At 43.8% G+C, this 60,948-nt stretch overlaps 5 protein-coding genes and 1 pseudogene across 7 annotated transcripts; 3 read left to right on the plus strand and 3 right to left on the minus strand.

The window, feature by feature from the left end:
- The first annotated feature begins 2,315 nt into the window (after positions 1-2,315).
- On the plus strand, positions 2,316-9,079 carry LOC147974115 (uncharacterized). The gene is made up of 13 exons (XM_087524914.1): positions 2,316-2,408; positions 2,581-2,677; positions 2,942-3,072; positions 3,227-3,337; positions 3,737-3,898; positions 4,111-4,209; positions 4,315-4,808; positions 4,951-5,139; positions 5,644-6,833; positions 7,420-7,729; positions 7,890-8,163; positions 8,481-8,746; positions 8,878-9,079. The coding sequence occupies exons 1-13, from the start codon at positions 2,316-2,318 to the stop codon at positions 9,077-9,079; spliced, it is 3,618 nt and encodes a 1,205-aa protein (XP_087381040.1).
- A 1,002-nt stretch (positions 9,080-10,081) lies between these two features.
- Positions 10,082-12,366, minus strand: LOC147974116 (protein FAR1-RELATED SEQUENCE 5-like). The gene is made up of 2 exons (XM_087524915.1): positions 11,498-12,366; positions 10,082-10,811 (listed from the first exon to the last, which is right to left on the minus strand). The coding sequence occupies exons 1-2, from the start codon at positions 12,364-12,366 to the stop codon at positions 10,082-10,084; spliced, it is 1,599 nt and encodes a 532-aa protein (XP_087381041.1).
- A 9,765-nt stretch (positions 12,367-22,131) lies between these two features.
- LOC125511854 (small nucleolar RNA Z247) lies at positions 22,132-22,270 on the minus strand (annotated as a pseudogene).
- Positions 22,271-29,724: 7,454 nt separating this feature from the next.
- Positions 29,725-43,107, plus strand: LOC125511666 (protein DETOXIFICATION 40-like). The gene is made up of 7 exons (XM_048677090.2): positions 29,725-30,021; positions 30,417-31,048; positions 31,192-31,248; positions 31,699-31,937; positions 40,651-40,726; positions 41,373-41,514; positions 43,042-43,107. The coding sequence occupies exons 1-7, from the start codon at positions 29,725-29,727 to the stop codon at positions 43,105-43,107; spliced, it is 1,509 nt and encodes a 502-aa protein (XP_048533047.1).
- LOC147974117 (uncharacterized) lies at positions 34,125-34,739 on the plus strand. The gene has a single exon (XM_087522427.1). It carries the CDS (start codon positions 34,314-34,316, stop codon positions 34,737-34,739), a length of 426 nt encoding a protein of 141 aa, XP_087378553.1. The 5' UTR covers positions 34,125-34,313.
- A 7,886-nt stretch (positions 43,108-50,993) lies between the features above and the next one.
- Positions 50,994-56,641, minus strand: LOC125506545 (DNA (cytosine-5)-methyltransferase DRM2-like). Of its 3 annotated transcripts, none has more exons than XM_087522361.1 (8): positions 56,404-56,641; positions 54,858-54,974; positions 54,649-54,757; positions 54,526-54,572; positions 54,269-54,424; positions 52,591-52,690; positions 52,409-52,473; positions 50,994-52,316 (listed from the first exon to the last, which is right to left on the minus strand). In XM_087522361.1, exons 1-8 carry the CDS (start codon positions 56,407-56,409, stop codon positions 51,132-51,134), a joined length of 1,785 nt encoding a protein of 594 aa, XP_087378487.1. In that variant the 5' UTR covers positions 56,410-56,641; the 3' UTR covers positions 50,994-51,131. The 3 variants fall into 3 exon arrangements, with proteins under 3 accessions (XP_087378487.1, XP_048527295.1, XP_087378486.1); XM_048671338.2 differs by having other exon boundaries at positions 52,409-52,500; positions 56,404-56,640; XM_087522360.1 differs by lacking the exon at positions 56,404-56,641 and having other exon boundaries at positions 52,409-52,500; positions 54,858-54,983.
- Between the last annotated feature and the right edge of the window lie 4,307 nt (positions 56,642-60,948).

Consider the following 60,948-nt stretch of genomic DNA (forward strand, 5'->3'; position numbering starts at 1 on the left):
GCCAGTAGTTAACCAGCGCTCCTCCGAGAGCCTCGCAACGATCAGTGTCACTTGGCGCTTCTAGCCATTCGCCACGTGTCGCGCTCTAGGCACTCCTTTCGTTTTTTTTATTTTTCCGCACGCGTTTAAATATTTTCTTCCGGTTTTTTCGACGTTATGGTTTTTCACCGGTCTTCTTTAGCTTTTCGACAAAAAAATCGATTTTTTGCGTGAAAAAATGTGTTTTTTTTAACAAGAGTCACGGTTTTGCTTTCGCGAGACTCACGGCTGTGCCTCTCGAAAACGAAAAAAATGCATTTTCTATTTTTTTCGGAAATGTTAACGCCCACACGTGTGAGCGTTCACCATCCCAACCACACGCAAGCATCTCCGTTGGCAACTTTGTGCACGAATCTTGGAACAAACCGGCCGGTTTTCTGCGCCACGTAAGACGAGGCGCGTGTGCGGTGTGCGAGTCAGTTCGCCCGCACGTTGGTTGCCATCCCGCGGTCAGCGGTTGCCACTCGGAGGCGTGCGGTGGAACTGCTATGCGCCCGCACGCCACGCTCCGATCGCGGTTGACGTCAAACACGTCGCACACCTCTGCCCCCTCTCCCTCACGGTTCCATTTACTCACCCGCATCGCAGTTACTGGCACAACCCACTCGCATTTCAAACCATTGGAGGAGAAGGCGAGGGGAGAAGGCGACGGCGGAGGCGGAGGCGGAAGAATCGACGGTGTTCGCGGCCGTCGGTGGGGCTCGCCAGAACGGAGCGGCTTCGCCGGAGCGCCTGCGGGTTGAAGGTAATGCTCGCTACAACTCTCGCAATCCCTTCCTGCATTTTCCCCCTTCCCTCCCTGTTCGATTCCTCGATCGAGATTCGTAGAGATTCAGGCGATTCGGCGATGCGTCGGCGTTCCCGCCGGCGCCGAAGTCGTCTGCTAGCCGTTTTTGGTGGCACTGGGCAGTTTCGTCGCGGCCGTGGCGGCGGCATCGTCGGTGTGGTTATGCCTGTTCGGAGGCACGCAGTAGTCTTGCCTATGGATTGTGCAGGTGTCTCCCGGTTTGTTTGATGCGCATTGGTTCGAATTTGTGTTTGCATTCAGTTCGTGGGAGAATTTTGTGGGTGAATTTAAAGTCGCAGTAGTTGCCATTGAACCCTAAATCTAGTTAGTTGGGTTTTGAAACTGTAGTATGAGGCGAACTTGATAGTTTCATTAACTATCATGATTGTGTGGCAACTAACTCCCTGAACAAATGTGATAGTTGCCACAAACGTGTTTCCCCTTGCGGCAACAAATTACTGAAATGACTGTGTTAGTTGCCACATATAAGCTTTCGCATGGGGCAACTATTTTTATTGAATGATTGTGATAGTTGCCACACACACGCTCTTCCATGTGGCAACTAAATTTGCTGAATTACTGTGATAGTAGCCACAAACATGCTTTTTCATTGTGGCATCTAATTTTTCTGAATAATTTGTGATAGTTACCACACTGTGATAGTTGCCAAAATCGGTAGTCAATGCAGTTTCAAGAGCCAACTGCACTGGACGGCAACTAATGTGCACATCAAGTGTGCCTGTTGCCACTTGGATAGTATATTCATGTGGCGAATAGAATGTGAACACACTGTCTGTTGCCATTCTGCAGATAAGACAGTGTGGCAAATTGGCTGCATAATGTGGCAACCAAATTTGCATATCAATTGTGTCAGATGACATACATATGCTTTGCATGTGGCAAGTTTTTGGCTGACCACATCATGTCTGTTGCCATGCCGCAGTCAGTACAATATGGCAAATTCATTGTACTGTAGGTGCATTTTTTTTTTGTTTTGCCACAACGACTTTGTGATATCTGATCACACTGTGGCAATTTTTTAGGTTCTTGAATTAGATGTGGTTTCATCGATTTGTTGTAGTATGTGTTGCATTTCAGCACGGCAATTTCACCCTAGCACATTTCTGCCGCTGAACAAGTGGCATTTGATTGGTGTATTTTTAGGACAGTGTGTGAGCTGCCACATCTTAGTTTTTTTGATGTGGAGGATTCTGTGACTTTCTATCATACTATCTTAGGCTAACATGGCAACTTCAACATTTTTTGTTTTCAAATGCATTTACCATATGTACACTTTTTTTTACTTGATAATGCAACCAACGTGCTTACTTGCCACGTTTATGTTTCCGACAATCATAGGAGGGGTGCGTGTGTGTTCATGTTATTTTTTCTGCATTCACTAGTTGACATTTTCTGTTAGGTGGCAACTGCTTACCTCTTGCATTTACATTTCCACCATGACAATTTGGTCTGTTCCTATCTCAGCAGAATGGCTCGTGGCGATCATCAAAACGATGATGATGATTTCATGGATCCACCACAACGTAATCGGGCAACTGGACGGATAAAAAAGGGTGATGAGGTAAATGTTCACAAATCCCCCTTCCTCCTGCTTTATGTTACTGGTTGACACCTCGAGCTTGCAGTCGTCTGACATGAACTAAAATTTCATGACATTGCAAAACATGGCAACAACTGATCACTTTTTGCAAAAACATGGCAACAACTGATCACTTTTTGTCTGTTTTTTGCAGAAGAAGAAACGTATTCGCAACAGAGCCTCCCAAGAACGACTAACTGCGTTGACTGACAAATTCACCGACGATCAGAAGGGGGCTGCTGCTGAGATGGGTATGCAGTCTATGATGGATGTCCGGTGCATGAACCTTGTCAACCCTGTATGCGACTGACTTGGTGAGATCTACGACCCCGCCTCCAGGGAATTCGTGATTCCGGGACGTGGAAGACTACCGTTGAACGAGGAATCCGTGTTCTGCACTTTGGGTGTGCCTCGTGGACATATGAAAGTCCCGTACGAGGTCAACAATGAGATCGAGGAAGCGCTGTTCCCCCGTTTGTTTCCTGGGTCTGAATCCATGCCGAACACGTCTGCAGTGGCAGATTCGCTCCAGGCCATGACGACACATGGAGATGTTTTCAAGATGAAGCTACTCATGTACCTCATCTCAGCTATTTTCGAGCTGACCACCTCTCTTCGCCCAAGCAACAAATGCTTCCCCATCCTGGTGAATGATCCATCTTTACTACTTTATTTTCCTTTGATCTTTTTGGCTCCGATGTCATGTGTAAAGCTAGTGACTGCCAGCGTTTTGCGATGTTTTTTCCATTTGATTTATGATGCGGCAACCTTTTTTTGTCCTGAAATTTTGTGTGGTGCAGGCGGATCTGGGAAATGTGAAGAACATGAATTGGTGTAAGTTTATTGTCGACTTCCTGCACGATGCATTCTCAAGCAAGATGTATCAAAAGGGTTGTCGACTGCATTTAATGGTATTTTTTTACCAGTTCTTTCTGTGAACACTGTTTTTTTAACACACTTTTATTCATGCATGGCAACCTGATCATAACAAGATGGCAACCTGATCATATCAAGATGGCAACTGCCATAATGACAATATGGCAACTGGTATAATGACAATATGTCAACTCCCGTCATATTAGTATGGCAACTGTCATCATACTATGATGGCAACTTCCATCATAACAACATGGCAACTGCTATCACACTATGATGGCAATTAGCACATGTAGATGGCATCTTCTTTTTCTTCTCTTCTTTCATGCACCTCAACTTGATTATCATGGGAACATATATTATCCTGTTTTCCTCCACACAGTACCCATGATGGCAACTGATATTTATTTCTTTTTAAAATTGTTTTGCATCAGCTCATGTACGTCGACTGTCTTGACCCGTCCACCGTGGATTTCACTAGGACAAGAAGCCCGCCGCCTGCGCACAAGTTTGCTGTTTCTGTGTGGACTATCAACGCTGTCAAGGCTGTGCTTGCCGCAGACAAGGCTACTGACACCACATATGGAAAACTGCAGGTTAGTTCTGGTTTCTTTGCCCACACGGCATGCCTACAAATTGGCATGAGGCAACCGTCTGTGGGTCATAAGAGATGACTACCTTTGTTATTCATGGCTGTCTGAGTACTGTATCCATGTCTCATTCCACATGGCAACTATTTTCATTCGTTCTTAAACTTACATTCTCTCTCTTACGTCCTAGCTTTTTTTTCTTTTTTTGTTCTTTCCAGCTGATGGCCAAGCATGCTATAGACTACAGCGTGTTTGGGGGGCCTCAAAACTTTGGAAAGTGGATGGACGTGCACTCAGCTCCGTCTTGCCCTACCGAGGTAATCAAAAGATCTACATCTATGGTTTGTCGTGGAGTATTTTTTGATGTCGTGCAAGTGATAACAATACGGGTGGTCATTGATGCTTCTTTGTTTCGTGCACAGGCGAGGGCACCTGTTGAGCATCTAATAGGGCAGTTTGCATCTGGAATGACCGGCTTGCTCGGGAAGTTGGTTGAGGGGTGGACGTCCCTCAGTGGCTCTGACAGCGACGCGGTTGCGAGGCAGTTCACTTCATTTGTCCCAGAACATACACACCGGCCAACCGGTTGCCGTGGCCGGTATGACTACAACAGTTCCCAAGAGCCTGCTGACACACAAGATGAACTAGGTGGAGATGCTGGTCTCAGCAAGGATGACGACGATGTCATGGAGAATGTGCAAGAGGACACCGATGATGATGATCATGCTGAAGTTCGCGCAGGTGGTAACAAGGGCAAGGATGCAACAGATGTCCCCCAACCGGAGAAAGTCAAACAACACACGGCTGCGAGAGGCGAGGGGGTTTTGCCATCAAAGAGGGGGAGGGCTCCAGAGGGTGTTGGGCAGGGTTCTGCTGGCAAGAGGTCTAGGACCGACCCCGTAGCTGCCAGGAAGAGGTTCGACTTTTATTTTAGTTTTTTGCTTTATCTATTTTCTTCGACCAGACTCATCCTTTTTTTCACTTGTTTTTGTCAAGCGCGGCAACGAGTTTTCTGTCTGACAATTGCCATCCTTTTTCCCTCCATCTCATACGTGCAGCGAGCCGACAGCTGGTGGACGAGCAGTTACGAAGAAACAGGCGCCAACGCCAACCCATGTTTCTGCTCGGTTGAACAAAGGCGCCCCCATTGCCGGTGATACCGCTTCCACCAGGTCATCTCCTCGCACGACGACGACCAACACCGGGGATCCTGTCGTGTTGCCAGACATGAGGAAGGCAGTCAAGAAGTAGGTTTTTTCATCCGCTTTCATTGACATAGCGCTATATTTTCTTGATTTTCCAATGCATCCGTTTAGCTTGTCACATTGTCTTCTGTCATCGCCCCCCACGTGGAAACTGTTGTTCTCCAAATGATTTTTTCCTTCCTTTTTAAGTGTATGGCAACTCCTATTGTTTTTTACATGGTAACTGGAATCTAGGCCAAATGGTAACTTTAATGTACCTAATGGCAACTGCCATCTTTACCGTTGGCTTGTGAGCTCATCCCACACCTAGGTTTGAAATTGCATTCATGGCAGATCAGACATTTTTATCATTCTTGAATTTGGCTAACATGACAACTGCTGCTGGATGGCAACTGCTAATTATGACACATGGCAACTCACGTTCCCCTTACATGGCAACTACCAGCTTTTCCACTTGTTTTTCATTTTTTTAAAGATTTCTACCAAGGCAAACATATTTTTGTTCATTTTTAATACCTTTTTCATGTGCTTTATTGTTTTTTGCAGGGTGAAGAAGACTACTACGCGCGGGGCCAAGCATATCAGTAAGGGCCCGCTCGAACGCCTGCATTCAAAGTTGTCAACAGGGGGCAACTCAGATGTACATGAGGCACCAGGCGACAATACTGCAGCTGCACCGTTGACTGCTCCCACCAACTCTGATGCAAGTGGCCGACCATCTCCGCCGGCTGCAGATGTGCAGGCTAGAACAACAGGCATCCGTACATCGGGGAGTGACGAGTCGGTATCTGCCAGGACAGCTGAAATATTGCCAACTCTTCTGACAATGAAGGATGCTACTGTGAGCCATGCCACCCCATCAGCAAGCGTTGAAGTGGACGCTCCCGAGACGAACCTATGCAAGGAAGATTCCCGCTCATCTGACACTGATTCCAAGCGCGTGTGTGGTGGCACTCCTGTGTCCACGACAGAAGCGGCTGAGGCGGCAGTTCACAAGGATATGCCATCTACAGGTGAGAGTCCTGGCACAACAGCTCCAGCTCCTGTTGGTGCAGATACTGCTAAGGCGACTGTTTCGCGTGCTGGTCTTCCACCTAGGCGTCGTAGCCCCCGCAAGCAACCAACAGACATACCCAACGCACCGGCTGTAGCTAGGAGCAGGAGAGACGAGTCTGGTTATGTTCCTGCGTCCACACTGTTCCCGACACCTGCCAAAAGCAATGTGATGGAGAAACCGGAAGACCGAAGCACAACTGATGTAGGTGTCAAGCCGGGCACGAGTGACGCAGGTGAAAAACCGGAGCAGACTGCGCCTTTATCCGCAGTGGAAATCCCCAGCATAAATCTGCGCACTTCCAGGCTCCCAGTCAATGTCGGTGTCCCCTACAGCCCAAACAAGAAGATTGTCATGAAAGCTGCGGCTGATACCGCTGACAACACGCCCCGCCCTACAAATAAGGCCGATCATTCTGTAGCGGCCGATTCAGATATGCTTGTCGATCTTTCACCCTTGGATTCTGCCCCGCAAGTCATTCGTGGTCCGGCCAGTAGGAATGAAAGGCACCCAATGGCCTTTACCCCACCGAGCTTCAGCCTTGGCATCAGTCAAGATCAACCGGTGGTGCAAGATCCTATGCCAGTTGCCTTTGCTTTCCCAGGAGGCATGCCCGCAATGATGGCGCAGCCAATGATCGAGGGCAGGAAGGCTATCAAGTTCGCAGAGCCGATTGTGCAAGGTACACTTGTCATGTCCTTATGATTTTTCTTGTATACATCTTTGTAGTTTGACTTTTGTCCCAATCATATATTTTGGGGGTTCTCACTTGTGATGGCAACTGACATGTGATGACATGGCAACTGGATTTGATGCACCATGTCACCTACATTTTTTTGCTGCCATGCTGCATTTGACATTTGGGCAACCACGTGGCAACTGAAGTTGATTCAACATGGCAACTGTAGTTGCTGTCACATGGCAAATACAGTGCATTACACATGGCAACTGGATTTACCACACCATGTCGCCTGCATTTTTTGTTTCCATGCTGCATTTTTTCATACGGCAATCACATGGCAAGTGGAGTTGACACAGCATGGCAAATGTAGTTGCCGTGACATGGCAACTACAGTCCAACTAGATGGCAACTACAGTGCAACTACATGGAAATTGTAGTTGCTATGACATGGCCACTTTAGTTGGACCACACATGGCAACTGCCCCACTTTTTCTACCTACATCTCACATCATGCACCCTATCTTCTCACAATCCATCTGTTTTTGATTTTCTAGGTATCCTAACCCACTTTTTTTTATCATTGCAGCCACCCCTGAGGAGATTTCACCGTCACTTGACGAAGCTTACCGCATGATTGAGGAGGCAGCATTGCAGAGGAGGTCCTCACGAGGGCAAGGGCAATCAAGTTCCAACGTGCCTGCAGATACGGTATCTGAGGATACCATTAGGAGTGCCACTCCTGGTTCTGTGAGGCAGCAGAGGGTAGTTCACCCACCTCCCGCGAAAGACTACGAGCCCGAATTCAGGGCCACTAAGGAACAGACCCAGTTGTACGATATCGTCAAGCGGTTTGGAAATGCGAGGGCCAGCAGCAAGCACATGAAGGAGCTGAAAGCGTAAATGACCACACCCCATAATCTCTCATTTTGCTTTGCTCCTTTTTTACCATTCATCTTCTTCGTACTTTGTATACACGATCTGCTTACATTTTAGTTCTTGCATATATTTTTTTACTTAGTAGGCATGATTATTCCATGTCATATTGTTTTCATATAGCTTATGTTTGGACAGAACCAAAGTCATTCAATGCGGAGCGACGTACGTCGAGCTGGGTGACCTTGCCGAGTCCGTGAGGCCAAACGGTAAAATGTCGACGAATGTAGTTGCATGCGGGATCGACTACATCAACAATCACACCGATGTGTGTGCCGACAAGATAATCATGCATTACAGTGTGACCTACAAAATATGGGATGGTGACTTCCACCATAAAATCCTGAGGAAGAATTTTGCTCAACACGGTGAATTCAAGTTCACACTGAAGAAATATGTGAGTACTCCTTCCCTATCTGCAATGTTTTTTCACATGATGTGGTTTTTTGCCATCATCTGCACTTGTGTTTATGTGGCAGATGTTTTCATGTGGCAACAGCTACCGTGCACAATGACTTCTTGATTTTTGCATCCCGTGCAAACTATGTGGCAACTTGATAGTAAAATACACAGCACATTTTGTTCATACATGGACAACAACTTTCTTTCAACTACCCCCACCCATAACCAAACATTCTACGTGATTCTAATTATTTGTCCCTCTGTTGTTCTTTATGTGAACTCTACTTCTCATTTCTTCACTTTTAAATGCAGGTCATGTTCCCCATGTTCCAGGAGCTTGCACCACATGACCCACACGACAAGTGTGGTCACCACTATGCGATCTGTCTTGACCTGAAGAACCAACGTTTTGAGGTGCTTGATTCAATCCGTTCGAAAGCTGATGCAGACCTTACTACGCATGCCGAATTCTTCATTAACAACCTCAAAGAGACATGGAACCGTCACTACGAACATTCAAAGGTCCAGATCAGGCATTTCCCGACTGAGTATGTGGCGACTGCGAAGCAAGGGAACACGTAATTTCTTCCTTCCTCCATGTGCCATTTACATCAATCCAACCCCTCTTTTGTTGTCACATCTGAATTGAAGTCTATCTTTGTTACGACTGTCCTTTTTGCGTGTTCACCTGACTCTTTTCCTCGTGCAGGATGGACTGTGGCTTTCACGCGTTGGAATACTTTGCAAAGTGGGAAGGAAGAATTGTCCCCCCTATCACATCTGCAATGGTCGTTGAGCTCTGGAAAATCTACACATGGAACTGGTTGACGAATGAAGATTTCAACAAGCGGTCCGGAGCACGCGAGTTCGTGGAGGAAGCTGTCAAGAAAGTCATCAATAAGTACAAGTGATCATGTGGCGTTACAGACCGGACGCATACCTTACATTCTGTTGCCAAGGAATGTAAGGTACTATCTCTTTGTTTCTCGTTGAAAACTATGTTTGTGTGCTATGTTATGACTGCATCCCCGCGTAGCCTAACTATGTAGTGGTGGTGTGTGAGCGACATCTGAATAGTTTCTGTAATATATGTGTGGACGTGAACCTATTTTAGGCGTTACAGCAGATATGTTTTTATGTTTATCATTATTACAATGGTTTCATCGTTTCTAGCACCGGTTTGCTGTTTCGAATGCGTCTATGATGTTTTAAAAAAGGTGGCAAATGTAGTTCATCAGACATGGGTAGTGAAAGTCATCGTCGTTTTTCATTTTGGCTGTTTTGCTTCTTCTTTTTCATCGCTAATTGCACCGGCTAGCATGGGTAGGTTGATCATGTAGCCACAACCTTTGCTGCGGTTTATGCATGTTACGCTTTTTCCAACTTGTTTCCCATACATTTGCACACAGCACACTATGTGTCTCTAAACCGCGTTGTATTGTCATGGAAATATATGCCATGCGGAGTCATTACAAATACCATGGCATATTTTCAGTACAGCTAACATGGCAGATACAGTACAAACAACATGGCAGATCCAGCATAATTAACATGGCAGATACAGTACAACTAACATGGCAGATCCAGTACAACTAAAATGGCAGATCCAGTACAACTAGCATGGCATATTTAGTATAAAATAGCATGTCATATTTAGTATAAAATAGCATGGCATATTTAGTATAAAATAGCATGGCAGACCAACTACACTTAACATGGCAGATTAACTACACATAACATGGCAGATTAAGTACCCATAACATGGCAACTGCATTTATTCATTCAATGAATTTTCCTTCCACTTCTGATGCCCCTCAAGAGTCATTCTCCCATTTTTTTTAAAAAAATTCTCATCATCTTGGGTACAAAACAAAATGTCCACAAGGACCATGTCACATCGCCCCAATTTTTGCTCATGGATTGCCCGCCCCTTTCTTCGTTTTCTTGTGTTTTGCTTGGATCTCCAATCCCGACTTGTACCTTATCTCTCTTGGACGACCCTTTGTGATAGAACGGGGTGGGTTCCTGACCTGGGTCTGTGTGCTTGATGTTCCAGATCCTATCTCCGAGTTTTCAGATGATGGCCCCGTGGATGAAGGCACACTTGATGTGCGGGGGAACCGGTGTAAGGCTTCCTCAGCTTTCCTCTTCTTGATCTCATCAAGCTCTCCTTTCAGTGCCTTCCTGTGTTTTTCTGCGACTCTCACTGTCTCATCACTCTTGCACGCTTCATCAATTAGCTCAGCATAGTTCTTTGTCAGCACAACGTGCCTCACGGCTTCCATGGTTGACTCAGGTCTCTCGTCATGCACAGCCAGAACTGCGTGTGTTGTCTGCGGCGCCAACGCATTGTCAGCGTCCCAAGTCCATCGCCGCCTTATGAAATGGCGGGGCATCCGTGTCACAGCGTTCATGTCCATTACTTTTAGTATGTGACAGCACACAATGTCGTCCCTTTCGAACTTGCAGCATTGGCAGTAGTACTCGCCTTCGCCTATCGAGGCTTTGACGAAGTAGTTCCTTCCTTTGTCCGGGTCTTCAGGTTCTGAATCTGACATGCACAAAATAGAACACACCTTGAACGTATGTTCGTCCACCTGGAAAGCCGTGAACATGCTGGCACGCTTTATTTCTTCCTGGAATCTGCAAGTTTTGTGTGTTTTCTATTAAACTATCGTGCACTCTTTTCTTGTACCACCTTATGTTGTCATGGAAATAGAAATACATTTTGTTTGAAGATGGCAAACATAGTTCATTGAACATGGCAAATATAGTACGTTGAACATGGCAAATGCAGTACACTAGACATGGCAAATGCAGTACACTAGACATGGCAACTGTAGTACATTTTCAACTGGACATCGTCATTTTTCCACACCAACATTCCCCAATGGAAGCACATTGCATAAAACATGGCAACTGCCCTTTTATTTAAACATGGCATCTACAGTTGAGTAAACATGTCAATTGCATTTCAACAAACATGGCAGATGCATTTTATTAAACATGGCAACTGCATTTCGGCATATGTGTCGCCAATATAACATTTTTTCCAGTTGACATTGGCATTTTCATGCCAACATGCCCCAATGGAAGCACAGTGCATTAAACATGGCAACCGAACTTCATTCAACAAGGAAAATGCACCCGAGCAAGCATGGCAAAACAGAATTTTCATTGAACATGGCAACATGCAGCTGAGTAAGCATGGCAAACAGTATTTCATTAAACATGGCAACTGCACATCATGGCAACCGCATTGCACTCTATAAGGCACCTACTGACTTGGTGCTTTTTCTGCAAATAAGACTGTAACGCAACTGACTTACTTGTTAAAGATCTTGTTGGTGTATATCTTGCTCATTTGCCTCTCTATCGGTAAATACGTTAGCAATTTTGGCTGCTTTAGTGCCATGGTCGCTTCTTGCTGTAGCTCAGATCCTAGAATTTTTTGTTGCAAAGTTGTGTATTGCTTGGCAAACTGTAGCAATGAGTTGCCAGGGCTGACGTACCACTTCAAAACAGCATTGAACCCCTCGCTGCGCTGCGTAGTCTGCAGAAAGGGGAAGAAGCACTGCATGAAGTAGGCCGGCACCCAGTACATTCGCTTCTCCCACAGGCTAACAAGAGTCTCGTTGTCTTGGACTTGATGTGTTTCAGTCATGGCCATCCAGCTCCTTTCAAACTCCTCCACCGTCAAGCTGTGGTCCACGCACAGCTCGAATGCCTTGTGCAGCTCTGGACGGTCAGCAAAGAACGGTCCTAGCGTCTCCTCAGCCTTCTTTATAATGTGCCACCTGCAGTGCCTGTGCACTGCCAATGGAAAGACCTCCTCTATGCCTGCACGCATGCTGAAATCTTGGTCTGTTCTCATGTTCATCGGAGCAAGTCCATCCATGCACTCCAAGAAGGTCTTGAACAGCCAAACGTACCCATCCGTGTATTCATTCCGGACAAGCCCGCAGCCAAACTGCAACGACTGATTGTGGTTATTTATTCCTATGAACGGAGCGCATGGCATCTTGTACATATTGGTGAGGTATGTCGTGTCGAATGAAATGCAATCTCGGAAATGTTTGTAGGCTCTCCTTGCAGCACCATCCACCCAATACATGTTCCTGACACGGTCCTCATCGTCCAACCTTATCCTATAGAAGAAATCTGGATCTTCCTTCGCTTTTTCATCGAAGTAGGCCATTGTGGCCTCTATGTCTACCAACTTGCTCTCTCTACGGTACTTGGCCTATAGGTTTGTGATGTCAGCTGGTATGTACGGCATGCTACTCAGAGTCCCCTTTTTGCTGTGGATGAGAGATAGTATCTGTACCATTCTTGATGGACTGACGTTACAATCATGTAGCAGCTTTACGAATTGCCTTTCGACGGGGGTGAACCCTCTGTGGGCGGTCAGAAATTTTACCAGGTCGAACTTCTTTATGAGTTGGTGGTTGTGCTCGTCAAAATATTCATTGACCACCCACTGTGCTCCATCTACATTTAGCTTACACCGGACAAGACACTCAGTCTTGAGAATGATACCTCTCTTTCGTTCTGGAACGACAGGCGCAACGCCTTTCCCCTTCTTGTTCCTCCGTGCCTTGTGGCACCTCATGTCACCTCTGCTGTACTCATTAGTTTTCTTAATTTTCCTATGGTACTCGGTGTTGACCGCAAATCCATGGAACTTTGCATATGTCTGGTAGTATTCCTTTGCTTGTTCGAACGATTCAAATCTCTGCCCAATGTACGGTGGCTGAGGTACCATGATCTCTGATTGCCCACCAACTTCATCCCCTTGTGCGTCGTCGTCAGTTTCATCATTCACTTCAGTATCGGCGGCAGTTCCATCTACTTGAGTGTTGCCAGTGCTTGTGTTCAAAGGGGTGCTTGTCGGCATTGCTGGAATGATTGCCATTCCCGACTCTGACTCGAAATTGTTTGTGGCATGATTGTCTGCTGGCTGGTGGAACGCGTCTTCCGTGCGCTCAGAGCTCCCCGCCGTAGATGTCCCCGCGCCGTTGTTCAGTGTAGTTGTAGGCCCTATAATAGAAAAAACAGGTACGAGAGTAAGATTTTTGTTTGGATAACATGTGTATCGCAACGGATCACACCATCTTCGAGTGATTTGGCATGACATCATTTCAAACAGCAAGCCGTGAGTCTACGCGTGGACATGTATGGCAGCTGTAGCTGTCCAGTCATGGCAGCTACTATTCAACAAACATGGCAACTATTTGTTTTGCCTACAAATAACTACAAATAACAAATGTAGCGCTGTTTTTTGTGGTTCGGTTTTTTTCCTTACCTTATTGTGCTGCATTTGACCATCTTGTGTGGTCTGTGACACCATAATGACGTGCTCCACCTGCAATTTGTGAAGCTTGCCACGAGACGTTTGCCGGGTTACCACCAGCGTAATAACCTGTAAGCATAGTAGTGGTTGGTCAATTCATGGCAAATGCAGTTTTGTGTTAGCACGGCAACTGCAGTTGCCCCTGATGTGGCAACTGCAGTTTTACTGGCATGGCAACTATAGTTGCATCGGTATGGCAACCGCAGTTGTTCCTTCATGGCAACTGCAGTTGCCATGGCATGGCAAATGTAGTTGCACTGGCATGGCAACTGCAGTTGTTTCTCCATGGCAACTGCAGGTGTCCAGGGATGGCAACAACAGTTGTCCAGGGATGAGAAGTGTAGTTTTTAATTCATGGCAATTGCAGATGTCCAGTCATGGCAATTGTAGTTGTCAACTATGCTCCTTCTGCTAATTGAGCATCCGCAACTTCACTTTTTTTATGGACTCACCTGTGTATGACGTCGATGGCAGGTACATGGGTGCTGCCTGATGCCACGTGCTGCATGAAGGCTCTGCATTTTCACCTGTGATAACTCGTGAGTCCTTTTGCCGGTTTTTTTGCATGTTCATTTTTCATGTCCACAGCAGTATGTGCTCTTTTTTCGTTTTGCATTACCTTGATTAGCCATACTAGCTAGTTGAAGTTGGCTGCCCGTACATTTGTCAGTGTTAGCGCCTTGTGACTGAACTTGCCACGGGGGCCCCCTATGAGTGTTTTGGTCATAAGAACCTGCGAAAAAATGACAGTGTATGACATAAGTAGAATGTCATCTTCATCGTTGCGAAGATGGCAACTGTTCTCTTCTTTTGTTATCACGCATCATACCTACGCCTGCATGCTGTTCTAGTAGTGGCAGCAACGGCCCTGCAGAGATGAGTTGACTGTACTCTGATGCATTCCAAGGGGGCGTTTCTGGCCTTTGAGAACCCCAAGCATCAGCGCCATCTTCGTGATTCATTCTTTCCGTGTCTCCCTTCTTTCCGATGTGTTCTCAATCACTGAATGAACAAGAAGGCATCAACAATCCACAAGAATTGTATTCTTATGCTGCTTGCACATAGAAGATAGGGATGGCAAGCAACAGGTCAAAATAGGTGGCAGCTACTGACAACGAAAGGTGGGAACTGTCGTTATACACAAGTGGCAATTAATTTTTCCCACCCCTTCATTCCAAAAATTGTCCTTCCTGCCCTTTTTTAGGGATTCCTACTCATCCATTTCATATCCAACTACTTGCGTCAATTAAACTATGAACTTAAGTTAATCTCAAACGTAGTACATGGCAGATCTGGTGTATTCTGCCTGGCAATTGCGAATATACACTGAACCATGTAGTGTTCTACCCCTATAGCATGGACCCAGTACAAGATCGGGAGATTTTCAGCCTTAAGGATGAGAAGGATGAGATCGGGAGATTTCACCTGGTTTTAGATGATCGTCTCTAGAGGGCTGGGTTGGAGTGGGGGGCTGGGGGTGGGGAGGGTTGGGGTGTGGTTTGCGGTGGGAGCGCCCTACGGATCTGCCCTGGTTGCCATGGCAACCAGAGATGGCCGGCGACGGAGGTCGGGGTTCGAGAGGTGGGGGACGATGGCGGCAGACGAGAGAGGGGATGGATCGGAGGCCGGGAACGGCTGGGTCGTGCGGGCAGCGGATCGTCTGGCCCGAAAGGGGCAGTGCGGGCGGGGTTGCCACACACCGGACGTGCGGGCCGTGCTTTTGTGCGCGCGGACGTGGTCGTGCGGGCCGGTTCCCGTCCATGCCACACGAGGCGTGCGGGCGGGTTCCCGTCCATGCCACACGTGTGGCAGTTATTCGGACCCTTTTTTTCCTTTCGCGAGAGTCACGGTTTTGCTTCCGCAGGAGGCACGGTGCCTCTCGGAAACGAAAAAAACACGTTTTATTTTTTTTTCTATTTCACGAGAGTCACGGTTTTGCTTCCGCGAGAGGCACAGGTGTGTTTTCGCGAGAGTCACGGCCGTACCTCCTTGAAAACGAAAAAACGTGTTTTCTCTTCTTTTTTTTCCTTCCGCGAGAGTCACAATTTTGCTTCCGTGAGAGGCACGGTTGTGATTTCGTAAGAGGCACGAGCGTGCCTCTTTTGGAAAGGGAAAAAACCCGTGCTCCCGGTTCGGTTTTTTCATCCAATTTATTTCGTGAAAAAAAAGTTTGGTAAAACCTATCAACATGGGATTTAGTTTTGAATATCTCGACGCGAGGAATCTAACGGTGAAAACGGTTTCAGATATGCGCGCACGGTTTGAGAGATAAAACGTTTTGAATAAACAGATATACGAAAAAAGGGAAAACTCTCAGGTTGCGACAAATGACACACTGCATGTGCGCCACTTTATCGCAACCTGTGAAGTTGGAGTGATCTTTGCAATGAGTACTCTTCAATTAATGATTTCGTGCTTATGGTGAGCTGGCTTTTCTTATGGTTGCTGCGAGCATAGCCCATAACCAATGTTACGAAACATGAGAATGGGCCTAAGGCTCTGGTTGTAGCGAGAAAGGCTTAGTAAGCAATGAAATGATCAAGCTGGCCCATGTAGTTCTGTTCGTTTGTTTGCAAAACGTTGTTTCGCGATTTTCCAACGTATTTTAACATGTTTAACGATTCTGGTGGCTTGGATGATGGCTTGCTGGAGTTCATCTAAATGGCGCCGTCGAGCCCGGGCACGTGCCCAGGGTGCCCGAACGGTAAAATCGCCCCGGTCTCCTGATCGCAAACATCTCAGTACCTTTGAAAAAAAAAGTGTCGGAAAGCCATCCAGGCCGGTGCTTTTTTTTGGAACATCTGAACAAAGGCTTTTTTTACGGCTCTCCCCAAAAGCGGCAAAAATGAATCAACATCAACTGTGTCACCTTGGTAGGAACAACATCCAAGACAAGTTCCTTCACCACACGCTCTTACCAATACATGTCTTGACAGAAAATCGATGCAAGCCAGCCAATCTCTTGTTCATTTTCGGTCGTTGTGCCATGTGGGCGTAGAAAAATTGTTTTTTCTCCTTCCTTTTGTTGCTTGTAGAAAATTTCTTTTTTTGTTTTTCTTCCTTATCAGTGTTTTTGCCTCCCTCCCGCAATAATTGTATGTGCAATCTTTGCCTTCACATCTTACATTTTTAAGAAGTTGATCCCCACTACTATTAATTCTTTCAACATGCGCATCATCCACATCAACGTCATGCCACATCAGCATCCATTACCCTATTCCACGTGTCCACCTGAGATGTACAGCCAGATCGTCGGTATTTAGTACCTAGGATTCAACTTTTTGTTTCATCTCCCCGTTAGATTTCATTCGTTGCCTGGGCGTATGACCTTCCTATGCCCTCGGCCAATCTAATTATTTTAGCCAACGTTCCAATTCATCTTCTTCTGCGCCAATCACCTTCTCCACCGAGAAGTCGTCTGCACCTTTTATTCAATGAGTAGTTTCGGTGCATGCAAGTATTGACATACCTTGTTCACTGAGTAGGAAATATCAGGACGTGAGAGTTAAATATTGCAAGACACCTACAACACTCCTATAGTTTGTTGTATCCGTTGGTGCAAGAGCATCTCCACATTGTACTGTGAGCATTCCTGAGGTAGAAATTGGTGTACTAACCGGCTTGCAATTTTCCAAACCCACTCTTCTGAGAATATCAGTGGTGTATTTTTCCTGCGAGAGAAGTATGCCATCTTTAATTCTCTTTACTTCTATTCCAAGGAATTAATGGAGGTCACCCAAATCTTTGAGAGCAAACTCCAACTTTAAATCCTTAAGCAAGCAGGTAGTAGCTTCTGCACTTGAACTAGCAACAATTATATCATCAACATAGACAAGCACAAAGATAGTAATACTGCCTTTTTTTAAAAGAAGAACAATGATGTATCTGCCTTGGATGGTATGAACCCAAGGTGTTGTAACTGCATGCTCAATCTGGAATACCAAGCCCTTGGTGCTTGTTTCAGGCCATATAATGCTTTATCCAACTTACAGACATACTTTGGTGTGCTGTGATCCTCATAACCTGGTGGTTGCCTCATGAACACTTCTTCCTCAAGAACACCATGAAGAAACGCGTTCTGAACATCTAGCTGTCTTAAACTCCAACTTCTGAAAATAGCAATAGACAAGACAAGTCGAATAGTGGCAGACTTAACAACAGGACTAAAGGTATCTTCATAATCAATTCCAAACCTTTGTTTAAATCCTTTGGCAACTAATCTGGCCTTATACCTGTCTATGCTTCCATCAGACTTTCTTTTTATCTTGTACACCCACTTACAATCAATAATATTGTCTCCATGTTTTGGTGGTACCAAGTGCCAAATTTTGTTTTTCATAAGTGCATTATATTCAGTATCCATAGCTTCCTTCCAATCCTTATTGGCAAGGGCATCATGCAAATGAATTGGTTCACCAGTGGTGGTAAGAAAATCACGTTTGATTTTGTCATACCTAATTGTACCATCATTGTACTGTTTTTCCTTCACAATACCCGGCCGTGCCCTTGTTTGCCAAAGAGAGGGCGTAGAATGCACAGGAACAGCCATTGTAGATGGTGGTACAGAAGATCCTGGTGAAGCCTCATCTGCCACAGAAAATCCCGCCGGCTCCCGATCCGATGCAGGGAACAAATTGGCCAGTTCCCGATTCGAGGCGGATCCTGGCGCGGATCTTGGCGACTGGTCGGCCGCTGAGGAGGCCCGTGCTGAGGTGGGACCGGCCACGCGCCCGGGGTCGGCCGCTGCTGAGGCCCGCGGCACGTGGCAGTAGGGGACTCGCCCTCTCCCGCACATGCGCTGGCGTGCGAATCGAAGCGAGGAGGCGTGGCGTGAGGCGATACGGCGAGGCTAGTGGGCTCCACCCTGGCAGAGCGGTCGGCCACAGGCCCGCGCAAGTCCAGCCCACGGGCGAATCAGCCTGGGATCGTGCGTCGACAGCGGCAGCAGGTTGAGCGCGCGGATCCGCCTGGGATCACGTGCTGTCAGCCAGATCAGCAGCATATTCCGTGCCTGTTTTGTCTGTTTCTTCACACATACAGTGACGATTCAAATTAGCACAAATATCAGCTGAATCAGAATTTCCTTGGGATTTTTGCACATGATCAACCTTAGTTAATTCGCCACCGTGATCACAAGGTGCAGAAAGATCAGGTAGGAGTGCTATTTCAGCACGAAGTAAGGCTCCCGCATTTGGATGTAGTTTGGCAAAAGGAAAAAGGGTCTCATCAGAAACAACATCTCGGGAAATATAGATGCGTCCAGTGGATATTTCAAGACATTTATACCCTTTATGGAGGTTTCTATAACCAAGAAAAACACACTAAGTGGATCGAATTCAAGCTTGTGATGATTGTATGGACGCAAATTGGGGTAGCAAGCACACCCAAAAAATTTCAGATAGTTATATTTAGGTTTTTTATGATACAAACGTTCTAATGGAGTGGAATTGCCAATGACTTTGCTGGGAAGCCTATTGATGAGATAAGTGGCAGTAATGGAAGCTTCATCCCAATATTTAAGAGGCATAGAGGCATGAGCTAAGAGAGAAAGGCCAACTTCAACTATGTGACGATGTTTGCATTCAGCAGAGCCATTCTGCTGGTGGGCATGAGGGCATGACACATGATGCTCAATCCCAATGCTACTAAAGAAAGAGTTGAGTTTCTCATACTCCCCTCCCCAGTCACTTTGGACTGACAGAATCTTTCGATCAAATTGTCGTTCAACAAGTTTTTGAAACTCTTGGAAGATAGAAAAAACTTCAGAATTATATTTAAGCAAATAAATCCAAGTAAACTTGCTGTAATCATCAATGAAACTGACATAATATTTTTTCCGTCCAAAGGAATCACGGGCATGGCCCCATACATCACTAAAAAAAAGCTCTAAAGGAGCATGAGACACACTATAAGACTTAGGATAGGGAAGCTGATGACTCTTGGCACATTGGCAAGCTTCACAAACAGACTCACTAATGGAACTATGTGACAAAGGAAGAATCTTTATTGACTACTTGTTTCACAATGACCGTTGATGGATGTAGTAATCGTTGATGCCATCTTTCCAGAGAGGGTTCGATGGCGGAGTAGACTTGACGACGTCGGCGACTAAGTGCTCCGGATGTGATGGGGTAGAGACCCCCAATGCATCTACCGTGATGGAGAAGTTCCCTCGTTGCCCGATCCTTAATGAAAAAATAACGAGGGTGAGTTTCAAATAAGACATTATTATCGGTGGCTAAATGAGATATGGATGCAAGATTTTTGTCAGCTTTGGAACATGAAGGACATCCTTAAGAACTAGATCACGTTTAAGGTTAGGGGAATTAATTGAGGCATGACCAATGTGGCAAATATCCATACCTCCTCCGCTTGCGGTGTGGATCTGATCAGCGCCATGGTACCTCTCGTGAAGATCTAGTTGCTCGAGTTCATTGGTAACATGGTCGGTGGCGCCAGAATCAACATACCAGACGCCATCGCCTCCCTGTTCACACATGGCAGCAGCAACATGGCGAGCATCAGGGACAAAGTTCTCGTCGAAGCGATGCCAGCAATCCATAACCTCATGGCCAGACTTCTTGCAGAGCTGGCAGCATGGACGAGGACGGGTGGCAGGGGGACGACGGCCATTGTTGGAGTTGAAGCCGCCGTCGTTGGTGAAGTTGTCGCCGTTGTTGTTGTTGTTGTTGTTGTTGTTGTTGTAGCTGCCCCCGTTGTGGTTGTTGGAAATATGCCCTAGAGGCAATAGTAAAATGGTTATTATTATATTTCTTTGTTTATGATAATTGTCTATTGTTCATGCTATAATTGTGTTATCCGGAAATCGTAATACATGTGTGAATACATAGACCACAACACGTCCCTAGTGAGCCTCTAGTTGACTAGCTCGTTGATCAAAGGATAGTCATGGTTTCCTGACTATGGACATTAGATGTCATTGATAACGGGATCACATCATTAGGAGAATGATGTGATGGACAAGACCCAATCCTAAGCTTAGCTCAAAGATCGTGTAGTTCGTTTGCTGTAGCTTTTCTGAATGTCAAGTATCATTTCCTTAGACCATGAGATTGTGCAACTCCCGGATACCGTAGGAGTGCCTTGGGTGTGCCAAACGTCACAATGTAACTGGGTGACTATAAAGGTACATTACAGGTATCTCCGAAAGTGTCTGTTGGGTTGGCACGAATCGAGACTGGGATTTGTCACTCCGTATGACGGAGAGGTATCTCTGGGCCCACTCGGTAATGCATCATCATAATGAGCTCAATGTGATCAAGTGGTTGATCACGGGATCATGCATTACGGTACGAGTAAAGTGACTTGCCGGTAACGAGACTGAACAAGGTATTGGGATACCGACGATCGAGTCTCGGACAAGTAACGTACCGATTGACAAAGGGAATTGTATACAGATTGATTGAATCCTCGACATCATGTTTCATCCGATGAGATCATCGTGGAGCATGTGGGAGCCAACATGGGTATCCAGATCCCGCTGTTGGTTATTGACCGGAGAGTCGTCTCGGTCATGTCTGCATGTCTCCCGAACCCGTAGGGTCTACACACTTAAGGTTCGGTGACGCTAGGGTTGTTAGGAAGACTTGTATGTGATTATCGAATGTTGTTCGGAGTCCCGGATGAGATCCCGGACGTCACGAGGAGTTCCGGAATGGTCCGGAAGTAAAGATTTATATATGGGAAGTTGTCATATGGTCGCCGGAAAGTTTCGGGGGCATATCGGTATTGTACCGGGGCCACCGGAGGGGTTCCGGGGGTCCACCGGGAGGGTCCACCTCTTCCGGAGGGCCTTATGGGCTGTATGGAGAAGGGAACCAGCCCAAGTGGGCTGGGGCGCCACACCCCCCTAGGGCCCATGCGCCTAGGGTTGGGGGAAACCCTAAAGGGGGCGCCCCCTTGCTTGGGGGGCAAGCCCCCCTCCCCTTGCCCCCCCCCTCTAGATCTCATCTAGAGGGGGCCGGCCCCCTTCCCCTTTCCCCTATAAATAGAGGGGTGAGGGGAGGGCTGCAGACAACATCCAAGGCGCAGCCCCTCCCCTCCCCAACACCTCTCCTCCTCCATAAGAGCTTGGCGAAGCCCTGCCGGAGTACTACAGCTTCATCACCACCACACCGTCGTGCTGCTGTTGGAGCCCTCTTCCTCAACCTCTCCCTCCTCCTTGCTGGATCAAGGCGCGGGAGACGTCCTCGCTCCGTACGTGTGTTGAACGCGGAGGTGCCGTCCGTTCGGCACTAGGATCTTCGGTGATTTGGATCACGTCGAGTACGACTCCATCAACCCCGTTCTCTTGAACGCTTCCGCTCGTGATCTACAAGGGTATGTAGATGCACTCCTCTCTCCCTCATTGCTAGATGAGTCCATAGATTGATCTTGGTGATGCGTAGAAAATTTTAAAATTTTGCTACGTTCCCCAACAGTGGTAGCCGTAGGTGTCACCAGAGCGAGCGCCGTCGCCCTGAGGAGCACCACGTCCGCGCCCACCGCCATGACTCTGCCCCTGGTGACCGCGCCCATGGCCGCGGCCACGGGACGCGGAGTTCGCAGACGACTGCCGAAGATCGCCACCATGAAGGAGGGTGAGGCGGGCATCAAAACTCAGAAGCTGATTGTACAACTCCTGGACGGTGATGGGTTCCACATGAGCGGTGAGTGCAGAAATCACTGGATTGTACTCCATGTCCAAACCAGCGAGGATCTTGGAGACGATTTCCGGATCGGAGAGTGCCGCGGCAGTGTACGCGACTTTATCAGTAAGGCTCTTGATCCTGCCAAGATAGTCAGCCATGGTCATGTTACCTTTTTTGAGATTGGTGAGCTCGATGCGGGTGTTGATGGCCTGGGCTTGACTCTAGGCAGCGAACATGGCATGGATGGCGCTCCAAACTTCGGCTGGCGTCTGTAGCGTCGCGACCTGAGCGAGGATATCGCGGGAAAGAGATCCCATCAAGTACCCTTGAAGTTGTTGCTGTTGTGCGTACGTGAGGGATCGGGCGTAGTTGAAGACTTGTTCTTCCTTGCAGTCCTTGGTAACGGTGAGGGTGGCCGGTGGTGGCGGGCTCGTCCCGTCGAGGTGGTGTTCCATCTGAGCGCCTTTGATCTGAGGCAGCACAATGGCCTTCCATAGAAGGAAGTTTCCCCTCGTAAGCTTCTCCTCTGGTGGCGATCTGAGAGACCCCGCGGTGGTGGTGGAGGAAGACGACGCGAAGGCGGAAGATGACGAGGTGATGAGCGCGCCAGCGGTGGTGGACAACGATGCGGCAGCGGTGGTCGACATGCTCTTGGTCGAAGGAGGAAGATTGGTATAGTTTTGGGAGGTAGCTAGATGCGATCTATGATCTTTGAGGAAGAGGCTCTGACTACCATGTAAAATAGGTTGGAAGCGTTAAACCCTTTGTCTCGGGCCGCATTGATATATATTGGGCATAAGCCTTGGCGTACAAGTTTAGGAGAGATCGATCTGATAGATCGTTACAGGAGACAGAGAATAATTGCTATGGGAGAGAGAAGAAGAGATAGAATAGGATTACAGGTTTAAACACAAGTCCTATCTCTATCCAACTATTCTAACAAGATGATCATGATGATTCTATTACATACCAAAGGTAACCAGTTAGATTGAGGTTGCTCCGACGGTCCATCATCAACCAGGAATCTCTTTTCTCCAACTATGTCGCCACCACAGACGATCACGCCATGTATCGACCATCTTCTTGCAGCACGCACAATCACACCATCTTCTCGCAGCACGAACGATCGCACCATTCTAAAAATGCACCATGTGAAGAAGAATAAATATGTACTATCATTTAGCTTATATCTTTGGAACTCCGTCATTTAGCTTATGTATAGCGGTTCACTCAAAGGAAACTTAAGCGTACCAAGTAACCCTTTTCCTAGAAGAATTTCTCCCGTTGGCTACCACTTGTTCACAAATGTTCACACTTTCCCACACTTGCTCTCTCTATTGTTTTCCAGTTTTCGTACTTTAATTCATGCAATCTACTTAGTCTCTTTCAGTCTAGTAGTAAAATTAATCATTGTTTATATATCAATGCATGAATGACAGTACAAGTTTGTTATAGGGCTTAAAGAATAGATGGTTTACATTCAATTCCTCGTCGGACCGGCACTCAGTACTTATCATTACATGCTAAAACTATCAATTGCACTTGGTGGTTATCACAGAGTTGAGATCAAGATACTAACACAAAATCATAGTTTGGTGGTGGATTACTTCATATTCATCATGGAGGCAGCGGAGAAGTTAATGGAGAGGTCGGAGATGTGACCAAGAGAGTTTCTGGTTGCAGTTTCCGGTCTAATCTTCGTTCGGCGGCAGCCTTCTAGGTTTTTTGTCTCATATTGCCCAACCTATTTTGCAAAAAATCCTGAGGGATATATATATATACTGGGTTTTTGGTTAAGACAGACTCGTCGCGCTAGGGCAGTGCTCAACGTTGATATAGTGCACTTATTCGCTCCATGTGGTGGCTGGGGGATGGCCGCATTGATTGGACCTATCATCCACCAGATCAACTCCTTGTGTGGTTCTTATTTTCTCCTCTTCATTTACAAAATATAGTTGTGTGATTTTTTTTCCCAACCAATTTAGATCCAGGAAGATTTTTGAAACGCAAAAAAAGAAAAAAATGGATGAGTTCATGCCTTCTAGAATTTAATCACGAAATAGTGAGATTTCTTGGAAAATCCCGTAAATCAATAAAACATTGAAGGGAACAATACAACATTGGGAAATAATAGGGGAATTAATACAATAAACTTCAAAATGCGTAGATAAGTTTTAGATGTATCAACACAACATATTGATCGTCGAATATATTTTGGTCCAAATTCCCCAGAAGAATTCTTCAGAGGTTGCTAGGGTTTGTATGTATGAGAGTCCTACTTTCGGAGAAGTTCATTTGGTACCCCCAAGTGGGAGGGGTGATGTAGACTTGTAACAAGTATTTCCTCGATTGAGAATTAAGGTTTATTGAACCAGTAGGAACTAGTGAGACGTCGGCCAAGTTAACAACAACTGCACACGATCACAAACAATCTTGTCCCCAGCATCTCAAACTGCCCATGCTGCTAGTTGCCATAAATAAGTACTCCCTCCGGTCCTTTTTAGTTCGCATATAAGATTTGACTGAAGTCAAGCCTCGTAAAGTTTGACCAACTTTATAGAAAAAAGTGCCAACATTCACAATCTGAAATCAATACCACTAGATGTCTCATGACTTAAAGTTTCATATTATATAACTTTAGCATGGTAGATGTTGATATTTTTTCATATAAATACGGTCAAACTTTGTGAAGTTTGACTTCAGAGAATTCTAATATGCAGAGTAAAAAGGACCGGAGGGAGTAAATAAGTAAATTGACTAATATGCAGATGATATGCACAGGAGGATGGAAACTACGCAATGATAAGAAAAGATGGGCTGCGGTGGCATAGGTTCACTAGAGGCATCTCTGAAAATAATCATAGCAAATGTTGGGTTAACAAATTATAGTTGGGCAGCGATTAAATTGTACTCCGTCCGTCTAGAAATACTCTGCCGAGGAATGGATGTATCTAGATGTATTTTAGTTCTAGATACATCTATTTGTATCCATTTCTACTACAAGTATTTCCGGATGGAAGGAGTACTTATCTTTACTTTTATTACTATGATTTTTTTTTGCGAAACATTCATAATTCTATTATTCATCTGCCAACATATTACAATCGTTTTGGATACATCTTGCAAGGAAAGGAGGGGCAGTACCAGTCCACAAGCTACACACGTTCTCACTACTAGCATGTTGCGCACATAAGTGGGCAGCAAAATTATCCTCACGTCTTACAAAGATTAAATTACAATGTAGCAATTGTGAAGCGATCTCTTGAATCTGATGAAGGATTCCCATAATTTCAGACCGCTGATGTTGACGAGCCTCCCAAAGCTGCACCAAATTATGACAGTCAGTTTCGACCGTTACCCGCTGGAATTTCAAAGTATTTGCAAGATCAACACCATCACGGTATGCGAGCGCTTCCACCGACAGAGCATTGGCCACAGAATTATACCAGCGACTTCTTGCAGCAAGGATTCGACTCATACTATCTCGTGCCACACATCCAGTAGCCCCAGTACCAGTTGTAGGATTAAAACTTCCATCTACATTTATCTTTATAATATTTTCAGGAGGAGGGTTCCACTTAACTAGTTTCTTCTCATGGTGATCAGTGGGATGAGTGGCACTAGATACCTCCTGTAGCACCTCTGCTACCCATCGGGCAACTTTGCTTGGTGAGAAGTGCTGATCTCCCCTTTTTCCATGTTTCGGCTGGTCCATATGGCATACGCCGCTGTTGTAATAGTCTCAGCATCCTTCGCAGAACATACCTTCCCGCTGATGATATCTGATGCCCATGTTTTCGGGTGAAGACGAGGGAGTTTGACGCCCGTTGCCTCATTTACAGCTTTCCATATTGCTTTAATAGATGGACACGATATAATCGCATGGAAGATAGACTCATCATTATTTCCACAGAACGAACATGCCCCAATATGTTCAATATGTCTTCTCTTTAAGATACCCATGGTAGGAATGAACTCATGAAGTACTCTCCACCAGAAATGTTTTATCTTTGGGAGAACTTTGAGTTGCCAACATAGCCTCCACATAGGGTGATCATAACCTCGTGATGATGTTGGATCAATGTGCCGGCGTGCAGCTGCATTACTCGATAAACAGTGATAAGCTGAGCGCACTGAATACATACCATGTTTCTCGAATGCCCAGGCTAAAGTGTCACAGTCCAAACCACCAAGAGGAATGGAGAGAATTGCATTAGCATCCGATGGGAGGAAAGAGTTTCTTATGAGATGATCATCCCATGTTCCATCTTCGTGAATGAGGTCACACACTAGAGTAAGGTGAGTATTATCAGGTTTCCACAAGGGGCGTAGTGACAGATTAGACGGGATCCATTTATCTTACCAAATATTGATGTCTGTGCCCGTTCCCACCCTTTTGATGAGACCCATGTTTAGGAAAGTTCGCCCACTAATAATCGCTCGCCAAGTATGCGATGAATGTTTCCCTTTCTTAGCTTGCATAAAATCGCAATGCGGGTAATATTTTCCTTTTAATACCCTAGCAAATAATGATTGTGGCTTCATCATTAAACGCCATCCTTGTTTCCCAAGCATCGCCAGATTGAATGTAGGGATATCACGAAAGCCCATACCACCATGCAGTTTGGAGCGAGTCATGTCCGGCCAATTTAACCAATGCATTTTCCTCTTCTCTGGACATCCCCCCCAATAGTAGCTGGCTATTGACGATGTAATTTTCTTACATGTAACCGAACTAAGCTTGAAACAATTCATTGAATAAATTGGCATGGCTTGTGCCACTGACTTGAGAAGAACATCTCTACCGGATGCATTTAGCTTCTTTTCGCACCAACCTGATACCAATGAGCGTACACGTTCAGGAATATGCTCGAAGGCTTCCTTAGTGGATCGACCAACAGCCGTAGGTAAACCCAAGTATTTAGCACCAAGGGCTTCATTTTGGATACCCAAACCGTTACACACTTCCATCTTAACATCATGTTCTGTATTTGGACTGAAGAAAACTGATGATTTTTGTTTATTGACTAGTTGGCCTGAAGCTCGGTTATAATTCTCGATCACAGTCTGAATTCTGTCCGCTCCTTTCTTGGAAGCTTCAGAGAAAGTAATGCAATCATCAGCGAACAAAAGATGTGACACCCGGGGGGCATGGATGCCAATTCTGATTCCTTTCGCTAAGTATCTTGGACCAGAATTCTTCAATAAAGAAGACAACCCTTCAGCGCATAATAGAAATAAATACGGTGATATAGGATCACCTTGTCGAAGTCCTCTAGATGGCTTGAAGAAACTTGAATATTCTCCATTCACACGCACGGAAAAAGAGACCGTACATACACATTCCATTATTCGTTGTGTCCAAGCTTCACTAAAACCCAGCGCAAGCATTATTTCTTGAAGATATTGCCATTCTACACGGTCATAGGCCTTGGCCATATCAATTTTGATAGCACATCCACCCGTCTTTCCTTTCTTCCTTTTAAGGTAGTGAATACATTCATATGCCGTTAGAACATTATCAGCTATGAGTCTTCCTGGTATGAAGGCACTCTGTTCTTCCCCAATAATATCATCAATAATTATTCTCAAGCGATTAGCGAGCACTTTTGAGCAGATTTTATATAAAACATTGCATAAAGAAATAGGGCGATACTGTGACAGAAATTGCGGGTGTTTAACTTTAGTAATAAGAACCGGTACCGTCTTATTAATATCTTCGGGCATCACTCCACCATTCAAGAAATCTAGCACAGCTGGTACCACGTCATCTTTGACTAGATCCCAATGTTTTTGAAAAAATCCGGCCGTGAATCCATCTACACCTGGGCTCTTATTTGGTCCCATACTAAATAGAGCTTTTGAGATTTCATCCTCTGTAAATGGTGCATCCAGGATCAAGTTCATGGCAGTAGTCACTTTCTTCTGAACAAAACGAGTGACTAATGATGGGTTCAGTTCCTCTTGAGCTTGGAAAAGTTGAGCAAAGAAATCCTCAGCCATTGCCTTAAGTTCAGATTGATTAGTAGTGAGAGAACCATCTTCTTTAGTTAGAGGACCAATATGGTTTTGGCGGCTGCGTTCTTTTGCTTTGGCATGAAAAAATGCAGTATTTCTGTCTCCGTCTCGAAGCCATTGCACCCTAGACCGTTGCCTCATCATTGTTTCCTCACGGCTTAACATATTATTTAGCTGACGGATAAGGTTATGCTCCTCCACTGTTGGTCCTCGGTAGGAAGATACAGAATGAAGCTCCTCCAATTTTTCCCGAATCACCTTGATACTTTTACGGACTGAACCAAATTTATCATAACTCCAGTGTTGCAAATCATTCTGAACTCTCCGTAAGGTGGATGCAATACCATTCAAATCATTCTGAACATTGTTCCTCTTCCATGCACCCTTAACAATATATTCATAGTCCTCATGTGAACACCACATATTTTCATACCTGAAGGGTTTAGATGCCCTTTTATAAGCACTTGGATTATGGCCTCTTTTAATTTCTATCACCAGAGCACAGTGGTCTGACATAGTGGTCTGCACATGCTGAACCCATGAATTTGGAAAAGCATCTACAAATTCAACATTGGCTAAGGCTCGGTCCAGACGGATCTTAACATTTTTGTTTCCGTGTTGCCGATTATCCCAAGTATATGGAACTCCAACATAACCAAGATCAATGAAATCACAGTAGTTGACGGCCTCACGAAAACCATCCATTTGCCATTCCTCCCTTGCCCCAGAACCAAAATATTCACAATTGGAAATCACTTCATTGAAGTCCCCAACACATAACCAGGGGCTTTTGAACTGTCTCTTTAAATACTTCAGCAAGTACCAACTATCTTTTCGATGTTCGCGACGAGGCTCTCCATAGAATCCTGTAAGCCTGAATTCTTTCCATTCCGAATTATCCAAAGAGATAAACACATCTATATGGGCTTTAGCAAAAGATTTCAAGCTCACACACATTTCTTTTTTCCACCACAGTGCAATACCACCACTTCGCCCGTCAGACTTAACACACAGTCCATGGGGAAAACCCATCATCCATTGCAATTGTTCACACTTCCCCTTGCTCATCTTTGTCTCCATTAAGAATATGATATCAGGACGATGGTAATTCACAAGATAGCGGAGTTCTGGAACTGTTTCAGATTTCCCATTATTCATGGCATGATTCATATAGGCATTACGTCCAAGATATATAGATTGTTACTGAACTGCATTTATAACTAATACTCCACTCGAAGACCCCTATCGAGCATGCATCTCAAGGTATTATGTTCATCCGGAGCCGAGGCCGGATGTGTGCTCGTTCTGTTTGTATCCATTTAATAATTCATTTTAAGTTATCGACAAACTAAAAAAAGGGACAAATTATATCAGGTATTGTTTTTGAAAACCCGAATTTATTTCAGGTAAACCCAAACGCCCAGCTGAAAGAAGTAACTCTGGCCATCAAGTGGTACGTACCTACCACACACCTATGCATATATAGTTGGCAGGCAGGCAGGGTGGCAGGAGACTCATAGCCAAGGCAGGCATTATGGAGTGCTCCAGCCCACTCCTCGGGTCACCTAGCAGCAGCAGCCATGCCGGGAGTCGTGAGCTGGAGGTGATTCTGAGCAACACGGCGGCATCGTGGGGGCGTCGGGCATGGGCGGGCGCCGCGGTGGAGCTGCCGCTCCTGCTGCGGCTGGCGCTGCCGGCCGTGGCTGTGTACCTCATCAACTACCTCATGTCCATGTCCACGCAGATATTCTGTGGGCAGCTCGGCAACCTGGAGCTCGCGGCGGCGTCGCTGGGGAACACGGGCATCCAGGTCTTCTCATACGGCCTCATGGTACGTACCACACCGATCCAGTAGTAGAGTAGCTAGAGAGATGCATGCATGCATGCATGGCGCTTATCACGACCAACCACTGGCCAACCTACCCGGCCGCCCGTGGCATGTGCCACTTATTGATCGAGTCTAGACAGGAGTCTCATACGTTTGCCCGTGAGCAACAAACACTTCCTTGTGATTTCGGTTACTGTATGATTTCCACGCGATTCATTCGTTCGTTAAAATGCTACTTTCGTCTGAAACGCTTTTATATTATGGGATGGAGGGAGTACTTTCGTCTGAAGAAATTTATCGCTTAAATGTATGTCTGTATCTAAACGTATTTCAATGCTAGAATAGCTTAATAATAAGAAGATGGGCAAAATTAAAAGAAAATAAATGTTCATGTGCAGCTTGGGATGGGCAGCGCGGTGGAGACTCTATGTGGACAAGCCTACGGCGCGCACAAGTACGAGATGCTGGGCGTGTACCTGCAGCGCTCCACGATCCTCCTTGCTGCCACCGGCGTCCCCCTCGCCATCATATACGTCTACTCGCGCCCCATCCTCCTCCTCCTCGGTGAGTCAGAGTGCATCGCCGCGGCCGCTGCCGTCTTTGTCTACGGCCTCATCCCACAAATCTTCGCCTACGCGACCAACTTCCCGATCCAGAAGTTCCTCCAGGCGCAGAGCATCGTGGCGCCCAGCGCCTGCATAGCGGCCGCCACGCTGCTGCTCCACCTGGCGCTAAGCTGGCTGGCGGTCTACAAGCTCGGCCTCGGCCTCCTGGGCGCCTCCCTGGTGCTTAGCCTCAGCTGGTGGCTCATCGTGCTTGCCCAGTTCGCCTACATCTTGGCCGCCCCTAGGTGCAGGGAGACCTGGACAGGGTTCACCACGCAGGCTTTCGCCGGCTTGTGCGGCTTCGCCAAGCTCTCCGCCGCGTCTGCGGTCATGCTCTGCCTAGAGACGTGGTACTTCCAGGTCATGGTGCTCATCGCCGGTCTTCTCCCCAACCCTGAGCTCTCTCTCGATTCCCTCTCCATCTGGTAACTACTGCTCCCTCCCTCCGTAAAGAAATATAAAAGCGTTTTAGACCACTACTCTTATACAGCAGTATTTACTACTTTGATTTCCTCATCGATCACCATCTGGTATTCATTCTTTGTTGACATCTTAATTAATTTGCCAGCATGGCCATATTCGGATGGGTCTACACCATCTCCATCGGGTTCAACGCGGCAGCAAGGTACTACGTACACTACATACATACGGGATAACAATATTTATTTACTCACCTCCGATCATGTCCTGGCTGTTGTCCTTATAAGATAGTACCTTTATTTTCCTAGTGTCAAAGATTTCCATGTCGGACCAGGCTAGCTAGTACTCACTGTCTAACATTTTATAAGACGTTGTTACATTTCATGTCTGTGTCAAAAAAACGTCTTTTATATTATGTTACGGAGGGAGTAGATGCAAAAAAAAAAATACTACGTACCAAAATCTACAGTATGAAAGCGAAATCATTAACCTCATATATTTTTATTTATTTAGTTTTACAGATATTGATGGTTCTTCTTATAAACTTGATCGAAGATAGAAAAGTTGATTTTTTTTATTCCAATAAAATATTCACCTTCAAAGTAAAATAAGCAGTGTGAATTTATATAGCATATGTTTCATGTTTCATTCTTAGCGTTCGCGTGGGGAACGAGCTTGGTGCCGGCAACCCGAGGGCGGCAGCTTTCTCAGTCGTCATGTCGACAACAATGTCGTTCATTCTGGCTGTTGTCGCGGCAGTCATTGTGTTGTGCCTCCGTGATCGCATTGCCTACGTCTTCACAGGTGGCAAAAACGTTGCGGAAGCAGTGTCCGACCTCTGCCCGCTGCTTGCCATCACCCTCATCCTCAATGGCGTTCAACCCGTGCTTTCTGGTAAGAACCATGTCTGTTGGTTTCCTTTTGGCAAAAGGTAAGAACTGGTCGATGGTAACTAACTTGCTATCTTCTTGTGGCATGCTGAACCGTCGTGACAACCTATTTGTCGTGATAGCTAAGAGACTCTCATTAATTAAGTATAAGAGACCTCAAGTTCAAAATCTAGCCAACCCACATATCAACCAATGGCGGCACCAGTGGCGGGCACCAATGGGGAACGATAGCACATGTTTTTTCCTGCCACAAGAAATGTTGATTTGAACTATAAACTAGTAGAAATCTCTTCTGGAAGAATATATAACACAATTTTTAGCTACGTGGCTACATAATATGCATTGTGATAGCAATCTATCCTTTGATAAAAATACCATCTTAATTCGGTGTATAATTATTTAAAAAGCATTTTTAACCAATCTAACCTATTTTGATAAGCAGCATAAGTTAGTCATTGTTCCTGGTCAAACGTTGTAGTGGTGTACACTAATTTTTATCTCAACTCATGAAGTATTCTTGAGCCACTAGACAGGAAATGAATTTTTTTACTCAAAAACATGATATCTCTTTTTTTTTCTTAGAAGAGAAGTAGAAACACATGTATGTTACTAGCTAATAAAAAAGACCAGTCAAACTATGGGCAAGTTTATGTCGTACGACTTAGAGTGGATTTGGCGATTGGCAAAGTCCTAAACGACTCCAAGGAGACACATTGAGATGCTGTGACATAGCCTATATACACATCTGGTGCTGAATTTGTTTTTCAAAAAGGAGGATAGCCACAAGCCTCTGCAATGATTGATGCACACAGCCATATATTATTCATTATTCAAAATGTCGCAGTGCATACAAAGTCGACCGAGAAAAGAAAACGCGACGTCGTATGCGTTGTGACAATAACACCACCAAGCAACCACTGACCGTATGCTAACAGGCTAAAACAAACAAAAAACATACACAACTCGTAGTCTAAGCCTTCAAGAATGAATCGTCGCACTTGCGTCAATGATGACGAGTCCAACCATAGGTCCATCTTTCGATTTTCATTCCCAAAGCAGAGCTTGGCATGCCATAGCCTATTTGCAGACCTAGTGCTGAATGAGAAGAATTGATAGGATACATGAAGGTGAAGGTGCGATAATTTGTTATTAGGCATGGAGAGAGAGAGAGAGAGGGAGGAGGTAAAGGAATGAGGGAGTCAGTGAACAAATCAACCATTTTAGAAGTCCCTTGCATTACTTCATCTTCGTTATTACTAGCCCATACTTGGAAAACGTTTTTTATTCAAATAATTCATTTGATAATACTTTTTTCTTTCTAACTTACTCCCTCCAATCCAAAAGAAAAAAGTGTTCTGGCTTTAGTTCAGCTTTAGTTCAAATTTAAACTAAAGGCACGCCACATTTTTGGTTCGGATGGAGTATTCTTTAAAGTTTTTTCATTTATACAACTATAAATCTTAGAAAACTTTTCTATGAACTACTTTGTACTCAGTTTATAAGGAAAATATAAAATTCTCCCAAAAAGAACTACTTTCGGGCAATGTGTTCCATGTTATCGGGCGACTGCATATGACGTTGGTCTTGCCTATACAGAACCATACCTATATGCAATAAAGATACCAGGACACAAACTCATTGCACCATCCATGATTCCCTTGAGAAGGCCATGGAATGTGTTATCGGTGTGCTGCAACTTCGTGTCACGTCTACTATATATTAGAAGTAATATACGGACTCACCAGAAAAAAGAGAAATTATCTAGAAATTATCACAACATTAGAATCATCTGACATTTTATCTATCTATTATATATTAGAAGTAATATACGGACTCACCACAAAAAAGAGAAATAATCTAGAAATCTAGAAATTATCACAAAATATAGAAACATCTGACCGTTTATATAATAGACCAAGATTTTAGAGCCATTAGATATACTTAAGTGGAATAATTACCCACCAATGCCATTACTAATGAAAAACTGTTTTGTTCAGCTATATACCTTGTACTAATACTAACTGAAAAAAATAGGATGTAGAAAAAAACTAACGGACTATTCCCTCAGAAAAAAAACCTAGTGTGGGACTGTTAGAGTACGTAATGGGCCTAATGGCCTGGGCCGGCGGTATAGCCCGTTAGTCTTAGGGTTAATTAGAGATAAGGGTCGCTTTTTTAGGTGTCAAGTAAGTCTTACTTGGGAGTCAAGTAAACCTCTCTATATAAAGAGAGGAGATGTATCAATCTAATCAAGCAAGAATTAAGAAGGAAATCCCTTCCATCTTGCCCGGCCGTGGGCAAAAGGCCCCCGGCCGGCCCTCTCGCGCCCTCCTTCTAGCAGCGCCATAACAATTTGGTATCAGCTAGCTTCGGTTTGATCATGTCTTCACCGCCGCCCAACCCGTCTCTTCCGCTGCTGGTCACGACCGTCGCCCCGCTCCTGCCCGCGCCGGGATCCTCCGTCGCACCCGCCCCCGTCGTCCTCACCCCGGAGGTGTCCGGGGCGCTGCGGGACCTAACACAGGCGGTCCAGGAGATCCACCTGTTCTTGGCCGGGTCCTATGGGCCGCACCCGGCTGCGCCGCCCATCACCGCCACCGCGCCGCCGTGGCTGCCATGGCAGCCGCCGCACCAAGCGGCCCCCGCCGCGCTCACCGGGCTGCTGCAGCAGCCGCTGCAGCTGCCATCCATCGCCCCGTCCTGGCTGTCGTGGCAGCCGCCGCACCAGGCGGCCTCCGCCGCGCTCGTCGGGCTGCTGCAGCAGCCGCTACAACTGCCATCCACCGCCACCACCGCCCCGTCCTAGCTGCCGTGGCAGCCGCCGCACCAGGTGGCCTCCGCCGCGCTCATCGGCCGCTGCAGCAGCTGCCATCCACCGCCCTGCCCTGGCTGCAGTGCCAGCCACCGCTCCTGGCGACCTCCGCCACGCCCGGCGCTCCGCCGCAGCAGCCGCTGCAACTGCAGCAGCCATCACCGGTCAGCTCCGGCCCCGCATGGACCGCGCCGACGGGAGTCCCGATCCACCAGATCAAGTTCCCGCCGTCGCCATCACCGCTTCCCCAGGGCGTCCCCATCCAGCAGATCAAGCTTCCGCCGTCGCCGTCACCGCTTCCAGTTTGGATCACTACCCGCCACGTGTCGGCGACGGTGAGGCTGCAGGCTGCTGCACGCGGCCTCCTAGCGCGTCGGCGTGTGCGGGAGTTGCGTGGTCTGCAGCTGCCGCTCCTCCCAGTTGCGCTTCGCTGCGCAAAGGACCTCGATCTCGTCCACTGCGTCGGGGATCTTGGGCATGCTGTTTTCCCCACGGACAACGCCCTCAAAGTCTGCAATATCGGCGGTTGGGGAGGCGCACCCCTCCTCGCCATTGTCCATCGACAACCCTCCACTCTTCTATGTGCGGTGCCGACCAACAGCCGTCTGGCGGGGAGAAGGCATGGTGTCACCGACAAGAGCGCACCGCGTAGCACCACTGCATTCCGCTGCCGGCCGCCGCGAGGGCGTCTCTGCTGGTCGCTCTTGCGACCACTTCCAAGTGGCCATACACATGCACTCCTTTTGTCCAGATGGTGTCCATGGGATCCAGGTGGCTGTACACGTGCACGTCCGACGTGCGGATGGTATCCACTTTTTGTTAAGAGGTCCAAAATAAATCATCCCAGTCCATTTCAGGTTGAGAGTAATAAAACAAGCCGAGATGTAAAAGGCTTGTTTTTAGGTGTTAGGTTTGTGTTACCTCGAGTCATGGTTATAAGTTAGTTAGGTTGCAGCTTGAGGACAAGCTGCATGTCCAGGTGGGGTGTAGTGTTAGAGTACGTAATGGGCCTAATGGCCTGGGCCGGCGGTATAGCCCGTTAGTCTTAGGGTTAATTAGAGATAAGGGTCGCTTTCTTAGGGGTCAAGTAAGCTTTGCTTGGGAGTCAGGTAAACCTTTCTATATAAAGAGAAGAGATGTATCAATCTAATCAAGCAAGAATTAAGAAGGAAATCCTTCCATCTTGCTTGGCCGTGGGCAAAAGGCCCCCGGCCGGCCCTCTCGCGCCCTCCTTCTAGCAGCGCCATAACAGGGACTAAGTTCCCTCAAAACAATCCACGTCAAAAAAACAGTGTGAGGCTAAAACGTGGCGGTCAAAAAAGGATTATACGGACGTGTCGCTATCTGGCAAAAAAAGATGTGCCGGTCATAATATTATTAGCGTGGGCTGATGCCTTATGCATGCACACATTCATTCCACCATAATGGGCGCTTCATAAGAAAACATACATGCATTTTCCTGAATATTATTGGCTGAAGAATCACACGCACGTACAAAACTAGCGATGCATGATCAGTCCACCAGGCCGCTAGCTAGCAATGTATGTACATGTACACAACTAGCAATGATGATCAATCCACCAGGCCGCTAGCTAGCTTGTGCAACAAGCCGATTGTGTACACGGGGCAGCTAGCTTTGTACTATATTGTATCTGGCCGCAGAAAGCATTCTACATGCCTAATAAATTCGTGTACAAACCGCGCCGAATAAAGTCCGCCAAAAAGTGTTCTGAATGCTGGACCTTCGCCAATAATTTCTCGATATTTGAATTTTATTATGTATTGTGCAGTTCAAGGAGACATAACATATTCAAAAGGTGTGTACTGCATGTAGCTCACAAAAATGTTCCTTCAGGATTGATTTGACAAGTATGAATCTGATTGAACCTTGAACTTGAACAATCGAAATATATGATATAATTTTTAAGGAGTGTGTTCAATTGTCCTATTTTGGATATTGTAAGTATTTTACAACAAAAATAACTACTTAAAGTTAACCCCTAAAAATGCTTAAAGTGATGTCTAATAGATGTCAATTGACAACAAAGTGGAAAATTTATAGAACGGGAAGGATTACAATTTGTTAAACAAAGGATCATTATAAGGTATTGGTATTAATTAATTAAAGAATCATTATAATATGGTGCATACGGCTGGCTACGTAAAGGAGAAAGTTGAATTAGTCTTTTGAAGTTCTATAGATGAAATTTGGACGGCAATTGTCCATACCTAGGTCCAATGTAAATGATTATGAAGGGAAAAAACACATAGTAAAATCATGCCACATGAGCAACAAATACATCCTCGATAGAGCATACTGTGTGTGAATTGAATTGGCGGGTTAAATAGCATTGAATTTAAAGGAAATCAATAAAAATAGTACTACGTGCTTTACCACATTAAGAAAATAGAGGAAATCCTAAAAGGTGTATCATGAAACCTTTTAATTTCACCAACTATCAATAAATATGTTTATTTTCATAAAAAACATAGGTGGAGAAGGGCATCACTTTAGTGTATTCAAAGTAGAGTTCATGTTATAGGTCCGGTGATTATTTGCGAGGGCATTCTATAACCATCCCATATGTGGAATACATATCGGAGTCGAATGACATAAATAATTCCGTACCCGTGATTGTTGGATACACCATATTAATTAATGGCTCTATGTGTTGTGTGTGCATGATACTACTTTAATGCAGAGAATTGAACTTTAAAAAGTGACCTAGCTGATATTTTGTATGTGACACATATTAGATCAGTAGGTGCAGCTACAACTCAACTTATGTTTGATATAGTTCCTACACAACATTAGATGTAAAAATATGAATATTTATGTGTTGACGTCTATTAATAATTAGATTCCATGAAGCAACACCCACACAAAGTTCATAGTCATGAACACTATAGATTGTGATCCAAATACTTCCCTATGTTCCTTAATTGTAGTTGCATTTCTTGGGCGTGGTAACCAAGATAGGGAGGGTAGAATCGATAATTCAGGGGAAAGAAAAAAAATAAACCTAACAAATTAGATTTTGCCTTAAAAAAATACAATTAACATCATGGAATAAAAAGAGAAACACTATCAAGCAGATCTATATCATGAACCTACTTTGAATACACTAAAGTGATGCCCTCGCGTTGAGAGGGCCATTGTGCTAGTTAGGGAGAAGGTCGGATGAGACTACGCCCTACAACAATGGAGGCTTATGGCCTTGAACTTTTTCCAAGAGTATGCATGTCCGATGCTTTAAAAGACCAAGACTTCGTCTCAATCCAAACTTGACATGAAAGCACCAAGCGAGTAGAAAACCAATCTCGGGGAACAATCATCAAGTGGATCTTCGAGTTCCGTGTGCAAAATACATAATGAGTAAACCATGTGAGAGGGCTCACTTTGCACTCCAACACACAAATATGCGAGTAGTTCCACCTCCAAACCACATGATGATAAGCTTCTCCACTTTGGTCTTGCTTGACTCTATTATGCTCCTAATCTATATTCCTGGTAGGCTCAGTGACAAAGATCATTAGATCGGACCAACCCCTTGAGTATTGTGGATTTCAATGCTCATTATATCATCTTCTCTAGCCGTTGATTCCAACAACTTTGATGTGAAGGTCATGCTTTTGATTATTATTTTTTTGATAAAAGAGAGCTCTCCTCTCTGATTTTCATTAATAGAAATCACCAAGTCTTACAACTAGCAAAAAATAAAAGCAAAGAAACTAAGCTGTCTCCCCCCGGTCCCTGTCAGCACTGCATTGAGGTAGGAGGGAAGCCATCCCTTGCCCTGCCCACATGTCCTCAAAAAGTGCAGAGCTTCCCAAGGGAGAGACTTAAGGCCTGGGCTCAAAACCGTTCCCAGCACCAGCATTACAGAGTTTAAGAAGTCTTTAGAACAGCAGCTAAACAATGATAACGGAAACAGCCTCAACACACTAGTCTTCTCTGAAGGACAAAGACAAAAGCAGAAAAAACAGTGGGAAGGCTTGAGGCAGTAGAGTTCTTTGCAGCGTCAGCGAATCCAGAAGACCCTTGAAGCTTTTCACCCCATGATCCTTCTAGTCGCCAGTCGCCACCCATGAGCTGCTCGAAACACTTCTTCAGCCACCACACCGATCTGCTTTAGTCCAGCCTCCATCATTTTATTTCTTACGGGATTTTTCTGCAAGAGATTCCAATCATGTAAGTTTTTAAGTAACAAGTTGACAGGCACACAGGGATCATTTACCCTGTTATTATCAAAAAATCACACTGTTTCTCAATTTCCAAATAGTCCAACAAATAGTAGAAATACCTATCCAAACTAAACCCCTTTCCTCTTTTCCAAAAGTTTTAGCCCAGCCCCTCATCACCAGATCCAAATCGTCTGGTATATCTTTGAGATTGAAAGCACATTTCAAAATAATCCACAGAAGCCTAGCTACCGAACAGGTCAAACATATATAATACTCTGACAAATAAAAAATTCCAGATGAAGACATGATAAGAAGACAAAACTGACCGAAATAAGAGCAAACAAGACACGTGAGCTGCCTCGTGAGACACATGGCATTCTCACACATGTCCGCTCATGCTCCCCAGTTGAGTGCATGTTTCTCCAAGTGCCCCCCTTCCCACGTTATCTTAAGTGATGTCTATCCACAAGATACAGTAGTTTTGAAAAGTCGTGGTGAATCAACAAAGAAGTTGGCACCAAGCCGTAATAGTGAACTGCGTGCCAGTTTCCACGACTCATGTTTGTACTGAGCCAAGCTCGTTCTCAAAATCATGGCCAATATCACAAGAAAATATTAGTTCGTATTGAGCCAAGCTCGATCTCAAAATTTGTACAGTCATGTAGGTTTCCTGTGTGCATTATGTAGATCTCAGTAAAAATATTTTTGAAATTTTTGTAAAATCCATTGAAAACAACTAGCACGCATATATAATGACTTGGAAACTTACCAACGAAAATCATCATCAAATAATTTGATAATTTGCAAAGTTTAATGAAAATGAGAAGATGAGAATGTACAGTTTAAGCTCCAAAAGTTAAATTCCAGCACTCCCATATTATATGTTTGTTGGTAAGTTTTAGATGAGGGTTCCGGTGTACCTTGGTTCTAGAAAAACGTTCCCACATTGGAAAGTGGTACAATGGCTGAGACATAGAGAACATACATTGCTAGGTTCTAAAATCCTCTATACAATATCATAGTTGTTTTTATATTGCATAATGTAGTCTATCAGACTATTAACAAAAAGTCTATGATGAAATAATTAAACTGCCCACAGAATGTAATATGTATAGCAGGATTAATATGTGAGACTACAATCTTAAGCATTGACGATGATGTGCCTTATTTCCTGAAAATTTTCATCTTATTATTTCATAGTGTTCTCCGCATATCTGTTTTTACATTGTTGTTGAACTCTTGAAATCCAAAAAACACTACTTAAAAGATAGATAGGATTTATGCGTATTGATTTTCGAATTTTACGATTCAGCCCAAAGAATTTTATAGTAAAAAATCAGAGAAAGCAACAAATGTTAAATTTTACTTTCATGTAAATAGGGACATCTGAGGTTTATATGGTTATAGGAGCAAGTTTATGTTTTGCAAAGCCTTCATAAAAGGAGGAAGTGCGTAATTAAAGTTTATGAAAATAACTAGAGTTTATAAGAAGCTCATCAATTCCGCAACAAAGAAACAATCGGCGGAACTACAGGTGTGGCCATGGGGTGCAGTTTAGGAGGGAAGTGTGTAATTTAAGTTTTACGTAAACTATCTAGAGCTTAAGTTTAGAAGAGAAGTGTGTAATTTAAGTTTATGTTTTGCAAATCCTTGATATAAGGAGGGAAGTGTGCAATTTATGGTAATATGAGACTATAAGGATTTCTTTTATTAATTACAGGTGTGGCCGTGGGGTGCGGTTGGCAGGTGTTTCTGACGTACGTGAATGTTGGGTGCTACTATTTCGTTGGCATGCCGCTTGGCTTAGAGAAAATTCTTTATTTGACACTATCTTAAAATCTGCTTTCTTATTTGACACTGGAAAAGTTTTTCTTCTTTATTTGACACAAGTTCTAAATTTTATTTCCTATATGACATTTCCGTCCATTTTAAGCCTAAATGACACCTGAAAAGATTCTTTTGCCCCTCATGTGGTATGTGTGTGGGGGGCAATAGGCACACATGCAGCATAAGTGCGAAAGCAGAAGCACACACGCATCAACACATACACATGCACCAACACACACGCAGCAAAACACACGCACGCAGCACACACCCACATACACACACACGCAGCAGCACACACGCAGGCAACACATAGGCACGCAACAACACACACACGCGCACGTACACACGCAGTAGCAAACACACACGCAGCAGCACACATGCACACACACATGCAGCAGCAGCACACATGTGCGCCTGCACCCACACACGCAACAGCACACGCACGCGCGCACACATACCACATGAGGGGCAAAATCGTCTTTTCAGGTGTCATTTAGACTCAAAATGAACGGAAGTGTCGTATAGGGAATAAAATTTAGGACTAGTGTCAAATAGGGAAGAAAAACTTTTTCAGTGTCAAATAAGGAACCAGATTTTAAGACAGTGTCAAATAAGGAATTTTCTCCTTGGCTTATTCCTTGGTTTCTATCTTGGTCTGGGCGCAAAGGGGGTTTGGAGTGGCATGGTAATCGGCGGAACACTACTACAAACACTCATCCTATTATGGGTGACCTTCAGGACTGACTGGCAACACGAGGTAAGTACTCCCTCCGTTCGAAAATACTTGTCGCAGAAATGGATAAAAATAGATGTATCTAGAACTCAAATATGTCTAGATACATGAATCTCTGCGACAAGTATTTCCGGACGAAGGGAGTATGAACCTAACCTATATTAACTGCTTCTGCTTCTGGGTGTAGTTACACCCCCGCATGTTCCACACAATCTAGGTAGTACCTATCATACATGAGAGTACGTATAGATGGTATGCGGTTTATAAATTTATTGTGGTACAATATATACTACTTTTTATGTACTATATGTATCAGTTTTTTGCATACTCATTCTATATGTACAAAAATGAAGATATTACAAAAATACAGTACAAATTATGCTCCGACTTGCACTTTTTTCATGTACCTCACTTTGAAGTATGTTTAATATTGTATATGAACATACTCAAACCTATAAAATATTACATATAATCCCCCATGGTTGTATATGAGACGTCGGTGTACCTAGGAGTAAGAAGGATTTTCCTATACAAATGTTTTCTGCCACCCAGTGATAGTTACCACCACGTGTGTTTTGTGTCTTGTATATAGTATGTGTCAAAACCAAGAGTATGTATGTATAGTATGTTGTATATAAGAATATTTGGTTAGGTGTATATCCCACTATGTAGGTAGTTTGTACTATTTTTTGGTATATTGTTCTATACGTACAAATGTGAAGGTATTTTTAAAATATACAAAAAACATTATGGACTCACATGAAATTTTTTATATAGCTCATTTTGAAAAATCTTAGATATAGTATATGAACATATTTATAATGATAAAGTAGTATATGTACTAGCACATGGTAGTATATGAGACATGAGGTTAACTACCACCGGGCGGTAGGATGTATGAGTGAGAAAGGGAGAGGGATTACGTTCAAGGACAAAGTTTATGAATTGTCTACCAATCTACTCATTTAGTCCCTAAATAGGTAGAATATAAATTCTGAAAGTCAATCCGTTCAAACTTTGACCAAATATGTAAAAGGGAATATCAACAACTACAATTTTAAATAAATACATTATAAAAATATATTTTATGATGTACTCCCTCCATCACATAATATAAGATGTTATTACATCCAATATGTGTATATTCGAGGTAACTACATCTTATATTATGGGACAGAGGGAGTATTATTGCTTTTGTTTTATAAATATTCATAATTTTTGTATATATACTTGGCCAAACTTAGAAATTATTGACTTTCTTACTCAGTTTCTAAGCCACTTACTTGGGAATGGGGGAGTTATGCAAAAAGAAAGATCTATGATATTAAATCAGCATATCTTTATATTGTCTTTATGCTGTGCTTTAGATGTTTATATTTATATCTATAATTTTGGTAACTTTACAAAGTATGAATTTGAAAAATATATATATGAATTTAGAAATGAGGGAGAAAATAGAAGGGAAGGTGATAATAAAATTTATGTGAAGCAATTAATTAATGATGTTGCACATATTTCTCATTGTTTATGTGTCATATGTGTAACTTGAAGGTGGAGAAGGCGCATGAGAGGATTGCCATGTGGGAAGACAAGAAAAAATCATTGCAGCAGGATTGATAAAGACAAATATGCAACTACAATTACTGAGCATGGTCGACTTCTCTGAATAAATAGACCATCTTGGTTGAAAATTCTGAGTTTTATTTCTGAATTGTATTTTTTGTTCTGTTACGGGGCAAAATTATTCACGGACTTAGGACGTGATTCCAGTTTTTCCTAGAACATTATCCAAAGGAATTTATTTGAACTCTGAAGATTGAGGAAAGTGTAAGCAAGCCAATTATTGTGCATTGTGATAATCCGTGACAATAAAGGTTGCTCACCATCGGATATTCATTCTCTGTTTCATAATTTAGATACATTAAAACTGAGCACATTCCTTGCCCTCCCAGACCATCAAGATTTCTGGCCGTCGAATGTTTGTTCCGGGTCGTTGCTGGCCATCAGATGACTATCTAATCCCGTAATTAACCAATGGGCCGGGTGACCTAGGGAGGCTATTCCAGTGGAAAAATCGGTGGCCTCTGGTTGATTGGGCCAGGCAGCCCGTTTAGCGGTTGGTGAAAGAACAGCCCACCAATTAGATGGTGTGCGACGTCGCTTCAGTTCAGGTCAGGTCAAGGACATCGAAGGGGCGGCAATCCCTCCCTTCATTCTCCCTCGCGGCCGCCGACGAATCATCGCGCCTCCACGATGTTGACCAGCCACCGTCTGTCTTCCTTCTCCAGTTGCAGCAAAGAGGGGCTCAACTCTCAGACCAGTGAGGCGTGACACCATTGCCACATCCGACAGCGCCATGGCCCAGATCTCCACCGATCCGGAGGCGGCGCTTGGAGAGGCCATCGGGTTGGTGTTCGGGCAGTGGACAGCGCTGCAGGTGGCGGTGGGGCAGCAGCGACTCCCATGCCAACGCTGATCAATTCAGCGAATCAATCCTCTACTGGTTCTATCCCTCAAGGGTACGTACAGCTCCTTCAGCAATCAACATCCTCAGATAAATAAAATAATATGTTCCTTCTTGTCTCTTTGAGGCGGGATCCTGTAGTAAAGTTGATATTGTTTACTTTAGCATCTGAATTCTCCTAGATCTAGCGGCATGATCGTCAACTACTTGGCTTTCAGACCGGTGCAGCAAGAATGGTCTCCACTTTGTGGCTGAATGGGGCTCGAGCCTTAACGAATGATCATTGGCAGCGACCTAGGTTTGCCTCTACAAGAACAATTCGACAAGGGAAATGGGGGTACATGTCAACATTCGATGGAGTCCGCTGGTACAGATCATTCCCTTCCCTTTATCTTGCATATAATCAGTGTTCTCTGCTGGTTTGGATTTGTCCTTTCAGAGTGCCTAGGATTAGCATTCCACAACAATCAGGATGTCACCCAGTTGATTGGAATTTTGAGCACAAAATCACAGACGTGTGTTCTTTATAGGAAAATTATTATGTCCAACTACTACAGTGGATCTATCAATATATAATGAGTAATGAAGATGGATCTTTTTTATTGAAGAGATTATAATATATAAGAGGATATTATGTTCACAAAAAAGAGAGTATATGTTTTTGGTATTCTTGTCGGTCATTATAGAATTGCACTATTACTATCAATAGGTCAACTGGTTCAGCTTTTCCTATAAATTGAACAAAATAAGGTGAAGGCTTTGAATTTACTTATCTACTTTTCGTGTTATCAAAAATAAAAGATAGTTCTCTACTTTTCGTCGACTGATTTCCTTTATCTCTATGTTAGAACCTCACTTTCTTCATGCTAACTTATCAGCGACTTGCTCCTCCGCACAAGATTCTGAATGACCCACTCTTGTGCAGGTCCTGACATTCAGGTTATTTTTTCTACTTATCATCTGATCATCATGATATGGCACACGTTGCACATCATGAATTAGTTACAAAGAGAAGATACCTTTATTTTTTTCCGACTGCCTCTTGAATGTTTCTAATATTGCTTGTAGAAAATTGTAAAATTTGTATACATGTCAATAACTCATCTCATTTGTCGGTTTATTCAAGGACATCCAGAACAGATGTGTTACCTTTTCATTTCTGCAACAGTAATTTGCAAAAAAAAATATCTTGGCAGGTCATGTCTCCCATTTGTTCTCTTTAGCTTTTAAGCATAGCAGTTTAGACATTTTAATATTGTAAACAGGAATGGGCATGATGATTTAAATTTCATTATAAATCCATATCTTCTTCGAATGCGTTAGTATATATAATGGCCACAATGGCACGTTCAATTTCCACTTATTCAAACGATCTAGCTTTCAATACAAGAAGAGACTTACTTACTCCCATGTTTGTTGAGATGCTCAGAAACCACACTGAGAGGGCTATTATCATATCTATGTTCAAACATGGAGTCGCTAGAGGTAATAGTTTTGGTTTTCAAATATACCTACAACATACATATGTTGCCAGAAGTATATCTACGCACATGTATCTTGTGTTTACTCAATGCTCACCATAACTGTTGAACTGCAATTCTTTGCCCAAGTAGCTAATGTCTCCACCAACATATGGAAATATATCATTACAGACACATATACATGCATGCATATACATAGAGTCTCAACACGGTGAATTCCCACTAATAAATCTGCTTCCCTGCCCTGCGTATCATGTAGTTGTGGAAAATATGCTCATGTGTTACATAAAGCTACCAATGTATGATATAGGGCATGAGAAATTTCTGTTTGAGTTAGGCATTTGATTTCTAACCTATTGCAAATTGTATCACAAGTAATGCCATCAAGTTTGTTATCGGAGTAAATAATCATATTGATAATTGATTTTCTTTCCTGATTTCATTGGTCTATTCTATCTTCAATTCAAGGGGAAGTTCTCTATAAATAGCATTACGATTTTGAAATTTGGCGTCGTAAGGCTACGGCATGGAAGTAGCCCTGTTAACTTAATTCAACATGATAAGTATTTGTCTATGGCTCCATATAATTACATCAACCCCTAACATTAAAGTGTAAAAATGGATGGGCGCAGCAACGCGCGCCATCAATGATTTAGTTTCTTTTACATGGCAGCAAGGTGTACACTCACCATTGGGTTCAATACCGCGGCAAGGTGCACAAGATATAGCAGTATTTAATTCCCAAAAAGAGTATATATAACAATATTTAATCGCCTCCTGTCTGTTTATATGATACATTTACTTTTCTTAGAGTCCAAATTTTACATCTCTGACCAAGTACATAGAAAAAAATACTATCAAAATCTACAATATCAAAGCATCAGTGGTTATATTTTAATTAGTTTTTTATAGATATTGATTATTCTTCTTATAAACTTGGCCAAAGATAGAAATTTATTTTTTTAATAAATAAAATACACCTTCGAAGTAGAAGAAACAGAGTGTGATTTTTTTTAATTTCATGAAATTAAGTATATAACATCCTAATTGTGCCATTGTTACTGTTTGTGTGGGGAACGCCCAGGGTGAAGGCAACCTGAGGGCCGCATCATTCACAGTTGTCATTCATTTTGGCGGTTGAAACGTACTAGTGTCCTACCTCTGCCCGCTACTTTCCGTCACGCTCAGGTGGTCAGATTTTGTACGAGTGCCGAAATTCAGCGAACCATTGTCCTGAAACATATGCCGAGCTCAGAACTCGGCAAAAGTTCATTCGGTAGCTTGCTGTTAACATTTGTCAAGTTTCTGACCTCAGCACATGTTTATTTATTATTAGATAAAGGAATTTGTACTGTAGTAGACAGGCAAAGAACACTGAATATACATGCACCCACACTGGCAAAGCACGACCCACCCACCTAGTTCAGAATTCAGATTCGGGTTCAGGTTCAGAGCACGACGGCTCAGGATCTACCTATGTCGATCAGCTCGGTTTTTTTTAGAAATGGAGGTATACCCCCGGTCTCTGCATCATGATGATGCATGCGGCTCTTTTATTAAAAATTTAGAAAGTATCAATATAAAGGTCTTACAGCTCACAAACGGAGCAAAGTCATAGCACATAAATCTGAAAAATACAAAGGGCCTAAAAACAACCGATATGGTGATAATAAGGACAAGCTCTCTAGCCCCATATCCTGTTATGCGAACGCCATCTGAACCGGTTGAATATAGCCCGAGCCATCATCTCCCATTGGTTGCACCCAGTAACCAAAGGCTCCCTGGAGTCCATAAGAGTGAGTAAGGACCACGTACGGATCCAAAAATGTAGCTCTGAAGATAACCTGCAAAAAAGTTAAGTTGTTTTGTCTATTAAAAATCATATTATTTCTGCAGTTCCATATAGCCCATAGTAACGCACATATTCCAATCCGAATACGAGCTGCCGTGATCTGTTCAAATCCAGCTAACCACGTCCCAAACAAAGACGCAATATCTACTGAAGGATTAATATTAAAAGCTATATGAATCGTTCTCCAAAGTAACTTGGCAAGTGGGCATTCAATGAATAAATGTTGTATTGTCTCATCCGGAGCACAAAAACAACACCGCGAGTTGCCTACCCATCGCCTCTTAAGTAAGTTGTCCTTTGTGAGTATTACTTGCTTGTGGACAAACCACATAAAAAAATTTAATCTGCAAAGACATCATCTCTCCGCGGCCACGGCCGGATGAAACTTCGACACAACACCTGCATCTCACAAGGCAAACACATATCGGACCGCGACACAATCAAGCATAGCGCTTGCTGTCCGTTAGAGAGATGTGCAGATTACATTACCTCGCCCCTCCGAAAAGAGAGGGATAATGTCATCTTCCACCTCCGGTTCAAAATCTACAGAAACCAAGCCCTGTAAGCACACTGACTGACGGAGGTTCCGTTTCAGCATCTCTTTCTTTGAACAACTCAAAAAATATACAGACCGATCCAGTCCAGGTTCAGGTTCAGAGCACGACGGCTCAGAGGTCTACATCAGCTGGTTGCCCACGAGGACAGGGTTGACGACCAACCAAATGCGACTCGAGGCATCTCTCCACCATTGGATGAAACTTGGATGCCCACATCTGCATCCCACAAGGCAAACACAAAGAAAGAACAGTGAGATGGAGCTTGGTTAGACATCCGCAACACAATCGAGCATAATGTGCTTGCTGTACATTCTTGCTGTCAGCTACAGCAATGGGTAGAGCATAGTATCTCCTGATATTAACTACTAATCGTCGTCACCCTTATGTGAGCCTAGCTTGAGGTTCTGGTTTTGCAATGCACTAGGTACAGGTAACTAAGATGAGAGATCCCAGTTCTCGGAGCAATTGTACGTTTAATGAACTAAAGTCATGACTGAATGATCAAAATTCAGAGCCACTGTTTTCAGAGCCCCAGGAAAGTAACCGCAATTGGTTCTGAGCTGAAGGTATAAATTATCTAATTTCGTTGGGTAAGAATGATCCAACTTACTGAACTGAAGTGGCACAAAAGCGAAGCGATTTTTCTGAGCATTTTGTTAACATCTTATTATTGTCTTGTCCTTGATGAAAAATAAATCTCCCCTTAATTCAAAACAAAAATTGACTGACTCCCAGATTTACATGGATGCAAGCACAGAAGCCTTACATCCTTGTACGCCATGCTTTCCTTGAATAATTTGAAGTCGTCAACTGCAGGAAAGAAGAAAAAGGTAGTAGTAATCAGCCCTGGTGATTAGTAAAGATGTCCATCATCTATCTTTGCTCTACAATCTACATGGTTTAGGGATTCTCAAATGGAACAGGAACAAAATGTAGTGAAACCTTACTGGAAGGAAAACATATAACGGCAGCGTGACTCTACATATTGTCCATATGATCCTGGCAACAACCTGATTTCAAATATATCATCAGGAATTGTTCTTTCAGACCAAGGACAAATTATGCAGGGGAATGTTTGTGCAAATTATAACTCGTCAAGCAGATCAAGATAGAGGGTGCAGTCAAGTGCAGTGGAGATTCAGAGTCATGGCAGAAGCAAAAGAGACCCGTTTTCGTCATACTTGAGATTACCTGCACTGTAATGGAACTCCAGGCATCTCTCCGCAGCTAGACAAAACTTTGACGCCCACATCTGCACGATTTCACAAGTCAAACACAATGAAATTATATTCATGTGGAACACGATTAGGCATTCAGGACACAATCAGGCATAGTGCTTGCTATTTATTATTCTTGCTGTCAGCTAGAGCAAATGGGCAGGGGTTTCCAGATTTTAGCTAACTAATCATCACCATTATTCTTTGAGTCTAACCTAGCATGAGCTTGAGCTTCCGGTTTTGCAGTGCAGTAGGTAAAGGTAACCAAGATGAGAGATCCCAGTTTTCAGAGCCATTATTTACTCAACTGAAGGTATGACTGAATGATTCTGTTTCAGAGGAATTATTTTCAGAGCCCCAAGAAAGTAGCCACAGCAAGTTCTAGTGTATCGAACTACGGATGATCTAGTAATTTACCGTACTCTTGTTGGTCTCTTAGTATTGTCTGATCCTTGGTAAAGAAAAGTTCCCCTTCAAAATCCATCGAAAACAGAATTTACCGACACCCAAATTCCTATGGATACAAGTGCAGAAACCTTACATCCTTGTACGCTGCGCACTCCTTGAAAAATTTGAAGTCATCAAAAAAAGATAGTGATCAGCCTTGGTGATTGCTGAAGATCTTACTTCATCATCCTAGCTTTGCTCTACATCTAGATGGTTTAGGGATTCTGAAAAGCAACAAAAACAAAATGCAGTGAAAACTTACTTGATGTAAAACGGATAACAGCATCTTGCCTGTGCATATTATCCATATGATACAGACAACAACCTGATTCGAAATACAACATCAGGATTTACGTTTTCAGACCAAGGACAAACTATGCAGGAGAATGTTTGTGCAAATTATAAGTTGTCAAGCAGGTCATAGTTAAAATCCTTTTGGGAAAACTTATTTCTTTATCTGACATTTTTAGGCCGAGTTGCACAAAAAAGGAATATTTTGCCAGTAGTAATAAAATACTGCTTTCTACACCAAACTTATGAATGGAACAAGTACATTCTGAAACAAAGAAGTACAGTACAGCTTAAAACAGCTTCTCATTGCAAGTTGGCGCAAGAAGATCAGTTGTATGCATACTCGTGTTGTGAGTTGTGACAACATAACCAAGCAGCACTACACTACAAGCTCCATGCATTTTATCAAACTTCCAAACAGGCTAACAACAAGATTATATACCAAACAACATATTTCACTGCTAAACTCTTGGAATAATAAAGAGACAGTAGCATTAGTCGCAAGTGTTGTAGATTTGCAAGTTCAGATGACTATCGCTAAATTAGGCTGAAGAACAACACTGTCGGCCGTCATGCTGGATTCAGATATAACGATGAGACTTGAAGAGAGATAGTGATAAAACAAACTAGACAGCGACAGTAAAAAGAAGGAACCACCATTTGCCATAAATTCGAGACAAACTAAAGAAGACTTCAAGGTGATAGCCTTCTGCCCAGGGATGCAGAAAAGAGCAGATCCAGCAGGCAAGATACATATATCCATGTATTGGTAACTGCTAGCTTGTATTGGTAACTGCTAGCTTGTATTGGCTCTGCTAGCAAGAGTAGTATTTTGTTTTTAACTCTAGTAACTGAAAGGGAATACATGGTAAGAAACTAAAGAAGCTCACAGATGGCACAAGGAAATTTACTTCACTTCCTCCAGGGATTCGACCTTTTCCCTGAAAGACATAACTGCTGCAGATATGCAACAATGTTCAGTTCATGGCCAACCAAAATATACAAAGTGCACAAACAAACCCAACCTTCTCAAGATCATTATTTGGGACATCAACCTCGGGTGCACAGATAGTGATAATGTCCTTAAATTTAAACCTTCTTCCACATTGAGGGCACTAGCAAACAATAATTTGGGGGCTGCAATAATATTTTTTTCAAGTAAAGATGAACAGGCTCTAAATTAATTAGCAACAATAAACCATATGCCTAAATGTTAATGTGAGCTTTCTCCAAAATAAATCCTCCACGTCAATTCAACGTTTAAACACAGATAAGTCACAGTTCCTAGATATAAGCATTAAACGATAACATAGGTAGTGTACAATGATTAGGCTACATCCTACGTCCTCCCATGGCCGACTTGACGAAATTCAAGATTCTGACATAGTCATAAAACAAAGCTGAGTGCTTGCCCTCCAAGCCATCACGGTAGTGTCGGTTGCTTCCGGCAAGATTGTTACATGGGCTGCCCCCAATCACCAAGTCAAAGCCACCAAATTGACTAATAAATGATGCAACTCTATCATTTGTGAGAGATTTCACATCATCAATCTCAATCAATGTGCCTGTCTGGGTCTGATCCCACCAACTTTTGAAAATCTTCTTACTAGCTTCACCTATCTCAACCGAAACCACTACCCTCATGTGGATCCCAAGCTTGTGCAGAGCTACCTCTCCTCCTCCAATACCGGTGAATAAGGACAGCACACGAACACCATTGGGAAACATGCGCCTCAGCACTGACAAGTGGTAAGCAACTGTATCAACTTGAAATGAGTTGCCGAGAGACTTGTATCGCTGTGTCTTGCCAACCCCCCTTGTGTGGTCCCTTGGGAAACCAAGTATATATTCCATCTCATCAGGCTCCAATGGGGCAACCTTGTTTTTCCCAACCCAGACAAGATTCCATTTTTTGCACTCGTCCATGACATATTTTTGAACACTTTTTGTCGGCGGATTGCTTGAGCTTACAAGAGCACGCTGGATCCGGTCTGTCAGCTTTGCACTTGCTACACATGTTTGTAAGCAATTGAGATGTGTTCTCGTGTCCCAGGAAGGCCACCACTTCTTGTAATGAGGAAATGCCTCAAATATTGTCTTTGGGGGCAGAGGAAGAAGAGGCGATCTGTTCTCAATTGGCAAATTGTGGATGTAACCCCTTTTCCTTGCAGCTGCACACAGATGAAGAGAATCCACAAACTCTGGCTGAATGTCAAACAGATTTCTTGAAATTTTCGCCCATTCACCTTTTGGAGCTCGGGCCACATTTTCGTAATAGAAAAAAGGTGGTCCGGTATCTAGTTTAGAAAGCATTCGGGTCACTGATGGTCCACTGTAACCAGGCAGGTTAAATCCAACCATTGGATTTGGTAGAGGCATTGAATCCTCATCGCTGCCATCCAAGGAAGGTCGATTGCCTTGTCCTCCACCCCCATACCTCTTCCTCTTTTTCCTGCTCTCTTCCATCAATCTTGCTTTCTTTCTGCCTCCAAAGGAATTGAAGCATCTGTCTGTAACCTGCCAAATGTACACAAATTGTAGTGTCCTTACATCAAATTAGAAGAGCGAAAGTGGCTTCTTATTCCAGTGTACGTCAAACCACACGGTACCTGATGGTCAGATAAGTTTCTGGAATGACAATCTTCTGCGACCCGAGATGCACTAACCGAATCAACTAATACACAGATATCAGCATCCACACCTAGGAGAATTTAAACAGAAATATATATAATAAGGTGCTCTTTCCTTGAAAGAGTGACCATCAAGGCAACAATTTCAAAAAGAGGCATACCACATCTTATAATAGCCTCATTTGCTTCATCTTCAGAAAAGCCCATGTTTACCAATGACTTGATCTTCTCATCCCTCTCTGACATCTCTCGCAGAAAATCCTGCACAAAAGTACCACGAAAACCGAGATTAGAAAATACTTGATATATGTATCTCACTGATTTCTTAATGCCAAACTAAGTGGCTGCTGATAGGAAAATACAACCATGAAGTGACATGTATATGGCCAGAGAAAAGAAGGGGGCCTATGATAATCAGTGGTCAAGAGATGAATAGCACAGACTACCCAAGAAATAAGCGAACAAAACTGACAAAAAAATTAAATTAACGAAATAATTTAGGAACTCAACTTCCTAAGGTGCTGTTTGAGAATGACATTAATACAGTAGCAAGTAGCAATATGAAGTACCGGTTGTGATGGACTGGAATAAACCAAACGTACAGGTAAAGTTGTGCAGGTTGTGCTGGATGCATAGCAATGGTGAAACACAATCATCTGGTCACTCCATGCTGCTTTCGTGACAGAACTTTAAATACTGATGGATGGATGGTGAGGCAAATGCGTGCATCTTCAGGAGAAGATGATGATATTCACATCCCATCCTATTTCAGATTCATCGCTTCGCTAGCAATCACGATATTTTTTTGCTGAGCAGGTGTAGTACATATCAGACACTCCATACTGTTTCCCTACTTGCTGTTTTTAGTCTTTACATATATCTTGCCATGAACAGGTTTAAACCATACAATAATTATCTTCATAATTTTATTTGTATAACTAATACAAAAATAGACTATCACATCATATATAACATTATGAGATTTCTAAACTAGTTACTTTGTGTATGCATTTCTAGCTGAACAGTAATGGATTGAATCCCTAATTTTCCTAAGCTCTAACAGGTAAAAGTCTTGGAGAGCAGTTTGATGCAACTAATATGGTAAGTGATGCTCTTCTCCAGTATTATGATCATTTTGCGTAGCTGAAAGTCAAAAGAAGAATCTTGAGCTATGCCATTTAATTCTTGAAGAGCTTGTTCGTCCTAACCTGCATGCTAGTTCTCAACACTCCTTTATGGAGAAGTGATGAGCTGGGTTGCAGCAAAAACTTTACAACAGTGCAGGATTGAATTATTTAGGTCAGTGTTCAGCATTCAAGTTTAGCTTCTATTTCTTCCAAACTCTTCTGAGCTCAGTATGATTGTATACTATATCTTGGACTACAAAATGTATCAAAAACCATAACCGGTGCATGAATTTGGATTTCTGCATGTTAAAGCGCCTGTAATATAATTTTCTTGTACCAACATAACTCCACAAGTCGCAAGCCTTGTTACTAATACTCAAATGCATAAGAACCGAAGAGAAAACGAGTGGTGTCTAACAAAAATAAATTTTCAGATCATGAAAATCACACACAAGCAGAACAATAATACACTACGCGGGAGATATTGTCTAATGTTATTCAACTCACTCCTTATATTATGCTGTTAAAATGATAAAATTGTAACATGGTGAAAATTCTATGTAAAAAAAATGAAGTGCTCAAACTACACTGATGAAATCTCAAAACAGTAAGTAACAGGGGTGTTCAAGGTGTGCATGGCAAAGATTTCACATATATCAGCATATGATCAAAGAATTCTTGGCTACTGAACTGAAGATAAGTAATCATCTACCTCATAACCAGAATCATCAGAGCTTGACTCTCTACCACCAGCATCATCATCGCCATCCCAGTTCTCAAAATCAAGATCATCGTCATCTTCAACAACAGGGAGGATGCAGCCAGAAGTAGAGTGATTATTACCCCCTGCATCATCGTCATCTAGTGCCTGCATTTCACATCTCAATTGGAATAAACAATCCTTGCCATGAATCAAGAGCACTATAGAATAAATTCGGTAATAAAGCACATGGATAAATAGTCAAATACCTTATATGTGAGCAGTAGCTCGAGCAGTGCATCTGCATCACTATGTCCTGAAATCAAAAGGTGTTAACAAATGGTACAAACACAAACAACTAAATAAAATGGAAATGATTACTTTTATATTACCAATCTCCTTAATACTCTTCATGACCATCTCTTTGGGGAAGCCCATTACCACATATCGCTCGATCAAAGAAGTAGGCAGCACTTCCCCGTTGATCCACTCATTAGAACCCTTTGCACAGTTACACGAACAAATATCAGACCATGATCATAATTATAACAAATCATGGATAGCACTTGTGCTGAAATACAAAAAATTATATATGGCTTACAAGCGTGGATGGGCCAGGAGAATCAAAGTTCCTCATAGCCGGAGCCGATGAGGAATCAGCCACACCATCATTGTCCCACTCAAACTTATCACTGTCATCACTATCACTGGTCCAGCCCTGTGACATGAGTTAAGCACAACTCGATTAATATTGAAAGCAAACCACCAGAAAAGCAATTATAGAGAAAAAAAATGATGCGAGAGAATAATAATAATTTTATTATGCCACAAGTCCACAACAGCCACAAGACATCGCAGTTAAAATCTCCAGCATGAAGTCAGTATAGCTGCATTTGACTCTAGAGTTTAGAATGCATCGAAAAGGAAGAAGGGAAAACCCTTTTTTTATTGAACAAACTCCCCTAGACCACTGTCACGAGAAGAAATTCAGCTAATGCCCGGAGAATATACATCAGCTCAATTTGAAACAGTTTGATTTGTAGTTTTGGGGATGCCTAACTAACTGAAGTATGTTATGTTTCAGATACTAGGAAGGATAGATCACTGGGAAGTAGGACACGACATGCATATCAGGGCTAAAGAGACTTTATGAGAGTAAACTAAAGCGATCAAGTAGGTAAATCTAAAAAAGGAAAGCAGATTGACCAGGGTTGCTCATTATCATGCCTAGAGTAAGATTAACTAAACAAGCACTGCTGCAGTACCATTTGATGATGCTTTTACCAAATTGACAAACTACTGCAAGCATCTTATTCGGCGCCATCCTAATACACGAACAATATAAGAAAATGCAGAGAAAGACAAACAGGTTGAGTGGTTAACAGCCAATGCAACATGATGCGTGGTCACAAGAGAGTCAATGTGTCTGACTTGTTAAAGCCATGTCTGACCACAGGGAGAGCCAACATGTCGACATGAATAGCATATGAAATGAAGTACAATGCGACAGTAAAAATGCGCATCACGGAATCAGCATTCTCATTGCTCTGCGGTCCAGAATACATCCAGTAAAATTAAAGAAAACATATATATTAGATCAAAAGGAAGTTAAGAAAAAGGATTCAGATGAGATTCTGCTATACAGCTCTGTATTTTGACAATCTGACAGGTAAATGCAGACAATGACAACTACTAAAACTGATCCCACACTATGAGAAACGGAGAGGAGGTGACAAATCCCACGCTATCTATGCAACATAAAATCCGGTGACTGCTAAAATCAACAAGTTGACTGCATCCGATTCTAGTGTCTGTAACGCATCCAGCAAGTTGGGGAAAAAAACCATTTTTTAAGCGAGCGAGAAAACCCCCAAAACCCTCATATGCAAAACTAAATCACACGCATCTTTCTTGAACAAACACGAGAGTTTGCCCCTGCATCGGAACGGAGAGCGGCAGGGGAAAAAGAATCTTCCCGGAGTTTCCAGTAAGTGGAAATTCCTCGTACGGACGCGGTGCAGAGTAATCGCCGAAGATTCTGCGGAACACAATCCCCGCACAGCAGATTATCCATGATTCCTCGGAAAAACTTGGAATCGGAGAGGCTGTGAAAACGAAAAGGAGGTGAGGAAGGAGAAGGAGCCCACCGCCATTGTTGGTGCCGGAAGAAGAGGCGCCCCCGCTGTCTTTCTCCCTGCCGCCAGGAGGAGGAAGAGGAGGACGAGAGCTCGAGGAGGAGCGGGGGCAGAGGCGGCCGAGGAGGAGCGGATCGCGACGGTGAGCGGCGGCGGGCTGGTCCGGCCCTCGCTGGCCCGGACGAGGAGGAGGAGGGGACGCGGCTGCGGCCGAGTGTGCTGCTGCTCCGCTGCTCTGCCGCGGCGTGTATGCGGGCGCGTGGTTTTGTAGAAGAGAAGGGGCACACGCGGGCGGGAACGTGTCTCCGACGTGTGGGCCCTGGTGGGGTGCTTCCTCTGATTCTATGAGATGTGCGGCCGCACACAAAACTGGCCACACGGTTTTGTGCGCAACGCACATCCCAATAAAGAGGGAGAGAAAAAAGGAGGTGGAAACTAAGGGAGGTGTATTGGAGATGGCAATAACGACATTAGTTAGGGTTGGTGTCAGGCCGTTTGACAGCTTTGACCGGTTCTGGCATGATAATTAATATCATAATTAATGTGATATTTACTACTTTCTTTGTTTCTAAATATAAGTCATTTTAAACATTTTATATGGACTACATACATGCGGATGTATATAGACATATTTTAGAGTGTAGATTCACTCTTTTGCTCTATACTTAGTGCATATTAAAATCTATAAAAGGTTTTATATTTAGAAACAAAAGGAGTACCATTAATTTTAATAGTCTTCATTTATACATAATACTAAATAATTGCATGTCTATATCAATGCGATTGTGCAAAAGTATAATTTTATTTGGTAAGCATTTATTGACTTATCAAAAAGTATTATTTTATTTGGTAAGTCAATATGAGGTGAGACAATTGAGTCACTTTTTAAGTAAAATCCTAAGATGAGAGAAAAATCAAAAGGAGGAGATGGAGGAAGGGTCAGTTCTTCTGTTGGTTTCTAGAATAAGATGGAATAGTCTGGCCCTGCTCAATTTATTCTAGAAGTCCAAACCAAAATTACTTTTTTGAAGCCTACTAGTCAAGTTTTATTTAGTAGGTTTCTAAAAAGAATTGGTTAAGCTTCTTGAATAAGCTGAGTAGGGGCAAGATATTCTAAAAGCCCAAAAAAGTCATTAAAAAACTTTTGTAAGGAATATAGGCTTTTTGAAGCTACCAGCGTCACCTCCACCACAATACCCGCACCAGGAGAACACCACACCACCGACTGCACCCACAGATCCATCTCCGTCATCATCAAGAACCCCGACGAGAGGGAGCATAGATCCGAGAGACCTTATTGGCCCAAGCGTCGCCCCTGCTCCCACAAAAGCGCTGCCGCCAGCCACACATACCCACACCCTATATACACACCAGAAGCATAGATCCAGGGTTCCCCCACCCTTTCGCTACCAGAGCAGTCGGAGAAAGGGGAGGGGAACCCACAGCGGTGCTGTGGGATCGGGTTGGAAACTGAGTCGCCCTCTCTGACGAGCGGTTACCTTCCTACGTTACTGCAAAAAGTAACTAAATTAATGTGATTCAGCAATGTACTTGAGAGGTGCGGTCAATATGGTGTGGTGGAAAAAAACCGACTAGATGGAAAAAAATTGATTGACAGATGTAACGAAAGAGGGAAAACTGGTTAACAAATAGTTTTGCCTGGCAAGAAAAAGAAATATTGCTTAATTTAAGTGAAGATTATAAGAGAAATATAAAAATCTCCAAAATGTGTAAGCCACATTACATGTTATGATCGGACGCAAGTGGGGAATCACGGGCCCTGGCCCGCGCTAACGAACTAACGAAGGAGGCTGTCAAACTGCTCATGTAAGCTCAAAGAATAATACTCTCTCCATGAAGAAATATAAGAACACTTAGATCACTATATCAATACTCAAAGCTTCGACTATGTATACTACGGTACATATATTAAGAACTCCTTGAAAATAGCTAAGGCCAAATAGCGTCACTGGGTTCAGATTATGGAACTCTCTCTAGTGCAAAGCAATGTGGACTCGGGTATATCGACATGCTCCCCAAAATGACAACACATGTATTTATATTCGGATTGACATGTTGATTCTTCTCGATTGGTAATTCTTCAAGATAGTATATGTGCCCATAATATAAGCATCTCGTAATCGAGTGTGAGCAGGCAAAAACAGACGAATCAGTTATGTTAGAATTAATCCGAGGCCACCGTCGATTATCCGAGGACCAAACAATCACACGAGGCATGACACCGAGATTTGTTAACAAGGTTCAACGATATGGTTACATCGCCGGGGCCTGACGACGGGCGCTCCTCCCCATGACACCACTACAATACCGCACCCTGGCCGTCCGGGTGTCGGCACACGCGGCCGGCTCCTCCTGCGTGCCTATGCTATTATGTTGGCATAGATTACATCGTGTGTCTAGTCTCGATATATATGAGAGGTCTAGGATACAAGTGTTCTATTGTGACACAACTTCTACCTTGTCTACACACGGTCCAAAACCAAGTCCAACTGTAACCTACCTTATACAATAATATTTGACACAACTCTAACAAACTCCACCTTGACGAATATTCTTCACCACCTTGAATTCATCCATGCGTCGAACCTTCATGTACATTGGACTTGAGATAAGTCATGCGCACCACAGCTACTCCCAGACTCCATGTGACTCCACCTGCAACTGTAGTCCCTTTTCGTCTTCTTCACAGTCAACACTCGAGCAAAATTAAGTTCCTCATTACTCTACTTTGTGCTCCAAACTTTCAGAGAATCTGTTCAACATCATCACACATCGACCACTGTCTGCGTGAAAGTGAACAACTCACATATTGGGCGCCACATATAAGAGTTACCTGAACTCAACGCCCCCGCTCTTTCTTGACTGCTTGTCTGAAACTTGAAGGAATTTCACTGTTGCCCTGTGTCACCCTGAATCAAATTCGCAGTTGTCTCACTCTTCTTCCAGATAGTCCCCTGGCATGTCCCACAACTATAGCACTCTGCCTCCTTCTGTATTTGCCATCCGCACTTTTTCATGTGCACTGAACACCACAGAATATACGGCCATGTACTCTCCCAGCTTTTGACAATTTCACTCTCCGCCACTTTCTCAGATTCTCCATGATCAACTCCTGTCCATCTTCCGGCACCGGTAGACCCAGTCACCAACTTGAATCCGATACTCGTCAACACTGCTTCAGCACCCCTTGCACAATTTGTCTGGCCACATGTCTGACCACCGGTGCCTTGGCCTATCGCTGTGTCCCATGCTTATCGCACGTCTCGCCGCTATCACCGCGTTGAGCCTCTGCTGTCTTGGTCGAGTCTCCTGGGTCGCGAACCCACACCACTCAAACCCCTACTGCAGAGAACCACCGATCATCACCGACCGACGCCGAGTATCACGCCCCCATCAGACCATTGGGCCCCAGTCCGATCCATGTGTCTCTCACTTTTCCCACTGAAATAGGCTTCGACTCTCCATGCATTTACGCCGTAGCCCCTCCATCAGCACAAAGTGTAGTCGTCCATCAAAATCCAGGCCCACCTTCAACATGACTCCATGTAGTTGCGCTATGCTACCCGCGCTTCGTCGACTTCAAGCTCTCTCATGTGTACACTGCGTTGAATCAACCCCGCGCCATAGTCTTTGTCGAAGACGCACAAGCCCTTAGGCATGCACTGTTGGAAATATGCCCTAGAGGCAATAATAAAAGGATTATTATTATATTTCCTTGTTCATGATAATTGTCTTTTATTCATGCTATAATTGTGTTATCCGGAAATCGTAATACATGTGTGAATACATAGACACCAACATGTCCCTAGTAAGCCTCTAGTTGACTAGCTCGTTGATCAACAGATAGTCATGGTTTCCTGACTATGGACATTGGATGTCATTGATAACGAGATCACATCATTAGGAGAATGATGTGATGGACAAGACCCAATCCTAAACATAGCACAAGATCATATAGTTCGTTTGCTAGAGTTTTCCCAATGTCAAGTATCTTTTCCTTAGACCATGAGATCGTGTAACTCCCGGATACCGTAGGAGTGCTTTGGGTGTACCAAACGTCACAACGTAACTGGGTGACTATAAAGGTATACTACGGGTATCTCCAAAAGTGTCTGTTGGGTTGACACGGATCAAGACTGGGATTTGTCACTCCGTATAACGGAGAGGTATCTCTGGGCCCACTCGGTAATGCATCATCATAATGAGCTCAAAGTGACCAAGTGTCTGGTCACGGGATCATGCATTACGGTACGAGTAAAGTGACTTGCCGGTAACGAGATTGAACGAGGTATTGGGATACCGACGATCGAATCTCGGGCAAGTAACATACCGATTGACAAAGGGAATTGTATACGGGGTTGCTTGAATCCTCGACATCGTGGTTCATCCGATGAGATCATCGAGGAGCATGTGGGAGCCAACATGGGTATCCAGATCCCGCTGTTGGTTATTGACCGGAGAGCCATCTCGGTCATGTCTACATGTCTCCCGAACCTGTAGGGTCTACACACTTAAGGTTCGGTGACGCTAGGGTTG

This window comes from Triticum urartu, chromosome 5A (assembly GCF_056163025.1).
Source record: "Triticum urartu cultivar PI428250 chromosome 5A, HENAU_Tu73, whole genome shotgun sequence".
Classification (NCBI taxonomy): Eukaryota; Viridiplantae; Streptophyta; class Magnoliopsida; order Poales; family Poaceae; genus Triticum; species Triticum urartu.

Bases quoted from the DNA above. Each gene is read 5' to 3' on its own strand.
- LOC147974116 (XM_087524915.1), bottom strand. From the start codon at position 12,366: ATGGCCTACTTCGATGAAAAAGCGAAGGAAGATCCAGATTTCTTCTAT. The intron at 10,812-11,497 runs GTAAGTCAGTTG...CAAAACTTGCAG, and splicing joins ACCAACAAGATCTTTAACAA to ATTCCAGGAAGAAATAAAGC.
- LOC125511666 (XM_048677090.2), top strand. From the start codon at position 29,725: ATGGAGTGCTCCAGCCCACTCCTCGGGTCACCTAGCAGCAGCAGCCAT. The intron at 31,049-31,191 runs GTAACTACTGCT...TTAATTTGCCAG, and splicing joins CTCGATTCCCTCTCCATCTG to CATGGCCATATTCGGATGGG. The intron at 40,727-41,372 runs GCTTGGCTTAGA...GTGTCAAATAAG, and splicing joins TACTATTTCGTTGGCATGCC to GAATTTTCTCCTTGGCTTAT.
- LOC147974115 (XM_087524914.1), top strand. From the start codon at position 2,316: ATGGCTCGTGGCGATCATCAAAACGATGATGATGATTTCATGGATCCA. The intron at 2,678-2,941 runs GTATGCAGTCTA...ACACGTCTGCAG, and splicing joins GGGGGCTGCTGCTGAGATGG to TGGCAGATTCGCTCCAGGCC. The intron at 8,164-8,480 runs GTGAGTACTCCT...TTTTAAATGCAG, and splicing joins AGTTCACACTGAAGAAATAT to GTCATGTTCCCCATGTTCCA.
- LOC147974117 (XM_087522427.1), top strand. From the start codon at position 34,314: ATGTCTTCACCGCCGCCCAACCCGTCTCTTCCGCTGCTGGTCACGACC.
- LOC125506545 (XM_087522360.1), bottom strand. From the start codon at position 54,983: ATGTCACAGGGCTGGACCAGTGATAGTGATGACAGTGATAAGTTTGAG. The intron at 54,573-54,648 runs GTAATATAAAAG...TTTTGATTTCAG, and splicing joins GAAGAGTATTAAGGAGATTG to GACATAGTGATGCAGATGCA. The intron at 52,317-52,408 runs GTACCGTGTGGT...TACATTTGGCAG, and splicing joins GAAACTTATCTGACCATCAG to GTTACAGACAGATGCTTCAA.